The 72,089-nt window shown below is 43.2% G+C and overlaps 3 protein-coding genes and 1 pseudogene across 3 annotated transcripts; 3 read left to right on the plus strand and 1 right to left on the minus strand.

The window, feature by feature from the left end:
- The first annotated feature begins 9,635 nt into the window (after positions 1-9,635).
- On the plus strand, positions 9,636-22,251 carry LOC121579507 (stress-induced-phosphoprotein 1). Its single transcript, XM_041894129.2, has 14 exons — positions 9,636-9,866; positions 10,913-11,122; positions 11,223-11,364; positions 11,487-11,628; positions 11,852-12,017; positions 12,371-12,497; positions 13,129-13,231; positions 13,522-13,642; positions 13,777-13,873; positions 17,437-17,561; positions 17,720-17,756; positions 18,852-18,955; positions 20,688-20,863; positions 21,030-22,251. Exons 1-14 carry the CDS (start codon positions 9,858-9,860, stop codon positions 21,100-21,102), a joined length of 1,632 nt encoding a protein of 543 aa, XP_041750063.1. The 5' UTR covers positions 9,636-9,857; the 3' UTR covers positions 21,103-22,251.
- Positions 22,252-25,260: 3,009 nt separating this feature from the next.
- LOC121578915 lies at positions 25,261-28,535 on the plus strand (annotated as a pseudogene).
- An 11,903-nt stretch (positions 28,536-40,438) lies between these two features.
- LOC121579508 (histone acetyltransferase KAT5-like) lies at positions 40,439-48,937 on the plus strand. The gene is made up of 15 exons (XM_041894130.1): positions 40,439-40,485; positions 40,593-40,659; positions 41,051-41,119; positions 41,300-41,562; positions 42,266-42,334; positions 44,562-44,744; positions 44,857-44,937; positions 45,699-45,764; positions 46,043-46,291; positions 46,531-46,620; positions 46,718-46,858; positions 47,009-47,102; positions 47,283-47,442; positions 47,543-47,624; positions 47,736-48,937. Exons 1-15 carry the CDS (start codon positions 40,462-40,464, stop codon positions 47,868-47,870), a joined length of 1,773 nt encoding a protein of 590 aa, XP_041750064.1. The 5' UTR covers positions 40,439-40,461; the 3' UTR covers positions 47,871-48,937.
- Positions 48,938-56,840: 7,903 nt separating this feature from the next.
- Positions 56,841-58,785, minus strand: LOC121580230 (insulinoma-associated protein 1a-like). Its single transcript, XM_041895280.2, has one exon. The coding sequence runs from the start codon at positions 58,499-58,501 to the stop codon at positions 57,242-57,244; it is 1,260 nt and encodes a 419-aa protein (XP_041751214.2). The 5' UTR covers positions 58,502-58,785; the 3' UTR covers positions 56,841-57,241.
- Positions 58,786-72,089: the final 13,304 nt, after the last annotated feature.

The raw sequence follows: 72,089 nt of genomic DNA on the forward strand, positions 1-72,089 counted from the left end.
CTCCACAGAAAGACCTTGTTTGCCTAGTCTGTGTTTCTGTAAAAATAACACTTCTATCTGTGTTCAGACCGATGCGAACTGCACAATAACAGAGAGCGCAAACGGGGTCAGCTGGGGATCCGTCACCCAGCACACTTGTTCGGGTGAAATGGTGCTCTCATCATTATCATCATTATCATCCCTTATTGCACATTTAAATCCACATTCAGCGTGCCCTCTTCATGCCCCTTCCCTTAGTGGAGTGCCCATCACCCAACCCACACAAGAGGTGGATGCCGTTGGCATGCTGAGTGGATCCAGGTTTCAGGCACCAACTAACACAAGGGTCTGTGGTTTTACGGTTTGAAAATCAGAGCAAGGAATTATTTGACTGTTATCTGTTATTTTTTTGTCTACCCTTCCATATTTTTCCTGTGTACTTTTTGTAGGTTGCTGCTGTTGAAACATCCTCCTTTGTTGGACTCTGTGTTATACTGAGAAACAATTAACTATTTTGTATAAAGGATGTCTCTTTTCTATGTGATTAAAGGAGATGTGCAAAGCCTTGTGGAGTCCGGAGTCTGGTTTTTGTGCGTTAGTGTGTGTGTGTGTTTGAGTCTGTCTGTCTAACATTAGTGTCTTCTGTGTATCTCTGTGCCTGTTTGAGTGTACCTGTTCCTATTTGAAGTTGTCTACCTAGCACAGTTGTTCTCAACCGAAGCCAAACAGCTCTGTTGGCTGTGGTATAGATGTTTTGATTTTCACTGCTTTGGCCCCCTCATATCCTACAGGCAAATACACACACATACACACACACACACACACACACACACACAGCTGATAGACCTACAATGAGTACCATTATACTCATTGTCCTCTGTTCTTTATTTCTTCCTCTGTTCAAACACACGCAAATCCTAGAACAGACGGGCCGGCGTTAACCTGTTCTCACATTTACACTGGCCTGTTTATGAGCATCTTTAAACTGCGTCCAATGCTACTGGACGCCCTAATACTGAAGGGACATTATTACAGCAATTCTGGCTGACTATAAGAACGTGAAAAACAATAAGACAATAAGCTGCTAAGAACAGTAGGCACATTCTAATGACCTAATTTAGCTCAGAAAATAAATGTTGTTTTGCAAGGCAACTGTTTCTTTCCTTGGTTCTATGCTTAGCTGTCTGAAAGAGGAAGTAACCATTTTGTCTTTTATAATCTCAGGCAGAGATGTACACTAGCATATAGTGTATGCATTCCTGTAGATTTAGTCCATTTTAATGAATAAAATATGTACACTAGCATATACTGTATGCATTCCTGTAGAAACTTGACTGGAAAGGAAGGAAACAGAAATGTAGGCCCGGGGAAACAGTCATTTGTACAGGATGGACGTTTTGTCCCCCATTCCCCCCTCCTCCAGAGGACAGGCTAAGTGCTCCAGGCCTCTTGTCTTTTATAGGATTACCAGGGTACCATATTAAACAGAAACATGTCAGAAGGTTGGAGGGGGGGGGGGGGAGTGAGACAGGGGCGAGCACAATGTCACCAAATTTCCGATCTTTATTGGTAGTGACACAAACAGCCCGCCCCTCTACCACCCCCCCTCCCCCAACCCCCCCGTATTGATTAGCTGAGGTGAGGTCAGCAGGCATTAGTCTGAGTTTCTTTCCCTCTGTCTCTCACACTCCATTTGTCTCTGTCTCTTTCTATACCCCACCACCCTAATCCACTGCCTCTGCTTCATCCATCCATCTGTGATTCCCCTGCTCTTTCCCTCTCTTGCTCTGTGTGGAACTTCTCTGTCTGTGTGTCCTTCATTTAACATACGTAAATCAATCAGTCAATCCAATTTCATTCTGAGCAAAGCCAAACGGACTTGCCTTCGAGCCATTGCCCTGGAAAAGTTACGGAATCCGGTGTCTAATTACATTCCAAATCATATTACGATAGTGATTGTGGATTGAATTAAGAGATCTAATTCCGTTTGATTCTTAGATACAATGCAGCCAATTAGGTGTAAAGAAGTCCAATTAGGAGAAATTATGCGCAGGTACAAGTTCTCAACCACATCAAATGCTATTGTCATAATAAGCATGTAATCAGCTCTGTGTTTGTCTCTATGGTGGGTTGAGGGCCATCCGGCACAAGCAGGCAGTCTCTGCATGGGGACTGACTCATTGGGAAGGGACTGTTGTGGCCTGCTCTGACTGCACACTGATTTAGACAGCTCATTGCTACTGCCTAAGCACACACACACACACACACACACACACACACACACACACACACACACACACACACACACCTTGTTGCACCTCGTTCATGTGTCTTGGGCCCATCTGGATTCTCAACACCACACTGATTTAGTGCCAGGCCCTCTCTCCCCACTCCAGGAACCCCATTCATTACACAAGCCAGTGCCTTAATCCTCACGCTTTCCTTCACGGATAGGGCTGTCGGCTGATCGATACAGACGGAATAAATCAATCGATGCCTCCACCACACAAACTGACTCTCCGTTCCCCCCACCCCTGTCCCCTGTCCCCTACCCACAACCTCCCCTTGTTCCTCTCTCCACCTCCTCAGCTCTCAGGCTGACCTCCCCTCTACCCCTTTGTCATTCGTCTTTAGAGTCCCCCCTTCTACCCTGACAGCGCCATTGCTTTCAAGATCATCTATTCACCTTCCGTCCTCCTCTCAGTGATTAATGTGTTTGCTTCATGTCATTACAGAGCATCACATCAAATCCGATGTCATTTCACAATTGCTGTTGTGTTATTTTAACACTTACTGTGTCTCTGTCTAAGACGAGGTACACATATCACATATCTTTCCACCCATACTTACCCCTTCTTTGAGTGTTGCCCTCTTCTCTTCTGGCTCTGCCTCTCTCATTTCTCTCTCATTGCTGTCACCTCTTCTGCAGGCAATCTAGCTGTGCAGTGAGCTGTGAAAGACTCTCCCTCACTCACAAACACACGCACACCAATATGCGCACGCGCAAACACGGATATGTATATATAGACACACATTTTTATGCTGACACTCTCACACGCGTACAGTATGCTCTACAAATGCATCAACTATTGCATACAAATAGTGTGATTCAGAGGTGACTGAAAGGGTTTATGGGAAAACATTTTGAAACAAAATGTTACCTCCCTGCAAGTGCAGTTCTGTATGTTGATTCAGCAGCATTTGAGGCATCGGAGTGATGGGACATATGACGTTTTGAGGAATATGCAGTGAGTCATGGACATGTCAAGCTTTTTTAAAAGTTGTATTCATCTCATGCAGAGCCAAACCCAATACCCTGACTCTATTCTTCATCTCTGCAGTTCTGTAATTGACATTGTCATTTCTTTTTTTCTGAAAAGCTATTCAGTGGGTTTTAGAAAGAGCTTGGAATGACACAACAATACATTTAGGATGGGAGCATTTAGACTGCTGACGTATAGCAGCAGGAGACAGCCACGTTCATGGTTTAGGTCCCCCTCACCCCAACATCCCACACACACATCTCTTTTGGCCAGCATTAATTAATTCAGCAAGGCAGTGTGTATGCTAAGCTCTTGCTGCCATCTGCTGACATACAGGGCTAACTGCAACTCAGCAGCAAGGCACCGCAAAGGATCAAAGATCCTAGATCATGACCAGCCTGGTTTCGTAGACTAGACGTAACATAGTAAATGTAAATCCGAGACACTTAAATTAGCATGATATGTTAGGTTTGGTAAAGTTAGATAAGACAGAAGGTTACTTAGGTTGGTCGGGGTGGATGGGTGGATGTATAACACAAACGTCTGGCAACCCAAAGGTTGCGTGTTGGAATCTCATCATACACAATTTTAGCATTATAGCTAATAAGCAACTTTGTAACTACTTACTACTTTTTAGCTACTTTGCAATTTAGCATGTTAGCTAGCCCTTCCCCTAACCATAAACTTAACCCTTTAACCTAACCCTAACCTTAACCCTAACCTTAACCCCTAACCCTAACCCCTAGCCTAACTAACGTTAGCCCCCTAGCTAACATTAGCCACAACAAATTGGAATTCGTAACACATCATACGTTTAGCACATTCGTATGTAAGGAGCCACTCTGCCTATAGTATTGATTGGCGCGGGTGAAATTAAAGGCCTGTGCTGCCAGTAAGCAGTTTGAGATAAAAACTGCAGCTCAATCAGGCAGCTCTGGTGCTGCGATGGTCTCGTATAAGGGCGAGTAATCACAATCATCATGATGAATTAGGATATGGCCATTACAGGGTTGATTTTAGTAACGGGAAGATCACCTTAACACTTACATTAAACATTGGTGTGGGCTACTTGTTTACCTATTATGTCTATGTGACATCAAAATACAAAATCCTTACCCCTTTGAGTTCAAGTTGAATATACCGTGTGTTTCATGTGTAAATAGGATATACACCCATCAGAAATATTGAAGACAGTATGATAATATTAATAGATTTGTAATAATGTTATTCTAAGTATACATTCAGATTAATTGATGAAAGTAAACAACTTGCATGTTTTTTATTTTATAACACTAGAATATGTATAGCACTATTCTAAATTAGTTTATAGGTACTACAATATTTTCTCATGTGTTCATTGCTAGTAATTAATGTATTTATTTACATCATAGGAAAGGAATCAAATCAAATTAAATTTTATTTGTCACATGCGCCAAATACAACAGGTGTAGACCTTACCGTGAAATGCTAACTTACAAGCCCTTAACCAACAATACAGAGTGTTTTTTAAAGTAAGTAAGAAAATATTTGCTACTTCAAAAAAAAATAAAAAAAATAAAGAGGCTATATACAGTGGGGAGAACAAGTATTTGATACACTGCCGATTTTGCAGGTTTTCCTACTTACAAAGCATGTAGAGGTCTGTCATTTTTATCATAGGTACACTTCAACTGTGAGAGACGGAATCTAAAACAAAAATCCAGAAAATCACATTGTATGATTTTAAAGTAATTAATTTGCATTTTATTGCATGACATAAGTATTTGATACATCAGAAAAGCAGAACTTAATATTTGGTACAGAAACCTTTGTTTGCAATTACAGAGATCATACGTTTCCTGTAGGTCTTGATAAGGTTTGCACACACTGCAGCAGGGATTTTGGCCCACTCCTCCATACAGACCTTCTCCAGATCCTTCAGGTTTTGGGGCTGTCGCTGGGCAATACGGACTTTCAGCTCCCTCCAAAGATTTTCTATTGGGTTCAGGTCTGGAGACTGGCTAGGCCACTCCAGGACCTTGAGATGCTTCTTACGGAGCCACTCCTTAGTTGCCCTGGCTGTGTGTTTCGGGTCGTTGTCATGCTGGAAGACCCAGCCACGACCCATCTTCAATGCTCTTACTGAGGGAAGGAGGTTGTTGGCCAAGATCTCGCGATACATGGCCCCATCCATCCTCCCCTCAATACGGTGCAGTCGTCCTGTCCCCTTTGCAGAAAAGCATCCCCAAAGAATGATGTTTCCACCTCCATGCTTCACGGTTGGGATGGTGTTCTTCGGGTTGTACTCATCATTCTTCTTCCTCCAAACACGGCGAGTGGAGTTTAGACCAAAAAGCTCTATTTTTGTCTCATCAGACCACATGACCTTCTCCCATTCCTCCTCTGGATCGTCCAGATGGTCATTGGCAAACTTCAGACGGGCCTGGACATGCGTTGGCTTGATCAGGGGGACCTTGCGTGCGCTGCAGGATTTTAATCCATGACGGCGTAGTGTGTTACTAATGGTTTTCTTTGAAACTGTGGTCCCAGCTCTCTTCAGGTCATTGGCCAGGTCCTGCCGTGTAGTTCTGGGCTGATCCCTCACCTTCCTCATGATCATTGATGCCCCACGAGGTGAGATATTGCATGGAGCCCCAGACCGAGGGTGATTGACCGTCATCTTGAACTTCTTCCATTTTTTAATAATTGCGCCAACAGTTGTTGCCTTCTCACCAAGCTGCATGCCTATTGTCCTGTAGCCCATCCCAGCCTTGTGCAGGTCTACAATTGTATCCCTGATGTCCTTACACAGCTCTCTGGTCTTGGCCATTGTGGAGAGGTTGGAGTCTGTTTGATTGAGTGTGTGGACAGGTGTCTTTTATACAGGTAACAAGTTCAAACAGGTGCAGTTAATACAGGTAATGAGTGGAGAACAGGAGGGCTTCTTAAACAAAAACTAACAGGTCTGTGAGAGCCGGAATTCTTACTGGTTGGTAGGTGATCAAATACTTATGTCATGCAATAAAATGCAAATTAATTACTTAAAAATCATACAATGTGATTTTCTGGATTTTTGTTTTAGATTCCGTCTCTCACAGTTGAAGTGTACCTATGATAAAAATTACAGACCTCTACATGCTTTGTAAGTAGGAAAACCTGCAAAATCGGCAGTGTATCAAATACTTGTTCTCCCCACTGTATATAGGGGATACCAGTACCGAGTCAATGTGCGGGGGTACAGATTATTTGAGGTAATTGAGGTAATATGTACATGTAGGTAGGGGTAAAGTGACTATGCATAGATAATAATGTTTTATTTTACCTTTATTTAACTAGGCAAGTCAGTTAAGAACAAATTCTAATTTACAATGACGGCCTACACTGGCCAAACCCGGACGACGCTGGGCCAATTGTGCGCCGCCCTATGGGACTCCCAATCACGGCCGGTTGTGATACAGCCTGGAATCGAACCAGGGGGTCTGTAGTGACGCCTCAAGCACTGAGATGCAGTGCCTTAGACCACTGCGCCACTCATGAGCGTAAAAAAGGGGGTCAATGCAAATAGGGTAGCCATTTGATTAACTGTTTAGCTTGGGGGTAGAAGCTGTTAAGGTGCCTTTTGGACCTAGACGTGGCGCTCCGGTACCGCTTGCCGTGCAGTAGCAGAGAGAACAGTCTATGACTTGGGTGGCTGGAGATTTTGAACATTTTTAGGGCCGTACTCTGACACCGCCTGGTATAGAGGTCCTGGATGGCAGGAAGCTTGGCCCGAGTGATGTACTGGGCCATACGCACGTCCCTCTGTAGCGCCTTGGTGTCGGATGCCGAGAAGTTGCCATACCAACCAGTGATGCAACAAGTCAGGATGCTCTCGATGGTGCAGCTGTAAAACTTTGAGGATCTGAGGACCCATGCCAAATCTTTTCAGTCTCCTGAGGGGGAATAGGCTTTGTCGTGCCCTCTTCACGACTGTCTTGGTGTGTTTGGACCATGATAGTTCGTTGGTGATGTGGACACCAAGGAACTTGAAGCTCTCAACCTGCTCCTCTACAGCCCCGTCAATGAGAATGGGGGTGTGCTCAGCCTTGATTTGAGCCATGACCAACATTTCAAAGCACTTCATGGCTACAGACGTGAGTGCTATGGGTCGGTAGTCATTTAGGCAGGTTACCTTGGTGTTCTTCACGACTGTCTTGGTGTGTTTGGACCATGATAGTTTGTTAGTGATGTGGACACCAAGGAACTTGAAGCTCTCGACCCACTCCACTACAGCCCCGTCGATGTGAATGGGGGTGTGTCTTCGACCCTCCTTTTCCTGTAGTCCACGATCATTGAGGGAGAGGTTGTCCTGGCACCACACTGCCAGGTGTCTGACCTCTGCCCTATAGGCTATCTCATCGTTGTCTGTGATCAGGCCTACCACCGTTGTGTTATCTGCAAACTTAATGATGGTGTTGGAGTCGTGCTTGGCCACGCAATCATGGGTGAACAGGGAGTACAGGAGGGGACTAAGCATGCACCCCTGAGGGGCCCTCATGTTGAGGATCAGTGTGGCAGATGTGTTGTTGCCTACCCTTACCACCTGGGGTTGGCCCGTCAAGAAGTCCAGGATCCAGTTGCAGAGGGAGGTGTTTAGTCCTAGGGTCCTTAGCTTAGTGATGCGCTTTGAGGGCACTATGGTGTTGAACGCTGAGCTGTAGTCAACGAACAGCATTCTCACGTAGGTGTTCCTTTTGTCCAGGTGGGAAAGGGCAGTGTGGAGTGCAATAGAGATTGCATCATTGCAAATTGTAATGGGTCTAGGGTTTCTGGGATGATGGTGTTTATGTGAGCCATGACCAACCTTTCAAAGCACTTCATGGCTACGGATGTGTGTGCTACAGTATGGGGCGGTAGTCATTTAGGCAGGTTACCTTGGCGTAGTTGGGCACAGGGACTATGGTGGTCTGCTTGAAACATGTAGGTATTACAGACTTGGTCAGGGAGAGGTTGAAAATGTCAGTGAAGACACTTGCCAGTTGGTCAGCGCATGCTCTGAGTACTCATCCTGGATATCCATCTGGCCCTGTGGCCTTGTGAATATTGACCTGTTTAAAGGTCTTACTCACATCGGCTACAGATAGTGTGATCACACAGTCTTCCGGAACAGCTGTTGCTCTCATGCATGGTTCAGTGTTTCTTCAAACAGGCAAAGCGTCAATACAGGACTAAGATTGAATCCTACTACACCGGCTCTGACGCTCGTCGGATGTGGCAGGGCTTGCAAACTATTACAGATTACAAAGGGAAACCCAGCCACGAGCATAGAAGGCATTTGGCTCGTCTGGTAGGCTTGTGTCACTGGGCAGCTCGCGGCTGTGTTTCCGTCGGAGGGCATTGCAGGAGTGTCCGGATTTGTGTCCCGCTCCTTGAAAGTGGCAGCTCTAGCCTTTAGCTCAGTGCGGATGTTGCCTGTAATCCATTACTTCTGGTTGGGATATGTACGTACGGTCACTGTGGGGATGACGAAGTCGATGCACTTATTGAGGAAGCCGGTGACTGATGTGGTATACTCCTCAATGCCATCGGATGAATTCCGGAACATATTCCAGTCTGTGCTAACAAAACAGTCCTGTAGTTTAGCATCCGCATCATCTGACCACTTCCGTATTGAGCGAGTCACTGGTACTTCCTGCTTGAGTTTTTCCTTGTAAGCAGGAATCAGGATAGAATTATGGTCGTATTTGCCAAATGGATAGGGGGAGGGAGAGCTTTGTATGCGTCTCTGTGTGTGGAGTAAAGGTGGTCTAGAGTTTTTTTCCTCTGGTTGCACATGTGACATGCTCCTAGAAATTATATAAAACAGATTTAAGTTTTCCTGCATCACATGTAGTTTCCATTCTTTATTATATACTCAGGGCTTTCTAAGAGGAGATTTGGCTCTAAATCATTTTGTGCTTTTGTTCCTTTTGTAGCTCAGTTGGTAGAGCATGGCGCTCGCAACGCCAGGGTTGTGGGTTCGTTTCCCACTGGGGGCCAGTATGAAAAATGTATGCACTCACTAACTGTAAATCGCTCTGGATAAGAGCGTCTGCTAAATGACTAAAATGTAAAATGTAAATGTCATATCAGGTCAACTGACAACATATCACACTCAACTGATGATTGATATGAACAACCACAAGTGTTTAGCAATATGTCTTGATAGAATGATCTAGAAATAATTGGAAGGAGATGAACCATACAGAGCCTTCTAGAACTAGGTAATTTGACGCTTGTTTTACTCATCGTACTCAACGCGAACAAGCCTTTGATTTGCTGAGATTTCCTCGATGAACTAAACTGAACCAATCATACACCAGTACGCAATAAGCGGAAATATATGGGAAAGCACTGGGGTTGCCATGCAAGCCAAGATATCATAAAATTAGAGTATGAGCACAGTTTGGTTCTCAATCTCATCTTTTATATTGATACATTTCTAATAGCTACATACCATACAAACAAGACAAACCAATTTAGAGGAAACTGACACTGAGGATTTAGAGAAGTTCAATTTTTCTTGCAAAGAATCTGGCAAATAGATTCATATTCTGCAGGGGGCGGAGCTCTCATCCTGTCGTCTCACAGTAGTTTCTGGAACCTCATGGTTACAACATGGAGAAAGTGAGTAGCTAGCAATTGTCATCAATGTTATGGTCAAAAACTATTTTCTCTGCGATATTTACAATATTGTCTCACCGTTTGTGTAACGGTATTGGTGGTCAATAGGAGTGTTTGCCTTATTTGACAGAAAGCAGTAGCTAGATATGTTCCTATGCGGACTTCAAGTGCTATTGTTAGCTAACCGGTAATGTTACCTATTAGCTGGCTAACAAGCGAGTTAAATTGTATTTACAATCGTATCTAATTTAGACGGCAAATATTTTTGTCCAGAGCGAGTGTAATTTACAGTGAGTATTGGTAAAGTCTCTAGCCAGCCAGTTTAGCCAGCCGATTAGATAGCTATCAGTAGTTAGCTAGCTATGTATGTACTGTAGCTAGTTAATATAGCTAGCTAACATAGGCCTGTTCTGTCGATCAGGGGGGGGAAAAGTGCAGGCACGATGACTTTATGCTCTGAAATGGCTAACATTACTGCTAGCTAGGTAGCTAATTCAAGTTGACTAACGTTAACATGAATATCTATCAAGCTAGTTAGCTTTTCCAGTTTCCAGTTAGCTAGCTTGGGTACTGGTTAGCTAGCTATAGGACATGGCTGGCAAGTTAACCAGCTAGCTAGCCAACAGTTTGCCTTGGGCAGGACTACAAGTCAGTCAGAAATCAAACTTACTAGCTAGTTATCATATAGCAGTAGTTCATCTCAGTAAATCACATTTAAAATATGAGTTAACCTAGCTAGCCATGTCTACATTGGTTTAGCTGAAACATGGCTAATGTTCATCATGGTAAAGGATAGGTTTCTGCGATCGTCCTCATGGCATATAAGTGTCAGGAACAGGTGACTGGCTTGGGATGGGTTAAACCTGACAGCTGGTTCCTACAGACCTTGTCTGCTTTAGGAATCAGATTGTTGCTTATAGATCTCAAATTGGCCAAATCAAGATGAAAGATGTTTTACTAAACTGACAAGTAAAGAAGTACTATGCTGGGCAATATATTTATAATTTTGGTAAAGTGAATTTAATCAAGTCCTTTTTTTCCACTCACAGGTGTCACAGTTGAAAGATCAGGGCAACAAGGCACTGAGTGCAGGGAAAATCGACGAGGCCATACGCTGCTACACCGAAGCGTTGGCCCTCGACCCCTCAAACCATGTCCTCTTCAGCAATCGCTCGGCTGCCCATGCCAAGAATGGCAACTACAAGAGCGCTCTAGAGGACGCCTGTCAGACCATCAAGATCAAACCTGACTGGGGAAAGGTGAGATCATATCACAGTTGTCCAGAGAGGGAAGCTTTGATTTGCACTAGCTGTTGTCAAAAGTGACATGCCTCCATTAGCATTATTTTTGCTTGCACAGGGGTACTCAAGGAAAGCAGCAGCCCAGGAGTTTCTTGGAAGGTTTGAGGATGCCAAAGTGACTTACCAAGAGGGATTCAGACACGAACCCACTAATCAGCAGCTCAAAGAGGGGCTGCAGAACATAGAAGCCCGGCTAGCAGGTAAAAACATTTGAACATGTCACACTTTCTCACATGATTATAAAGAAAACACAATGGTATCTTGTTTACGCACCATGCTTTATTTGGCCTGTTGTGAATTTCACCTAATCTTGCCTCACCAGAAAAAAAGATGATGAACCCCTTTGCCATGCCCAACATGTTTGAGAAGCTGGAGAGTGACTCTCGAACCCATGCCCTGATGAAAGATCCAGAGTACAGAGCGCTTCTGGAGCAGCTCAGGGATAAACCATCTGAGCTTGGCTCGTGAGTGTTTCCATGGATACCACTTGTCTTGTTGCACTGCACCTGTACATTCAGAAATATACTGGTTTTCACAGTCCCCTTCCTAATGCAAAGGGAATTCAGCACAAAGATCATCATGCCAGACTGTCTGACTCTAGTAATATGCCCCAGAACACTAAATTAATTTGTGATTTTCTGTGATCTGAATCAAATACACTCTTTGCCTCTGTCCCTCTACCTGTAGAAAGCTCCAGGACCCTAGAGTAATGACCACCCTGTCAGTCCTGCTGGGGTTAGACTTGGCAGGCATGGATGAAGACGAAGAGCCCACTCCACCCCCTCCTCCCAAACCCAAAGAGACTCAGCCACCTCCTCCCAAGGAGGAAGACTTACCCGAGAACAAGAGACAGGTAAATAGATTGCATTATAAGTAATCCTATAGACCAGGGGTATTCAACTCCTACCCTATGTGGTCCGGAGCCTGCTGCTTTTCTGTTCTACCAGATCATTAGTTGCATACACACCTGGTGTCCCAGGTCTAAATCAGTCTGGGTGCTCCCCTGATTAGAAGGGAACAACGAAAAAACCTAGTGGCACTGGCTTTGAGGTCCAGAGTTGCGTTTGAGGGCTATAGACCTTCACAGTCTGGGACAATGGTAATTCACGCAAGCATCTCCTCTCAGCACCCAGACTGAATTGCTGTATTTATTGCCCTCTCAGCACTTTGTCTTTTACAGCTTAAATGTCCATTGTGCTTCCACAGGCTCTGAAGGAGAAGGACCTGGGGAATGAGGCATACAAGAAGAAAGACTTTGCCACTGCACTGAAACATTATGAAGAAGCCCTCAAGCACGACCCAACCAACATGACATATCTTTCTAACCAAGCAGGTATAGAATCGTCACTACACACACAACAGACAGAGACAATAGTGTGTGAGTGAATTATAGAATCTTCCCAACTCGCTCCAGCTGCCGCCTTAGACTTAAATATGGTTTTAGGAGAGGCTTTAAACTTAAAATGGGGTAAAACTACAGTTTAACTATCCACAGTGTTGCATATCTCGGAAGTCTGTATATGAAAAAAATTATGTAATGTTTTATCCATTATATTACTAATTGGCTGTGGAATTAATAGGCTTGATCAGAATCATGTGATTAACTGAGTGAACATTTATGCCCCATAATCCTGGGTACAAATGTCTATTTCCATTCGATCAAGGGCAGATAAAGCAGCATAACATTTGATCATTTTATGTGGGTCCTCAGCAAGTGATTTTGCAGAATAGTTTTGTCCGGTTTATAAGAATAATTATTGTCAAAAGGCTATACAATCTACTCAATAACTCTCCAAGTGAGAGAGCTTTTCCTACCATGGAAGTCATCTCATGTCACCATCATGAAGTCAATATAATATGATTTTGATATGCATGCTTTTATGATCTTTAAAATCTGATTGATAATGAGCTAGTTGCATTGGTTTCTAAGGTGTTTATTCTCCTTTTCTGTATGTCCATCCCAGCTGTGTTCTTTGAGAAGGCTGAGTATGAGAAGTGTAGGGAGCTGTGTGACAAGGCCATCGAGGTGGGCAGAGAGAACCGGGAGGACTACAGACACATTGCCAAGTGAGTTCCTTCTCAATTCACTGAAAATAATGATACATGTGAGTCACCCTCTAGGGTATAAACTGCTAGGTGTCTGCTGCGGACAAACAATCAAGGGATGAGGGGAGATAAGGTCTCCTGAATAAGTAGCCAATTAAGTCCTTGTATTCACTATTGCCAGGTCACATTTGGGTAACGGTGGGGCTCTGCTACAAACCGGGGAAATGAAATGTCAGAGCATGAGTCATCCAGCTTTCTAATTTTAAGTGCATACACTCAATGCTTAATGTCTCTCTCTCCCTATCTCTCAGGGCCTTGGCTAGGATTGGCAACTCGTACTTCAAGCAAGAGAAATACAAAGAAGCAGTCCAATTTTACAACAAGAGTCTGACAGAGCATCGCACTCCTGATGTCCTTAAGAAGTGCCAGCAGGTACAGAGAGTGTTGCCTATATTGAATGAGGGCTGACAGGATACATTATGCTCTTTAACCAATCAATTTCTCACCGTCCCGTCACTGTGTCACTATCCCGTCACTGTGTCACTATCCCTTCACTGTGTCTGCAGGCGGAGAAGGTACTGAAGGAGCAAGAGAAGCTGGCCTACATCAACCCAGAACAGGCCTTGGAAGAGAAGAACAAGGGAAACGAGTCCTTCCAGAAAGGTGTGTGTTTGTGAAATGGAGGATCTACAATGGTTGAAAGTATGTCAAGCCTATTTGTGCGCTTAGTGGTACGGTTTCTCTAGTTGTCTGCATACCATTTTAGATTATTAACGAGCAGTTGTGTAGAGCTGCCAACTGTCACGCATTGGCCGAGAGAGACACATTTGACCCTTCTCACGCCACACCTCTTATATCTCACGCATTGGAAAGTACTGCTTTTATTTGTCTAATTAGTCCATTGTATATGGTGCGTTAACTTTTCAACTGTGCTCCAAATCATTTTGAAATCAGAGCGTCTGCGACCGCAACTTAACATCACGAGCTGAACCTCTATTATTCTCCTGTCTTGCCACAGCACTGTGAACCGCGGCACATTGAAGCATAAGATTGGTCTAGTTATGTAAGAGATCAAGGGGATGGGATGCGCATTTTAAAGAAACGCCCCTCAAGATTAGATTGGCGCTGAATGGAGAGCGAGAATGTTCTCCGCTGAGTTTATAAAACTGTAAAAGAGCAGCACGGTAGCGCTGTTTTATGTACAATGTTGTCAACAACATTAGGTTGCTGTTTCTCCCGTCCCTATTGCAGAATGCAGCGTTTTGACAGAATGTACTAAAGCCGATTTTAAATCGACACTTGCATTAGTCCCCTCATTTCGAGAATGGCTTTTAGGCTGGGAAAATGAAAAGGCAGCAGACAGACCTACTACAGTATGTTTTAACAGGGAAGTTTGTAACTATGAAAATAATTTTGTCAAACAGATTGTGAACCCAAAAGTGTAAGTTTGATTCTAGAGGTGGGACAATAAATAGAAAAATAATTTGGTTAGGGTGTAGGGGAAGATCTATGTCATCTTGTCTTCAGGAGATTCTATTATCTATACTGAACAAAAATATGAACGAAACTTGCAACAATTTCAACGATTTTACTGAGTTACAGTTCATATAAGGAAATCAGTCAATTGAAATACATTCATTAGGCTCTAATCTATGGATTTCACATGACTGGGCAGGGGTGCAGCCATGGGTGGGCCTGGGAGGGCATTGACCCACCCACTGGGGAGCCAGGCCCAGCCAATCAGAATGAGTTTATCCCTACAAAAGGGTTTTTTTACAGACAGAAATATTCCTCAGTTTCATCAGCTGTCCGGTAGGCTCGTCTCAGACTATCCCGCAAGTGAGGAAGCCGGATGTGGTCCTGGGCTGGCATGGTTACACGTGGTCTGCTGTTGTGAGGCCGGTTGGACGTACTGCCAAATTCTCTAAAACGACATTGTTTATGGTAGAGAAATTAACATTCAATTATCTGGCAACAGCTCTGGTGGACATTCCTGCAGTCAGCATGCCAATTGCACGCTCCCTCAAAACTTGAGACATCTGTGGCTGCACATTTTAGTGGCATTTTATTGTCTCCAGCACAAGGTGCACCTGTGTAATGATCATGCTGTTTAATCAGCATCTTTATATGCCACACCTGTCAGGTAGATGGATTACATGTCTTTACATGTTTAGTAAAAAAAAAATTGTTCAGTATATTTACTTTTATTTAGTCGCGGTTCCCCGAGTGGCGCAGTGGTCTAAGGCACTGCATCGCAGTGCTAGCTGTGCCACTAGAGATCCTGGTTCGAATCCAGGCTCTGTCGTAGCCGGCCGCGACCGGGAGACCCATGGGGCGGCGCACAATTGGCCCAGCATCGTCCAGGGTACAGGGATGTAGCTCAGTTGGTAGAGCATGGCGTTTGCAACGCCAGGGTTGTGGGTTCGATTCCCACGGGGGGGGGCCAGTATGAAAAAATATATATAATAATGTATGCACTAACTGTAAGTCGCTCTGGATAAGAGGTCTGCTAAATGACTAAAATGTAATGTAAATGTAGTCTGATCAGTGGAACAATTCTCATTCTTAACAATGGGCTAAAATATAGGGTAATTAGAGTACTTGTCAGCAAGAACACTACTGTTATTCCCCACACTTATTTTATTATTCCACTTCCCAATTTTGCCACTGTAATCACATATTTGAAATCTGATATGCCTAATTGTGTCTTTGAAAATGAATGATTAAGCTGTATTATTGCAGCCCTTCATGGACAGTTTTGAATAAGTCATACAAATAAGCATTGGATATCAAATGCTCCAGGAATCAAATATAATTTGACATTTTAGTACTGTGCACATGCTAGGCAGAGATGGTAGGGGGACTCAGAAATGCATAATTCTGTCTAAGGCAAGGGCCTTTAACTAGTAGGCATCAACCACCTGAATATTGATATTAATTTGATTTTTCTTTAAGGTTGGGTGATTTTGAGAAATGTATTGTTATAACAAGAACATTTTCAAACACCCAGCACTTGGGAAACATAGATCAGGGGTGGCCAACCCTCCTGGAGAGCTAGCAGGATTTTCTTCCAGACCTATTTTAAAGAGTTCACAAAATTTACAAAATACAAAATGTTTGTGTCCTTACCTTGAAAGCAGTCTATGGACAAGGAGACTGCAATCTATAATTTGGTTACCCACTGCCATCAACCATTAATATTATTTCCTGTGCAGAGCCTTGGTGTTATGTTCCCCAGCAAGAACAGAAGGGGGAACTAACAGAGTCACTGACCACAACCAAAATGAAACAGGTGGGGTTTTAGGAGGGGTTCTGAAAGACACTCATGGGGGTGTCCACTGAAAGTTGACTAGCAACAACAACTGGGACCGAAAAGACACCCACCATGAGCGGCCACTAAATTTGCCCAAGAAGAGGCAAACAAAAGAAAAACCCACACCAAACTTAAAGACAGGAAAAAGTGAGCAACAGGGAACATCAAATAAAGGATTGTTTGTAAAAATCAAATAGGGAGAGACAACTAAAGGTGTTAATCCTCCACATCTCTCAAGACAAGGAGCACTGGGCCAGCCACTCTTGAATATCACCTGGGCCAGCCCAAGTGAAACACTTTCCCACTAACGAGATGACAAACCAGCACAGGTGGAACACATACTGACTAACGAGGTGACACCAATCGTTGCGCCCCGAGTGCTAACGTGCTAACGTCCAACCTCGATATATAAATGGAAAAACCAAAGCCTGTAACAGTGTTAATACTCCCTGGGAAATGTCGCATACAACTTTCCACCTGAGAACGGGGATCAATTCCGGCTTCCAACCTTCCCACTTCTTCTAGCGTTTGCCTGTCTCCCCATCTCATTACTGTCTAAAATATAGTGTCAAAGCACCTAAAAACAAGGTTTTAAAAAATGTACTCCCACCAAAATCTCTAACAAAGTCGTCAAATTTTGTGTTCGTTTAATGTTCAAAGTATCCTGAATACGCCTGACCTGTGGTTCATGGGCCTAATCCATGTCAAAATACGTTGAATTGCAGGAAATTTGCTCTAACACAGTAACATTTTCGGCTCTATGGGTTGTGCCAGGGGGCAATGAAATTCACATAGCAAATCTCACTCCAAGCTTTCTTCAAAAGTTGGCAGCCCTGAGTTGTGCGTGTATTCCAAAGATTCCCTGGTTGTGTCAGGATATCTGACATGCTGTGTTTTATCCTCTGTTCAACAGGAGACTATCCTTCAGCCATGAGACATTACTCTGAGGCCATCAAGAGGAACCCCAATGACGCCAAGCTCTTCAGCAACAGAGCTGCCTGCTACACCAAGCTGCTGGAGTTCCAGCTTGCCCTAAAGGTACAGCACACCTCACTACTGTGGTGCCATGCATGTACATGAGCTTCATCCTCGTCATTACTCATTTAGAAACACCAGCTTGATTATATATTATATCCACTGTAGTACTTTATCAGTCAAAAAGGACTGACTGATATTTTATTTCTCCTCTCTTCTAGGACTGCGAGGACTGTATCAAACTTGATCCTGCCTTCAGTACGTATTGAGCTTTGAAAACGCTTTACATTTGTGTTAAAGATGCGTTATAAAGGTTTTGTCAACTTTTAAGCCAGTCGTTTTGAAAGTAGTGCTCAAGACCCAAAAAGGGTCCCCCGAAAATTTTTTACGTCACATACTGTATGTGTATCACGTCGTGGCCTACATCAGAAAAGAGTAGGCGGCTACTTTGTTTGCATCCAAAGTCCGGTACCCTATAGATCATAGATTAGCCATAGGCTACATGACAATGGTCAGCTGGGGCAATCGATAGCTGCAGTGTTTTGGACTACCATTGGAATAGCAATTGTGAGTTTATCAACACCAAAAGGACATGGGCAATTATTGATTTGGGTTGTTGACATTACAGGAAGGTAGTCCACAATTTTATAATCTATAAAGGGGGAAAACAGTTGACAGTTGATGTATGGAGCGAATAAAAATGTGTGTGGTGTGAACGGGATATCTAAATGGATGGAAGTAATTTAAATCTTTAGTACCCATATTCAACAAGACACGTCAGTGATACCATTTAGGAAGTAAGATTGTCACCACAATGTTTCTGATTGGGTTGAAAATTATCTTCTAATGTATTTGCGGCTGAAATGCCAACTCATCTGTAGCCTACATATTTGCTACTTTGTTTCCGGATAAATGCATTGAAAGAGAAATGACTAACTATCAAGGTCTATTATATCTAACAGTTAATGTGTGATGCATTCTAACTTTGGATGCATTCATATATTTGGTATATTGATTTATTCTCGCTTTCAAATCAAATTTGATTTGCCACATGCGCCGAATACAACAGGTGTAGACATTACAGTGAAATGCGTACCTTACAGGCCCGTGCTTACCTTACAAGCCCATTTCATTAGAAAAAAGCATGCAAGCAACTCCGTTTTGCAGAGTGCGCACCAGTAAATTAAGGAACGCGTTTAGCTAACGTGCACGAAATCCGTTAAGATTTGAATCTAATGATTTCGGGGATTCATATGCTAGGAGATGACTACAGATGTTTGAACTGTAACAAACGTGGGCCCTTTAAAAGGATAAAAGCATAGATCTCACCTCATTTAACTTCTCTCTCCACAGTAAAGGGATACACACGCAAGGCAGCAGCTTTGGAGGCCATGAAAGATTTCACTAAAGCGATGGTTGCCTACGAGAAGGCTTTGGAGCTTGACTCTACCTCCAAGGTACAGTATGACAGATTTATATTGGCGCACTAGCAGGATCTCCTTTACCAACCAACGGTAAAAGAAACTAAGGGCTCTGTTTTAACAAACGCAATGGTAAATCTAAGCGCTGGCGTTAGCGCTATAGGTCCGGGGGTCCGAAATATTTGACTTATTTTCACAGCCGATATTATGAGCACAATAGCTGGCGGTAGTGCGAAAGAGCTGGGTTTTGATGAATAAACAAGTTGTAGGTGTGACGAGGACTTGGCCACTCACTGGCCAATTAATACTGCATGCGTTTGTCTCAAGTTCTGTAGGTTATTGACGGTCTTTGTGTTGTCAATTTCAATTCCGCTGGGGGCACGGGATATTCTCGTCCTAGTCCATTGTGGACTGATATGACAGTTTATTAAATAGTGTAGGCTACAGTAACGAGTGATTTTATTTTTATAACATCCATTGTTTGCTCAATATGTTTGGAGTGTTGACAGTCAACATTGTTGTAATTGACTTCAATGAGTGTAGGCCTTTACGCATCGCACTTCTCCCCCCCAAAAATACTAGGCTCCCTTAAATTATATTATATGTAAGGCACGTTCTCAATAAGCAAGATATAGCCTAGGCCTACCGTTGGTATGGTGCTATAGGAATGCACCATTTTCTTATAGCCTATGTTTGGAGGAGCGCATCTTTGGTAACCGGACAAGAGGCGCTCTTTGGAATTGGGGTCGGATACCAGCTGAAGGGAGTATGCACTGCAACTAGGCCTATGGGAATTCTGAATAATGCAAAAGCAGGTCGGTAAAAGCCTCACGAGTAGACAATTTAGAAACCTTTTATGGAAAAACGCTATTGTTACAGGAAAGTCACTTAAATGTTTCTTCATACCAGTGTCACCGGATTGTCTCATCTCTCGTTCCATGATGGACATGTAACCTACATGGAGGGGTTTTACACACATCAAAATAATAACAGGAGCTGGATAAAATGATGTAAAGCCTACATGGATAAAAAGGGGACGTTCGCTCACTGGTTTACTGCTGTTGCCAAACTTGATCTTTTAATAAAGCTTTGGTGACTTAAGATTTATTTCAAAGTGGTCTCACAAGCCAAACCCTTTATCGATAGTCTTGACTACTTGGATAATTCATTGGGCATGACAAAAAAACAGCCTTCATTGAGAGGAGGGCAGGCTATGCTTGTTTTTAATCATATGAAACAAAATGGGGGAAAACATGAGTTTATGTTTCTAAGTACAAGGTTTACGGGCACAAAAAGCACATCTCTCTTTTTCAATGTGCATATGGGTACTGTGCGACGCGGCTGGATAGGCTGTGCTTCCGTTGTAAAAATCCATGCGTTACCGCCAAGACCAGCTTTCGGTTGGTCTTAAATATCCCCACCAGTGCATACTGAAATTGGTACTTTGGCGCATGATTTTAAGGAAACACCTTAGATATTGCCAACCCTCCCACCTCAGCGCAAACGAGCTCATATTAAACAGGTAAATTACCAGTTCTGGCGATAGGGTTTGAAATTAGAGGAGTGCTGGCTTTAACAGGTCGAAATTGCAAACTAACGTGCGTTTGACAATTGAGCCGACTTAACGCCGAAAATAGAGCCCTAAAAGGATCTATTAAATATGAATCCATGGCTCTTAGTTCTTCTACCTTTTTTTTTTGTTTTTTGTCATTGACAAGACTGAGGCTAACAGTTGAACTGTCTATCTGGCTCTCCATTCCGGGTGCAGGAGGCCACAGAGGGCATCCAGCGCTGCCTGATGAGCCAGCACGTGAGGAACGACGACAGTCCAGAGGACGTGAAGAGGAGGGCCATGGCTGACCCGGAGGTGCAGCAGATCATGAGTGACCCAGCCATGCGCATGATCCTGGAGCAGATGCAGAAGGACCCACAGGCACTCAGCGAGTAAGCGGGCCAGCTCTGTGCATCTACACATGCACATTTACACACACACTATGTACATAGTATACAACACATGCACCATAATCACACACTAATTGGCTAAATTAGTTTTGAAATGAAGTTGAAGTTGATAGGTTTTCCCTCCTTATTTCTCCCTGGACCCTCTCAGTCACCTTAAGAATCCAGGCATTGCTCAGAAGATCCAGAAACTGATAGATGTGGGACTTATAGCCATCCGGTGATGAGTAAGGAGAGAACAGGCCCAGACCCCATGAAGAACAGCAAGAACACAGTGGATGAAGATGCCATTCCCTCCAGCTATAACAACACCCCCTTCCACCCTCAAAATTATACTGTACGCCATCTTGCCGAAACTTCATTTTTACTTTGTCCATCTTACGGCCTTAATGAAATTGTACTTAGTCTCTTCCTCATCAGAGAACTCTCTGAAACAAATAATTTGATTAGGAAAAGGTATCAAGCTTTTGGTTGGCACAATGACACTGCAGCTAATAACAAAAGTACTTCAGCAAATAACGAATCAAGTAATGCTCTATTTTGTGGTCTCTGTTGGGTGTTTGAACAATGATGTCAAGGTGCAATATGACTGCTTCATTTTTCACTTCCTTTGCGTATTTAAAAACGGCTGGTTCCTGCTTGGATCAGATAGCCAGTCAATATCTATGTAGGGTGCCTGACTAAGATGATTCCCACCCTCCCGGACAGGATATCTTTCATAACTTCAGGTCAATGTAGTTGTGCTACTGGTGTACAGAAGACGGGCTTACAATCTCACATTACTGTGCTTTCCAGATCTTTAGAATTAAATGTTGTTCGGTCTTGTAAGTACTGATCTTGGGATCAGGTGTTCAAACTGGATTAAAGGTGATTGAACATTTAATATATTCTCCCTTCATTAAACCCCTTTGACTGACAATACAGAGCTGGGAAAAGTATCCTCTGTAGTTGGTGTTTTGTATAAAAGCTATTCTGCTTCACATGGGGCACAAAATGGCTGCCAGCCAACAACTGCAGGACACTGTTTCCTGCGATGTCATACCCATGGATGTTTTGTCTGGTTTCAAAGAGTAATGGGGGGAGGGTTGTGTTAATATAATATGTACTGTTCCCTTCAAGCATCCTTTTTTCATTTCAGCATCTCACCATAGCCATTGGGCTGCTGGAGTTCATGACACTGGGTGCCACTAAATTGAAGTAGAATAGAAATGTGGGAGATTTGAGCATATTTTAGTCCTGTGATTACACAACCAGCCCATTCTCAGAAGTGGCACTCTCACACATGTTGGTCACACACAAAGCCCAAGAAGTGTGATGTACAAGTTAAATTAATCCTGTTCTGCAAAATATATCTGAATGTATTTCAAAATTCATCTGTCTGTGGTTATGCGTCCTTCTGCTTCTATTTTCTTCCTCCACACTGGGAAAACCCTTCAACAAGCATGTTCCACTTTTGCTAATGTATGAAAAGTATTTTTTCAATGCCTAATGCTCTGAAAACAAACCTTGCATCTCATTATTAACCTGTAATTGACCACTAGAGGGTCTTACACACCAAGCCCTCAGGAGTGTCTGTGCCAGAGCTTTTGTATAAATTTTGCCAGTAGTTTTGAAAGTAGTGCTCGAGCCAAAGCGTGTCCCTGAAAATTGTGTACTACGTCATCCATTTAGTATGATATGATACGTCCTGCCAAAAATGTTACAAATTCCAATTCTTACAATATTTTACAAAAGTATAAACGCTTAAGATCCCGGACTGCATCTTTAACTCTCTCTTCATTATTATAATTGTTTTATGGTAGAATAAATTTTTTAGAAGGCAACTAATCAAGTTGTTCTTATAACTATACCAGTATGTTTACACATGGAAAATGATTATTGCATGTTTGTCAAAACAATAGTTGCTCAGCAACCGTATGTGATGATAACTCCCCCTTTTAAAACAACAACAACACAGCCCTGATAGTATGTGAAAGCAGAACAGTCATCGATCTCTTGACATTTACACAGGAGAAGACCGCAGCCACTAAGACCGAGGGAGATAGACAGGAGGAAGTGACCGAGATATTTCACAAGCTGCAAAGACCACCAAACAGTGGCAGAGACTGAGGGCACCTGGTGTTTGACTCTGAATACATTTTGTTTGGGACTACAACTAGGTAAGGGAGTAGAGACACTGGTAGAGATACTATATGACAATGGAGACAGACCGGGTGATGTTGAGGCACAGAAGAGGAATAGAATTGTCCACACTGAATAGTAGCTTACTGATGTAACATTTTATTATGCCTATGATAATCTAAAAGTCCAATTGGCCTTATCCTAAAAGGAGGGGCAGATATAAAAGCTTGGATAGGGGTATTGGGTTATTGAACATATGACTGAGAAAGGGGTCATTCATTTATAGGAAGTCATAAGATTTTGCTCTATCTTATAATTATGTGTTGGTGGAGTACATTATTACAAGAGATTTTAATGTGGGTAATGGCTAAGACGACGGTTGCCTAAGATTTGACCTGTGGTTTGATTCAGTGCATTACCATGTTCCACAGTTTTGTCTGTTATAAATAACCATACTCTATCAGAGTTCAGCATTTTACTTTCCAAGAAAAATGAGTTTTTGCTTGAGTTGAAAATGTGTTGATGTGTATTACTGTCTTAAATGTGGCATAATGCAAATGGTTGTATTACCACTTAATAATACAGCGTCTTCAAACAAGTGAGTTGATTGTTAATTCTATGATGAAGCATCAGTTATAAAAATTGACACCTATAATAAAAGATTAGTGCTATATTTTCCTCTAAGTATGGCTGCTTGGGATCTGTCAGTGACAGTGGAGTAGCTTGGCCTAGAGGCCCCACCCTTCAAAGTTACCGTGACCTCAGACCTGCATATTGGTGGTGTCATTGTCAAAATTGTGGAGATTGTAGACACGTAAGTTCCCTACCAATGTACACTTCAACTTCCATCTTGGGAGTATATTTTAAGATACTCATATGCAATAAAAAAATATACTGTATCTATTTTGTAATTTCTCAGGGTTGTTTATCTTTTAATCGTGGGGTGTAGTAAGTTATTATACATACAGTACCAGTCAAAAGTTCTACATTGTAGAATAATAGTGTAGACATCAAAACTATGAAATAACACATGGAATCATGTAGTAGCCAAAAGTGTTAAACAAATCAGCTTTAAACACTCCTGGCATTCTCAACCAGCTTCACCTGGAATGCTTTTCCAACAGTCTTGAAGGAGTTCCCACATATGCTGATCACTTGTTGGCTGCTTTTCCTTCACTCTGCGGTCCGACTCATCCCAAACTATCTCAATTTGGTTGAGGTCGGGGGATTGTGGAGGCCAGGTCATCTGATGCAGCACTCCATCACTCTCCTTCTTGGTAAAATAGCCCTTACTCAGCCTGGAGGTGTGTCGGGTCATTGTCCTGTTGAAAAACAAATGATAGTCCCACTAAGCCCAAACCAGATGGGATGGTGTATCGCTGCAGAATGCTGTGGTAGCCTGACTGGTTAAGTGTGCCTTGAATTCTAATTAAATCCCAGCCAGTGTCACCAGCAAAGCACCCCCACACCATAACACTCCTCTGTGCTTTACGGTGGGAAATACACATGCGGAGATCATCCGTTCACCCACACCGCTTCTCACAAAGACAAATAAAATCTCAAATTTTCGCTGGTCTAATGTCCATTGCTCGTGTTTCTTGGCCCAAGCAAGTCTCTTTTTCCTCTGCAGCAGAGGTAACTCTGGGTCTTCCATTCCTGTGACGGTCCTCATGAGAGCCAGTTTCATCACAGCGCTTGATGGTTTTTGCGACTGCACTTGAAGAAACTTTCAAAGTTCTTGAAATGTTCCGTATTGACTGTCCTTCATGTCTTAAAGTAATGATGGACTGTCGTTTCTCTTTGCTTATTTGAGCTGTTCTTGGTCTTTTACCAAATAGGGCTATCTTCTGTATACCCCCCCTACCTTGTCACAACACAACTGATTGGCTCAAACGCATTAAGAAGGAAAGAAATTCCACAAATAAACTTTTAAGAAGGCACACCTGTAAATTGAAATGCATTCCAGGTGACTACCTCATGAAGCTGGTTGAGAGAATGCCAAGCGTGTGCAAAGCTGTCATCAAGGTAAAGGGTGGATATTTGAAGAATCTCAAATAGAAAATATATTTTGATTTGTTTAACGCTTTTTTGGTTACTACATGATTCCATATGTGTTATTTCATAGTTTTGATGTCTTCACTATTATTCTACAATGTAGAAAATAGTAAAAATAAAGAAAAACCCTTGAATGAGTAGGTGTTCTAAAACGTTTGACTGGTAGTGTACCAAATATTTAACATATCAGAACTACATGTGTAAAAATGACAGGTCCAGCTAACACCCTGTCCAATGGCATGCCTGTGCACTTTGCTGACTCACCTCAGACTGAGGCTGTGTATAAGATCTTGTCTGTCAGTCTACCTACACCTGCTCCTGAGACTATCACCAAGATGCCCCGTCCCACCAGCCTTGTGGACAAGGCCCAAGTTCACAGCAGGTGAGAGTCTGTGTGTGCACAACACACATAGATATATTTAGGTATGCGTATGTTACTCTGTATGATAGTGAGTGTATTGTTAGCGAAAAATAACAGAGTGTAATTAAATTAATTACATGTTTTTTATTGTTGACTTTAGATGGCTGGATTCATCTCGTTCCCTGCTCCAACAGGGAGTGCAGGAGCATGACAGACTGCTGCTACGCTTCAAATACTACTGCTTCCATTACCTGCAGCCCAAGGTAGGCCTGCACCACGCTTTCTGAAGAGCCATCAATTATTTCCTTCTTGTACCTCATGGTGGCCATGAATTGGGCTATGTGTAATCGGTCACTTTGTCTACCTTGTCTCCATCTCCAGTATGATGCAGTCCGTCTGACCCAGATGTATAAGCAGGCTCGCTGGGCCATCTTGCTGGAGGATGTTGACTGCACAGAGGAAGAGATTATGCTCTTTGCTGCCCTTCACGTAAACAACAAGAACAAAACTGATTGAAATGTCCCCAAAGGTTTTTCTCTGTCTATGACACATTGCTTCCCTTCTCTTTCACACTGTTATAAGTTTGTGCATTTGCTTTGTGTGGGTTACTACACTGGTAAGGTGTCAGAGCCCCAGCTGATGACATCAATTCCTGCCATGGATGACCTTGACTCTGCCCTTCAGTGTTTGGAGGTGAAGATTGATGCAGAGGAGAGCAGCACATGCTGGTTAGTCCCTCTGAATCTCCACCACACTGTAGTGGTCTGTAGCGGTGGTTATGGCTGATTTGTAAGGACAGCAGGAAAACAGACATGGAAAAAGTTAAATTGCAACCGCACATGACACAAAATAGACACATGGTTTTATCTCTACACAGGAAACAATGAGGATAGCACCATAGCTGCATGACTACTTGAAAATCTTCAGGTAAGATGGGTTGACAACATACATCACTGCTGGCTGGCTGAACACCCTCTGACTCACATCCATCTTTCTGCCGGTGACAACCTTTTCCTGCCTTTGATTTTAGATTGAATATCGATCACACAAGATATATGAGACTTTCTGATAGTCTGGATGAGTTTTTATAGACACGCATACTCTCACACACAAACACACACACACACACACACACAAGCAAACACACTCTAACCGCAGCCACGGTTATATTTACATGCTCACTCATACAGACATACAACTGCGTACCCTTTCCAATGTTGCTGAAAAACCTTAGCATTCTAGTTTGTTTCATCTCACTCTCTCCTAGACCAAAGAGACTGACACTAAAGGGCTATAAGCAGTTCTGGTTCGCGTTCAACAACACATCCATCTCCTACTACAAGAGTAAAGAGGAGAGCCTCAAAGGTCAAATGTACTGACATTCACTGTGGTGAAAATGCACACCCACATGCACATAGTGTACACTCAGCCCACATTTTCACACACAACCACAACCACACAAGTTGAAACCCATGCAAAGATGTGTAGTACATAGAGCATGAGAAAGGACATTCTAGATATAATGAGGTTTCTTCACTGGTGACTTTAATAAGCCAAATGAGTCCAAACTGGTCCCATAAGGAACTACTGTGCTCCTCAGGCTGTGAGGTGGCCCCAGACGTTAGTGTGGCTGGTCAGAAGTTCTGCATCAGGCTGCTGATCCCTGGGGCTGAGGGCATGAACGAGGTCTACCTACGCTGTGAGAATGTAAGGAACACAACTCTCAGCTCACTCTGTTGGAAGCACTCTTCCCATAAATAAAAAGCGAATAGAATTTTACCATTGATTTATGTACATTTACATTTTAGTCATTTAGCAGACGCTCTTATCCAGAGCGACTTACAGTTAGTGAGTGCATACATTTATTTTTTTATACTGGCCCCCCGTGGGAATCGAACCCACAACCCTGGCGTTGCAAACGCCATGCTCTACCAACTGAGCTACACGGAGCATGTACATGTACAGTGGGGAGAACAAGTATTTGATACACTGCCGATTTTGCAGGTTTTCCTACTTACAAAGCATGTAGAGGTCTGTAATTTTTTTTATCATAGGTACACTTCAACTGTGAGAGACGGAATCTAAAACAAAAATCCAGGAAATCACATTGTATGATTTTTAAGTAATTAATTTGCATTTTATTGCATGACATAAGTATTGAAGTGTACCTATGATACAAATTACAGACCTCTACATGCTTTGTAAGTAGGAAAACCTGCAAAATCGGCAGTGTATCAAATACTTGTTCTCCCCACTGTATATAACCTGTCCCAAGGAATAGACCCAACTGCTACAAGAACAGTTTCCTCTTCAGTGTCATCCTGACCCTACAAATCAATGTACTATATCCCACTATGCCATGCTATGCTATGGTTTCTTTCCATATGTCCATTCCTCCCCCTTCCACTAGGAGCTGCAGTACAGCAGGTGGATGGCAGCTTGCCGTTTAGTCTCCAAGGGGAAGAAACTAGCAGGCAGCTCCTTCTCTAATGAGGTGCAGAATATCCAGTCCTTCCTGGCCATGCAGCAAACCACCCCCAGGGTCAATACTGCTCAGACTGATGAGAGCATCAACACACACAGCCTTGTATCCCCACGCTACCACAAAAAGTACAAGGCCAAACAGGTAAGAGTCATGTGATCTGGGCGGACCTCGAATGTATGGTAAGAGAAGCAAACAATAACATTCAGACTCCAGTGATTCTAACCATTCCACTGCTTTGTCAGCTGACTCCTCGCATCAGAATGTGGCCCAGCTCCCTGTAACAGATGCTCTCCTCAGGTTTCTTCAGATCTGGCAGGCTCTACCTGGCTTTGGGGTGTCTTATTTTGTGGTGAGGTGAGTACATGTCTTTTTGTCAAATAGTTTCCAGACATCTGCCTTGTCAACATAGCACTAAATGTGATCTCACTTGAAATTACCCAAATTCGACACATTTCCTGTATAAACACAGGTTTAAGGGATGTCGTAAAGATGAGGTCCTTGGCGTCACCAACAACCGTCTCATCCGCATTGACCTCAGCACAGGAGATGTGGTGAAGACGTGGAGATACAACACCATGAGGCAGTGGAATGTCAACTGGGATATTCAACAGGTACGCGTCTCACTGTCTGCATAATTATGTTTCTTCATATGTTACTTGGTCTGTCTACTGTATTATATCAAATATGTAATAATAATCATATTTAATTTGTAAAGTGCATTTCCCAGGCTCAATGCAACAATACATCAAAAAGTAGAAAAACTATCACAATACATAAAAACCATAACCTACCAATTCAAAATATAGACTTTAAACAGATTAAGCGATCAAATTTTAAAAGCTAGCTTGAATAGGTAGGTCTTTAGTTGTTGTTTTAAACAAGGAAATTGTAGCTGCCTCCTTGACATGTGCAGGTAGAGCATTCCAGAGCTGAGGGGCACAGGTTTGTAACTGGTGTGACCAGGGCCTGGTTTCCCAATAGCGATGGAACTTATGAGTATTTTACGGTGCATCTTTCCTACAACGGCCAAAGATGTAACATGTGTTTCCCAAAACACCATGCAGAGAGAACGGTCGGTCGTTAAGTGCGTCATTGAGGCATGTGTCGATACTGATAGGATCGAAAGAAAGGCAGTGCTGCTCTCAGATCAGCTTTCTCCATTCAAATCTTACCTTAATATTATTCCACAATACTGACAATGGGTCAACTCCTAGAGAGATATTATCACCTATGGCTGCAAATATGGAGGTGGCTTATTCTAATGCTTGCTTACCTTATAATAATGCACTTAATCAATATTTGGCACATCATTACGCACATTAGGCTACATATCATGAAATATATTGAGGCAAAAATTACAGGAAGTAGCCAAATAGTAAAATAAAACCAAATTGAATGAACATGAAATACTGTACATAGGCCTATGTAGCCTATACTGTAGCTAGGCTATTTATATTTTAATGCAGTGATCTCGGTTTTCATTTGAAGCATCATTTTACGCTTAGCTTGTTTGTAACAATTGCAAAGACATTGGCAACTTTGTATTTGTAGTCAACTTCGTTGTGAAGTTATGGGTGGTCACCGAGAAACAGATAAACATATTTATTTTATGCAGTGATCTTCTGTGTATAAAGTGACGCGGTAGGGAAAGAACGCATCTAACAACACACTTAGCTGTTCTAATAATAATAATAATAATATATGGGACTTATAGCGCTTTTCATGGACCCAAAATTGCTTTACAATTGTAGAAATAAAAAAAACCTGGAAAAACTGGAGTCAAAACAAAACATCAGAATATGAGTAAAGAGAGAGGTGGGCTCAAAGAAGGGAAAGAGTGTGATGTATCAGTGTATGGGGAGGAGGGTTGGGATTTGGATACAAACCTGGTTTAGGATAAGGGCCGGGATTGGGGTTAGGATACGAACCCGGTTTAGGGTAAGGGTTTGGGTTAGGTGCTGCTCAGTATGGTGAAGAAAGGAGTGTCTTTGTAGTGTATTTCTTAGCTTGTATATGTGTGTGTTTGTGTGTGTGTGTGTGGGGGGGTAGTGATGGACTCACAGATGGCTGGAGGGAGGGAGTTCCAGAGCCTAGGAGCAACCCTGGAGAAGGCCCTGTCGCTGAAGTTCTGGAGCTTCGACCTGGGGATGACAAGGTGGCCTGTTGTGGTGGAAACGAGTGCGCGTGTGGGTTGGTAGGATGTCCTTGATTTTTGTATTGGGGAAATTAAAGAACTGTTGCATTGCTCAATGGAGGGGGTAAAGGATCTGGGAGTTTAACTAATTTCTTTACAACAAAAAATTGCAATCAGGGGTTCCCCTCACCATTTGCAATGAGATTGGTATAGTATGACTTGCGTACAGTGTTCAGTGCTTCTGTGTATGCAGTCTGATGATATGCCAGGGCCTGGCCCAACTAATTATGACTTAAATGTTTATCTGAAGACCATTTAAAGGGATACTTCAGGATTTTGGCAATGAAGCCCTTTATCTACTTTTCCGGAGTCACTCGTGGATACAATTTTTATGCTCCTGCATATACAGTGGGGGAAAAAAGTATTTAGTCAGCCACCAATTGTGCAAGCTCTCCCACTTAAAAAGATGAGAGAGGCCTGTAATTTTCATCATAGGTACACGTTAACTATGACAGACAAAATGAGGAAAAAAAATCCAGAAAATCACATTGTAGGATTTTTTATGAATTTATTTGCAAATTATGGTGGAAAATAAGTATTTGGTCAATAACAAAAGTTTCTCAATACTTTGTTATATACCCTTTGTTGGCAATGACACAGGTCAAACGTTTTCTGTAAGTCTTCACAAGGTTTTCACACACTGTTGCTGGTATTTTGGCCCATTCCTCCATGCAGATCTCCTCTAGAGCAGTGATGTTTTGGGGCTGTCGCTGGGCAACACGGACTTTCAACTCCCTCCAAAGATTTTCTATGGGGTTGAGATCTGGAGACTGGCTAGGCCACTCCAGGACCTTGAAATGCTTCTTACGAAGCCACTCCTTCGTTGCCCGGGCGGTGTGTTTGGGATCATTCTCATGCTGAAAGACCCAGCCACGTTTCATCTTCAATGCCCTTGCTGATGGAAGGAGGTTTTCACTCAAAATCTCACGATACATGGCCCCATTCATTCTTTCCTTTACACGGATCAGTCGTCCTGGTCCCTTTGCAGAAAAACAGCCCCAAAGCATGATGTTTCCACCCCCATGCTTCATAGTAGGTATGGTGTTCTTTGGATGCAACTCAGCATTCTTTGTCCTCCAAACACGACGAGTTTAGTTTTTACCAAAAAGTTATATTTTGGTTTCATCTGACCATATGACATTCTCCCAATCCTCTTCTGGATCATCCAAATGCACTCTAGCAAACTTCAGACGGGCCTGGACATGTACTGGCTTAAGCAGGGGGACACGTCTTGCACTGCAGGATTTGAATCCCTGGCGGCGTAGTGTGTTACTGATGGTAGGCTTTGTTACTTTGGTCCCAGCTCTCTGCAGGCCATTCACTAGGTCCCCCCGTGTGGTTCTGGGATTTTTGCTCACCGTTCTTGTGATCATTTTGACCCCACGGGGTGAGATCTTGCGTGGAGCCCCAGATCGAGGGAGATTATCAATGTTCTTGTATGTCTTCCATTTCCTAATAATTGCTCCCACAGTTGATTTCTTCAAACCAAGCTGCTTACCTATTGCAGATTCAGTCTTCCCAGCCTGGTGCAGGTCTACAATTTTTTTTCTGGTGTCCTTTGACAGCTCTTTGGTCTTGGCCATAGTGGAGTTTGGAGTGTGACTGTTTGAGGTTGTGGACAGGTGTCTTTTATACTGATAACAAGTTCAAACAGGTGCCATTAATACAGGTAACGAGTGGAGGACAGAGGAGCCAAATACTTATTATCCACCATAATTTGCAAATAAATTCATTAAAAATCCTACAATGTGATTTTCTGGATTTTTTCCCCTCAATTTGTCTGTCATAGTTGACGTGTACCTATGATGAAAATTACAGGCCTCTTTCATCTTTTTAAGTGGGAGAACTTGCACAATTGGTGGCTGACTAAATACTTTTTTCCCCCACTGTAAGTCAACATATAATGAAACATGACAATTCTCCTCGCGGCGGACTCTCCATCTTTCTTGAATTAGTGTGTCGTTGCGTGCGCCAGTGATGTCAGACAGTGGCATGCAAGTGCTTTGAAATGTGTATGTCCCATATATGTGTTAAGATAATTTATTTACTAACTATTTCAGTGTCTCTGTGCGTCTCCCAAAAGGTTGTAAGTCTTTTGGATCAAGAAAAGGTCTGCATAGTCAGGCCTTTATTCATTGAGAATTTCAGAGTCCATCTTTTATACTCACACGTCATACAAAAATCCCACCCCTTTTAGGCGGGCTATATTTTTCCACTAAACATGGGTTTAGCTCATGTTTTCCTCTGCTTCTCCTAACCATCAGGTCACACACATATGTTCTTATCATAGTTTACTCCCTGCATTCCTCAGTTATCACCGTTCTCACAATATTCTGACTGCCTCATTGTACTTCTAACTAAGCTACACATATTATCAGATTATAGTCTTATGATTCTAACACTTTTCACACAGTTTCAGGGTGTAATAATTAGTCATTATTAATTTACCAAATTCTTCTATCAATATGTGAGACCTTAGAAGGTTAAATTAAAATGTCTCTGGTATGTTTTTTTATAGAATACACACAAAACGTATGTTATGTCTAAATGTTACCCACTCATACACTGTAATTCAGATATTACAAGAATCTTCTATGAATATTGTAAGTATATTTGCTGCCATATGTATTACTTACAAGTTCCAGGTAGAACATATAAGAATATTGTTAAATTCTTCTATATCTTTATCATATCTATATCACCCGTGCGTCAATCTAAGTAACATAATAAAAAAATCCCCATTAAAATCCTTTAGTTTAAGCTAGAGATATCAGTTTTGTGTGAACTGTGTCTCAATCCACCGCATCCGCCTATGTCGGTTTTCCGCATCTGCGGTGGAAGGTGGCCGAGCTACAGCGGTGTTTGTCAGACAATGAGACATGTAGCGTCCGAACGGTTTGGAAAACTATAACAAACTATTATGAAAGGAAAGGGGAGACTCTCACGAACACAATGGCGTTCTCCGTTTAGCTCTACGACACCCACAAGTGTCACTGGACTTGTCTGTAGGTAACCCATACAAACGAATAGAGATAGTTTTGTGGGCAAAAAAAATATACATATACACTACCGTTCAAAAGTTTGGGGTCACTTAGAAATGTCCTTGTTTTCGAAAGAAAAGCAATTTTTTTGTCCATTAAAATAACATCAAATTCATCAGAAATACAGTTTAGACATTGTTAATGTTGTAAATGGCTATTGTAGCTGGAAACGGCTGATTTTTTTATGGAATATCTACATAGGTGTACAGAGGCCCATTATCAGCAACCATCAGTCCTGTGTTCCAATGGCACGTTGTGTTTGCTAATCCAAGTTTATCATTTTATAAGGCTAATTGATCATTAGAAAACCCTTTTGCAATTATGTTAGCACAGCTGAAAACTGTTGTGCTGATTAAAGAAGCAATAAAAGTGTGTCACGAGTTGCTAAGCCAGAACCCAGAAGCAGACCAGGACAAGGTAAGTTGAAACGAAGGTGAGTGTTTATTTACAAATTCAAGAGTGATGCTGAATAATCCAGGGAACAGAGCGGGCGGCGTTGATTAGTTGTTGGGGGTGCAGTGGTTGATCCCATCCTGGGTCGGCAGCCGCCGACCACCAGGCAGAGGTTGGATGAAGGTTCCGGACGGGTGACTGCAGATGGAACAAAACGGGGGTAAGTAAGCAACAAACCAACAAGGTGCAAAAACAACAAAACTAACGCTAGGCTCTAAGACTGATACTCTGGTAAACCTACTGTTCATGGCTAACGATCCGGCAGGGAATGGATGTTAGGCCAGAGCCTAAGAAGGGTGATGATCAGGACCAGGTGTGCAGATTGCTGATGGGATGCAGGTGCGGAAATCAAGAGAGCTCCCCGGAGCGTTCCAGAACCCTCGGGAAACTGGAGATCACGAACATAACAACTAGTCCACAGACAGGACCCGACTCAGACTGCCGGGATCGTTACAGTACCCCCCTCCGGCCAACGCCACCGGGCGGACTCCCGGAGCGCCAGGATGGAGGCGGTAGAAGTCACTGATGAGGTCAGCATCTAGGACCTGTCGCCGCGGAATCCAACTCCTCTCTTCAGGACCATACCCCTCCCAGTCCACGAGATACTGGAAACCCCGGCCCCGCCGTCTGGAATCCATGATGCGACGCACCGTGTAGGCAGGACCACCTCCGATCATCCGAGGAGGAGGAGGAGGAGGCGGAGGAGGCAACAGAGGACTGAGGAAAACAGGCTTGAGGCAGGAGACATGAAAGGTGGGATGGACTCTGAGCGTCCTCGGGAGTTTGAGTCGAACTGCCACCGGATTGATCACCTTCTCCACCACAAACGGACCAATGAACTTCGGTAACAACTTCCTAGACTCAGTCCGTAAAGGAAGATCCCGTGTGGCCAACCAGACCCTATCTCCGATGGTGTAGGTGGGAGCGGGGATCCGGCGACGATTCGCCTGGAGCTGATACCGGTCCGAAACTCTAAGGAGTGCTTTTCTGGCCCGATGCCAGGTCCGGTGGCAACGAGCAAATATGGACCTGAACAGAAGGCACTGAGAGCTCCTTCTCCTGAGAAGGGAACAAGGGAGGTTGGTAGCCATACAGGCACTGGAAGGGAGACATCCCAGTGGCAGATGTAGGGAGAGTATTGTGGGCATACTCAACCCAAGGCAACTGAGAGACCCAGGAGGTGGGGTTGGAAGAGGCCAGGCAGCGTAGCGTGGATTCCATCTTCTGGTTGGCTCTCTCCGCCTGACCATTAGATTGGGGGTGAAAACCAGATGTGAGACTGACTGTAGCTCCAATGGCCAAACAGAAGGACTTCCAGACAGCAGAGGTAAACTGAGGGCCACGGTCGGAAACGATATCACTGGGCAACCCGTGGACCCTGAAAACCTCCCCTAACCAGGATCTCGGACGTCTCCGAGGCAGAGGGAAGCTTGGCAATTGGCACAAAGTGGGCGAACTTGCTGAATCTGTCCACGATAGTCAGAACGACCGTGTTCCCCTCAGAAGCGGGCAACCCAGTGACAAAGTCCAGGGCCAGATGCGACCATGGTCGCCGGGGAATAGGAAGGGGGTGAAGTAGTCCAGAGCTGGGCCGATTGGTACTCTTATTCTGCGCACACACTGGACAGGCAGCAACATAACCCCGAGTATCCTCGGCCATGGCAGGCCACCAAAACGTCTGCGAAGAAACGCCATTGTCCGAGCCACGCCAGGGTGACAAGCCATCTTGCTGGCGTGGGACCATTTGAGGACAGCAGGACGAACCGACTCAGGCACAAACAACCGACCGGGTGGACCGTTACCGGGACCGGGCTGAGTCCGAAGGGCCGCCAGCACCTCCTCCTCAATCTTCCACATAACTGCTCCCACGACGCAGTTCCGGGGGAGAATTGTCTCGGTCTTGGACCCACTCTCCTCCGTCTTGGAGAACATCCGGGACAAGGCGTCCGCCTTGCCGTTCTTAGATCCAGGTCGGAACGTCAGGGAAAACTTGAATCGTCCGAAAACAACGCCCACCTGGCCTGACGGGAGTTGAGACGTTTAGCCGATTGCACGTAAGCAAGATTCTTGTGGTCAGTCCAGACAATAAACGGTTGCTCCGCCCCCTCCAACCAGTGGCGCCACTCCTCCAAGGCAAGTTTCACCGCGAGAAGCTCCCGGTTACCCACATCGTAATTCCTCTCCGCAGGCGAAAGGCGACGAGTAGTAGGCGCAGGGATGGAGTTTACTGTCCGTGGAGCATCGCTGCGACAGGATGGCGCCAACTCCCACATCAGACGCTGTCCACTTCAACGACTTAACTGACGGGCCGTGTCCGGTTGAGAGAGAATCGGTGCGTTGGTGAATCGCCTCTTCAAATCCAGAAACGCTCGATCCGCCTCCGGATTCCACTTGAAGGTCCTGATACTGGAAGTCAAGGCAGTTAACGGAGCGGCCACACGGCTGTAATCCCGGATGAATCTGCGGTAGAAATTCGCAAACCCCAAAAATCTCTGGAGCTGCAATCTCGTACCGGGCTGGGCCCATTCCAGAACCGCTCTAACCTTCTCCTGGTCCATCCTAATCTCTCCCCTGGAGATGATGTACCCGAGAAAGGATGTCGTGTGGGCGTGAAACTCGCACTTCTCGGCCTTCACGAACAGGCGATTCTCCAACAATCGCTGCAGAACCTGCCGGACATGCTGGACGTGGTCGGAAGGTTCCTTCGAGAAGATCAGAATGTCATCCAGGTAAACAAACACAAAGAGACCGATCATATCTCTCAGGACGTCGTTCACCATACTCTGGAATACCGCTGGAGCATTGGTCAGTCCAAACGGCATCACCTGATACTCGAAGTGACCCATCGGTGTATTGAAACCCGTCAACCACTCGTCCCCCTCTCTGATCCGGACCATGTGATACGCATTGCGTAGGTCTAGCTTGGTGAACACCGTAGCACCCTGTAAGGAGTCGAAGGCAGAACTCATCAAGGGCAGGGGATACTTGTTCTTGACCGTGATGTCATTCAACCCCCGATAATCAATACACGGTCGAAGAGAGCCATCCTTCTTACCCACAAAGAAGAATCCTGCCCCCCAGGGGTGATGACGAGGGACGAACGAGACCAGCAGCTAGGGACTCCTTGATGTAGGTCTCCAAAGCCTCACGTTCAGGTCGGGAGATACTGTATAACCTTCCCTTGGGGTAGACAGCTCCAGGGAACAGGTTGATGGCACAATCATATGGTCGGTGGGGAGGGGAGTGACAGAGCCTTCTGCTTACTGAAAACTTCCCCCAAATCGTGATATGTCTCGGGAACCAGGGACAAATCTGGGGGTTTAGCCTCAATCACCTGACTGGGAACCGAATGGGGGCAGGCAGTCTTGAGACAGTTAGCATGACAATCAAGGCTCCAACTCGTTACCTTGCCCGTCACCCAATCGAACGTGGGATTGTGTTCCTTCAGCCAGGGGTATCCAAGGACCAGAGGAACATGGGAAGACGGCAGAATGAAGAATGAAATCATCTCAGAATGATTCCCCGACAACCGCATCTTAACCGGTTCAGTCCTCATCGTGATACGTGCCAGACTACTGCCGTCCAGAGTGGTAGCTTCAATGGCTTCCGGCAATTGCTCCTTGGAAAGCCCCAGCTGTTCCACCAACTCGGCATCTAGAAAGCTTCCATCGGCACCTGAATCGATAAAAGCGTTAATCGCTAAGCTCTGATTCCTGTTCATAAGGGTAGCCGGGAAACGGGGTCTGACAGAGGTATTGAGAGGTCGAAACTGGCTCGCTAAAAGTCCTCCCAACTTTAGCGAGCCGCGCAGTTTGACGACCCGACTGGAACCTGAGAAGCTGATCGGTTGGACGGAACCCATTGCTTCTCCCTCCTTCGCTCTCGGACTCGATTATCCACCCGAATAGACAAGGCTACCAAGCTGTCCAGGTCACTAGGCTCCGGATAGGAGATCAACTCATCCTTGAGCTGCTCCGACAGACCCTGGTAAAAGGCCGCTTGCAGAGCCTCCTCATTCCACCCACTCTCCACAGCCAACGTCTTGAACTCGATCACGAAGTCGGCCACGCTGCAGTTCCTTGGCGAAGCGAAAACAGGCGCCTAGCTGCGTCCCTCCCTCGGACGGAATGGTCGAAGAGCTTCCTCATCTCGGCCGTGAACCCCTGGTATGAAGCCATGCAGGGATCCTGTCGTTCCCAAACGGCTGAAGCCCACTCCAGCGCTCGACCACGCAGCAACTCAATCACAAAGGCTATCCTAGCCTTGTCTGTGGCATAAGAGTAGGGCTGTAGATCGAACACTAATCCACACTGCATAAGGAAGGAACGGCATCTTCCCAGCTCCCCCTCATATTTATCCGCGCGTCGGAACCTTGGGCTCACGGAAGGACACAGCTTCAGAAGCGGCAGGCGAGATGGGTGAAACCGGTAGTGGATCTTCCACCGGACACTTGCGTTGGTTCTGGACCTCCGTCAGACCGGTAGAAAGGTTCCGAACTGACAACGCGATCTCCTGTAGTACCGTGCTATGATGGCCCAACATCTTCTCCTGCTGGGTAATGGCATGGCGAACAGAGTCCAGGTCCGCTGGGTTCATTACTGGCCGGATCGTTCTGTCACGAGTTGCTAAGCCAGAACCCAGAAGCAGACCAGGACAAGGTAAGTTGAAACGAAGGTGAGTGTTTATTTACAAATTCAAGAGTGATGCTGAATAATCCAGGGAACAGAGCGGGCGGCGTTGATTAGTTGTTGGGGGTGCAGTGGTTGATCCCATCCTGGAGTCGGCAGCCGCCGACCACCAGGCAGAGGTTGGATGAAGGTTCCGGACGGGTGACTGCAGATGGAACAAAACGGGGTAAGTAAGCAACAAACCAACAAGGTGCAAAAACAACAAAACTAACGCTAGGCTCTAAGACTGATACTCTGGTAAACCTACTGTTCATGGCTAACGATCCGGCAGGGAATGGATGTTAGGCCAGAGCCTAAGAAGGGTGATGATCAGGACCAGGTGTGCAGATTGCTGATGGGATGCAGGTGCGGAAATCAAGAGAGCTCCCCGGAGCGTTCCAGAACCCTCGGGAAACTGGAGATCACGAACATAACAACTAGTCCACAGACAGGACCCGACTCAGACTGCCGGGATCGTTACAAGTGGCCTTCTTGAGACTAGTTGAGTATCTGGAGCATCAGCAATTGTGGGTTTGATTACAGGCCCAAAATGGCCAGAAACAAAGAACTTTCTTCTGAAACTCGTCAGTCTATTCTTGTTCTGAGAAATAAAGGCTATTCCATGCGAAAAATTGCCAAGAAACTGAAGATCTCGTACAACGCTGTGTACTACTCCCTTCACAGAACAGTACAAATGTCGTAGAAATATTTGACTCAAAAGTAGTCAACTCAAAAATATATCTCGAGACTGGAGCTTGTGAATCCAGAAATTAGACTTTATTATTGCGTAACAAAGCCGAGCCACTCCATGGAACGGCTGTCTCTCTTTGGCTCAGAGATCTCTTTTATACACACACAAATGCACAGTCATGTTTACATAGCATACAAAGCTACTCCCCTTAAGATAAATGATTAACATCTTTTAGTGCCACTCTACCCTTATCTTTCAATGTCCAGATGTCACATGTGGCTTACTCCAAAAGGCCATGGGCGCTTTTCCATATGGCCTCTTCCTCTTATCTCATTATATTGGTGGCGTGGCTCAGACACTTTTAAAAATAAAATACATACATTCATTAAAGCATGTTTACACACTGTATTGGCTATATTCCTTATTTAGACATGCATCTGGATTTATAAAATGTCAATCATGTTTACTATATTTTATCTTTGACATTTCCCAACATTTTGCCTTAATGATACATCATTTATTACCATACAAACTGGCTCTAACCAGAATAGAAAGAGGAGTTGGAGGCCCCGGTGCACAACTGAGCAAGAGTACAATTTAATGAAGCTGCCAGTTGAGGACCTGTGAGGTGCCTGTTTCTCAAACTAGACACTCTAATGTATTTGTCCTCTTAACCGGGAATGCCATGCAGAAGAAATTTCAGCCCGCGCAGAGTATCACAAGAACTTCACTCAACTTTCTAGAGTTTTCCTTGTTAGTTAACACTATCAACGTTTCCCTTTACGGTGGGAATTGTGATCGAATCAACGCAATATTAGCCACATTCAATGCAACATACCGAAACAAAACAAACTATGCAAGAGACTTTGTTGTTGGCAGAACACATTGGAATAGGATTCTATTGCATTGACAGGCACAACTCAGGCCTGTACTCTACACAGACTGGTGCGCCATAACCAATCAGAGCTGCAGTAGGCTTATATGCAAATAGACCATTGCCATAAATGGATTTGTGCCATTCACTTTGAACTGGACTGTTTTACAGCATGAGAGGTCACGATTATTATGCCTTGTTTTGAGATCAAAGCAAGATTTGCATGTAGCCACATGCACATTTGTTCATATTCTTTGCTAGTAAGTGAGTTATTAGCCCAGTTATAGCTCATTTGTAGTCAGTAATGTGGGTGATTTGCTTCCTACAAGAGCACAAAACGTGTACATTTCTAGCCATCTTTGAATGTATTTATCTTTTGTTGTCTTTAAATAGGCAGTATTGAATTTTAAGAATACCTGGAATAAAAAAAAAAAGCGGTTGTCCCAAATTAGAAAGGGGGCAAATACTTTTTCATAGCACTGTACATGTAGCCACTACTTTTAGTAGTCTTCTAATTAAAGTGAAGTAAACGACCAGCATCAATGCTGCACAAAAAATTCACTCCCTCGAACACACCCAGAAACATTGAGCAGACCATTTCCCCATAACTACTTGCGCGCTTCTACATTGTACATTCGCAGATGACCAAAATGGCGGATTCGTCGGTGGGTACTCGATAGTCCCAACTTATTATACAACTACAACGTTTATATTCAGATGTGTGCCCTCAACGTTCGTGAATATATATTTTCAATATCTTATCTTTCGACAGGTCGATGTAGTCGAGGGCTGTAGGCTCCCTGTTCTCCGAAAAAATCAGGAAAACGAAGATGAGTGGCGTGAGTATCGTCCTCTTGGCTACCACTAGGGTAGCTAGCGCTAACGTTAATAGCGGCATAATAACACAACTGTCATGACTGAATGTTTGAAAACACAAGCGGCTAGCTACGGTAGTGACACATAGGTAACAAAGGCACTGGTTGTGTTTAATGGAGATTTCAATTGTTTACTATTTGTCTATCAGCTACGAAAGCACTAACGTTAGCTAGATACATATTTTGATTATGTAGTTATGCTGAAGTTAGCTACATTTAACTTAACGTCGTCGTGTTTCGTCGAAAACAACTTTGCTAGCTAACTTTGTAGCCAATGTATAAATTCAGACAGCGAAAAGACCCATAGATTGGTAGGTTTCTAGATCTGTCATGTCGTGTGATGTTTTCTTTGCAGCCTTGGCCGAAATTCTTAGTGTGAAAGAGATCCCTGGGAGAAAACTCTACTATGTCCACTATATTGACTGTGAGTAGCCGATACTTCATCATGTAATTCAGAGTAAATGTGAGTGTAATACTCCAATATTGCCATTAGTGATATGGACAGAAGAAGCAGATATGTGTAAATGTCAAATTGGCAAAAAATTTGACTAGATGTCAACTCAGGTGTGTGTATATGTGTTTGTGCCTCTGCTTGTGTTTAAAGTCAACAAGCGTCTGGATGAGTGGGTTACGCCGGACAGGCTTGACATGAAGAAGCTCCAGTTCCCTAAGAAGGAAGCTAAAACGCCCACTAAGAACGGGCTTCCGGGGTCGCGGCCCAGCTCCCCGGAGAGAGAAGTGGTAAGAGCGGCCGGAGCTGGCACCCAACATACTCCCAGCAGGCCCCCCCAGCCGCAAGCCCAGCAGAAGTCTATACCCACCAAAACTTCTCTACCAGACTTTCAAGTGTTGCAACAACAAGCTCAGGTTTGGTAGTGGTGTCTTAAGCCCAATCCTGGGAATTGTACCCTGTTGCTTGCTATCTACATTATAACCCAATGTTTCTTTTCCTGCTGTCGTGCTTAATGCTGAGATTTTGGAAATCTATTTTTGTTAAACAACTACTCTACTGTACAACCCAATTGTTATTACCAACATTTGGTCTGCAGTCTTTTGGAGCTATGATATTTTAGAGAAATTAGATCAATGAACATGATGAAATGATAGACCTTGCAATTTGTGCTTCATGAATCATTTCAAAGATCTGTGAAATGCTTAATTCAAGATTTCTGTGAAATAATGTTTCTCTGGTCTTGCCTCTGATGAGACAGAATTGTCAAAATAAGGGGGTTGTATTTCTTCTGTTACATGATATACAAATGTATTTACACATGTTTTAGCCTAAGTTTATTATAAAACACCAACAGGTTTGTATTGTCTTGACCTTTATTAGGTCATTCTATTTTTAAAATGCACTTATTAAATCATGCTCAGGTGTCTCTGTGCAAACTGTATGTTTTTGTTTTGATCTACTCAAGTATATGCTGTCATGACTGGTTATTGATTATGCTTTTATTACAACGTTCAATGAATAATATAAGTTCAAGTGAAAAATACAGCTCAGTACTTGTGGTGGTTTGAGTGTGACTATCAGTTAATCCCCCTTTTCTTCCTTTCTGTTCAAATTCAGAGGAAGAGTCTAGATCTCAACCTTCAAACTGCCACTGCTCCTTCCAGAGGCAAAACCCTCCCCACACCGGTACAGCATCAATTTACCCATTCTACACAGCCATGATTAAGAACTGTTTCGTCCACAAAGTCAGAATGGGTTCATAGCTCAATTTGATTAGTAACAACAACCACATTTTATGTAAGAACTTCTACAGATTTATAATTCAATTCAAATCAAATCAAATTTTATTTGCCACATGCGCCGAATACAACAGGTGTAGACATTACAGTGAAATGCTTACTTACAAGCCCTTAACCAACAATGCAGTTTTTTAAAAGAAAAAAGTAAAATGAAAAAAGTGTTAAGTAAAAAAAAAAAAAAGCAAATAACTAAAGAGCAGCAGTAAAATAAAATAACAGTAGGGAGGCTATATACAGGGGGGTACCGGTACAGAGTCAATGTGTGGGGGCACCGGCTAGTCGAGGTAATTTAGGTAATATGTACATGTGGGTAGAGTTCAAGTGACTATGCATAAATAATAAACAGAGCAGCAGCAGCGTAAAAAATAGGGGGATGGGGTGGGGGGGGCAGTGCAAATAGTCTGGGTAGCCATGATTAGCTGTTCAGGAGTCTTATGGCTTGGGGGTAGAAGCTATTGAGAAGCCTTTTGGACCTAGACTTGGCGCTCCAGTACCGCTTGCCGTGTGGTAGCAGAGAGAACAGTCTATGACTAGGGTGGCTGGAGTCTTTGACAATTTTGAGGGCCTTCCTCTGACACCGCCTGGTATAGAGGTCCTGGATCGCAGGAAGCTTGGCCCCAGTGATGTACTGGGCCGTACGCACTACCCTCTGTAGTGCCTTGCGGTCGGAGGCCAAGCAGTTGCCATACCAGGCGGTGATGCAACCAGTCAGGATGCTCTCGATGGTGCAGCTGTAGAATTTTTTGAGGATCTGAGGACCCATGCCAAATCTTTTCAGTCTCCTGAGGAGGAATAGGCTTTGTCGTGCCCTCTTCACGACTGTCTTGGTGTGTTTGGACCATGATAGTTCGTTGGTGATGTGGACACCAAGGAACTTGAAGCTCTCAACCTGTTCCACTACAGCCCCGTCGATGAGAATGGGGGCGTGCTCAGTCCTCTTTTTTTTCCTGTAGTCCACAATCATCTCCTTTGTCTTGGTCACGTTGAGGGAGAGGTTGTCATCCTGGCACCACACGGCCAGGTCTCTGACCTCCTCCCTATAGGCTGTCTCATCGTTGTCGGTGATCAGGCCTACCACTGTTGTGTCGTCGGCAAACTTAATGATGGTGTTGGAGTCGTGCCTGGCCATGTAGTCATGGGTGAACAGGGAGTACAGGAGGGGACTGAGCACGCACCCCTGAGGGGCACCCGTATTGAGGATCAGTGTGGCAGATGTGTTGTTACCTACCCTTACCACCTGGGGGGCGGCCCGTCAGGAAGTCCAGGATCCAGTTGCAGAGGGAGGTGTTAAGTCCCAGGATCCTTAGCTTAGTGATGAGCTTTGAGGGAACTATGGTGTTGAGCTGTAGTCAATGAATAGCATTCTCACGTAGGTGTTCCTCTTGTCCAGGTGGGAAAAGGCAGTGTGGAGTGCAATAGAGATTGCATCATCTGTGGATCTGTTGGGGCGGTATGCAAATTGGAGTGTGTCTAGGGTTTCTGGGATAATGGTGTTGATGTGAGCCATGACCAGCCTTTCAAAGTGCTTCATGGCTACAGACGTGAGTGCTACGGGTCGGTAGTAATTTAGGCAGGTAATCTTAGTGTCCTTGGGCACAGGGACTATGGTGGTCTGCTTGAAACATGTTGGTATTACAGACTCAGTCAGAACATGTTGAAAATGTTAGTGAAGACACTTGCCAGTTGGTCAGCGCATGCTCGGAGTACACGTCCTGGTAATTCGTCTGGCCCTGCGGCCTTGTGAATATTGACCTGCTTAAAAGTCTTACTCACATCGGCTACGGAGAGCGTGATCACATAGTCATCTGGAACAGCTGATGCTCTCATGCATGCTTCAGTGTTGCTTGCCTCGAAGCGAGCATAGAAGGGATTTAGCTTGTCTGTTAGCCTTGTCACTGGGCATGATTTATAAGTAAGTGATATTGATAATTGGGGGGTTGTCCTGGACCTAGAATATGACTGTTTGGTAATGTAAAAGATAACTAGAACACCTCTGTTATGCCCGTGGTATGGTTGGGATTTGAAATCCCATCAACATAATCTTAAAAGATTAATTATTTTCAGTTGCTCCAAAGCTTTTTCTCATGTCTGCCCATGTCTCATCTCTCATACAGAAGAGGAAAGCAGAGTCTGTGTCCCTGGCAACACAAGTGTCCCCAGCAACCCCCGTGCCATCCTTGCCAGGTTCGGCTGAAGCCTCCCAGGCGTCTGTTTACCCTGCTGTAAGGGACACCAACACCTTCATCCTCAAATCAAACGCCCGCGATGACCATGAGCAGCTTACCTCTCTCACCACGGTAAACCAGCACTTGATAATTTTGCGTTTCAGTAATGATCAATCTCTAGTCTCCCACTATTACTCTGTAGGTGTTTGATTTGTTGTCTCCTCCCCTTTTCACATTATCCCAGAATGGTACTGCCCGTCGCCCCATGCCCAATCAGCCAGGCAGGAAGAGGAAGCAGCCGCCCAACTGCGGGGGAACCGATGAGGTATGGAACACTTTAGGGATTATGGGAATTGCTTCTTTAATCAAGTCATTAGTTGCCCTCATTTCAGCTGTAGACCACCATATTTTCTCCCATCATTCACATTTGTAGAGTAGCACACTTTAGCAACATACTGGCATCAACAAGTCATTCTTATGTTTTCAGAAATTGTGTCAGCATCCTTTTGGTTTGAATACATCAAAGAAGACATATATTTTAATACAGGAACTTGTTATGGATGTCATTATAGTACCCACTTAGAGATAGGGCCCTTACTATGCTAGACTAGTATGAGCCGGGATACTAGATTAGCGTTGACTAGCAGGATCTTACTTTCCTAGTCCTATAGGTTTACCTTTCATGGTTATATGGTTTCAGTTAGACAGTAATCTGAATCCGATGCCTGTTTTAGCAAGCCAAGTCAATTTAATATTGATATCGGCACAAGCACATTTTCAACAATATTACTTGCAGCATTGTAGCTAGTGATAGTGTGAGAAGGCGAAACTGCATTTTACATAATTATGTGTGCATTCTGGAATTATCGACTATTGTGAATTATTGCCTTCCCCTTTCTGTTTTAATGTTAAGATATCCCTCCCAAATGAACAAGGAAAGAAAGAACAGGTCAATATAATATATGCAGAAATCTCCCTGGTGACCTTTAACCCCTGAATTGATAAAATTACAGTGTAAATAATAATTTTCCTTCCCTCTTAAATCAGTGTCCAAAAGCCCTCATCCGCTTGTGTTTTTTCTGCTAGATAATAAAGGTTTTCCAGTATAACAACAGCCCTCGATGTGCCAATGTCTATCTGCCGCCAGGAGAGGTCCGTCTCATTTCTTTCTCATTGCCCCTGTGTCTCTTTGTTTATGGAATTATTTTAAAGGTTATGGCCTTCAATCAGACCTTTGTTATTTCATATGAGAGCTATGTAAGGAATGCTCAGTCTAGCTTTGTTTTGCTGTAAAAACTCCCTATGTTTAATCAGTTATTTCATCTTTATTTATTGGCTTTTATTTTGACAAGATTCTAAGCGATGTATCAGATTATGGAATAATATCGTTCTCTTCCATTCTGCTGCTCCTTTCTACCATTTTGTATCAGGACTCGCAGGACAGCTCTGATGGCATCCCCTCCGCCCCTCGCATGACTGGCAGTCTGGTGTCAGACCGTAGCCATGATGACATTGTCACGCGTATGAAGAACATTGACTGCATTGAACTGGGCCGCCACAGGCTGAAGCCCTGGTACTTCTCCCCCTACCCACAGGAATTGACCACATTGCCTATTCTCTACCTCTGCGAGTTCTGCCTCAAGTACCTCAAGAGCCTCAAGTGTCTGCAGAGGCATCTGGTGAGATACTAGATTGGAATATCTGAATGAAATGTATGTACCAACAATACAAGAGACCGAGGAGAGGGTTGCTGTGCAGTCATAGTATTGTGTTTGAGCTGCAGAACACCAGGGGTCAACCAACCAGCTTGACAGAGCTAAGGGATATGGCACAGCTGCATGTCCACCAGGAGCTTGGATACAGATCCACCTTGTGTATGCATGTCATTACACATTATTATTCCTGCTCTCTCATCCAGACCAAGTGTAATCTTCGGCATCCACCTGGCAATGAGATCTACCGCAAGGGCACCATCTCCTTTTTTGAAATAGACGGCAGAAAAAACAAAGTGAGTAATGTCCATGATCCTCCCAGCTGCCTGGTCACACCTCGTCAATGTAATGAGTTTCTCGCTTCATAACTCTTGTTTCTTCCATGTTTGCCAGACATACTCTCAGAACCTGTGTTTACTTGCCAAGTGTTTCCTGGACCACAAAACCCTGTACTATGACACAGACCCCTTCCTCTTCTACGTCATGACAGAGTACGACTCCAAGGGCTTCCACATAGTGGGCTACTTCTCCAAGGTACATTAAATGCTTCTTATCACCTGGTGCTTGCAGTTAAACCTGTTGCTCCTGAATATCAGCAATAATGCTATGTACTACTTGACATTACAACCAACTCCTTAGACATTTTGAAAATGCAGCCGATGTACCCTTTTTATCTGTGCGCAGGAGAAAGAGTCGACGGAAGATTACAACGTGGCCTGTATCCTCACCTTACCTCCCTACCAGCGGAGAGGCTACGGCAAATTGCTCATTGAGTTCAGTAAGTGAACCAGTACGAAGTAACTGACTTTAAAACATGGATTTGAATATTTGATCTAGGTGTTCATCTGTACAACCATTGTACTTCTACCTGTGTATGTGTCAAAATAATCTGTGGGAGTGTGTTGAAATGTGGCCATTCAGTATGCCATAACTGAAGGTATTGTCTTTTGGTCATCAGGTTATGAGCTCTCTAAGGTAGAGGGGAAGACGGGCACACCAGAGAAGCCTCTGTCTGACCTGGGGCTGCTTTCATACCGCTCCTACTGGTCCCAGACCATCCTGGAGATCCTCATGGACCTTAAGCCTGACAACGGGGAGAGGCCGCAGATCACCATCAAGTACACCTCTGTCCTGTTATTCTCTCAGCTTGTTCTCTTTAATAGTGCAAGTTGCTGTTATTTCTGTAACCTAATATCATGTCGTCTTGTGTATTTCCAGTGACATCAGCGAGATCACCAGCGTCAAGAAAGAGGATGTCATATCAACACTTCAGTACCTTAACCTAATTAACTACTATAAGGTGAGAGATACCAGAGTGCAGGGGACAGCACTTCAGCACTGTACATTTTTGCAATTAAGGGGTAATCTTGATCAGCATATTTGAACCTCTTCTCTCCCTGTGGCTTCTCAGGGCCAGTATATCCTGACTCTTTCGGAGGACATAGTGGAGGGGCATGAGAGAGCAATGCAGAAGCGTCACCTGCGCATCGACTCCAAATGCCTTCACTTCACCCCCAAGGACTGGAGCAAGAGGGGCAAATGGTAGAACCCTATCTGGTTCTCCTGGCCTCTCTCACGCTTTCTCTTACCGCAGACTTTCCTGAAGCACTCCGGGTGAAGAGCACCACACAGGTCTCCTCAGAGAGGGAGCTTCAATACAAATACCATTTTTTCTGTCATAATCGAAGATTTAAAAATGAACACGAACTGTGTTGATATTCAGCGTCATTTTTCTGAATCATGTCCAACCTCCTATTGCCCTCACCAGATTCTGTCTGTCATTGGCACCAGTAGTTCCATTAGCTTAGTCTCAATAGTAGGAATGGTCATATCTACTAATGTTGGATAGATGACTCCTACCCTCTGTTTCTTCACCTTCCTGGCATTTGTCTTACTCAGCTTTCAAAACTCTTAGACTAGTCAGTAATTAGTATGTGCTTATGTTAGTGAAAATAACTCTGTTATTGTTTTGGATGTAATCCTGGATTATGACTACACATATCCACAGTCTCATTGATCCTACCCACTATGAGAATTACAGATCTTACCCCTAACTGCTTGTGACCAGTAGGAATTGTATATACTGTAATATACTGTTTTATAAAGGATTTTTTTTAATGGTTTTGTATTTCTGTATGTTAAATGAGATGTGCGGGGATGCTCAGTACAGAAAATAAGACATGCTGAACTCTTGCAAGAAAGTATATTTGGATACCTCTACAGTTGACTGTCCTTAAAAAAAAAAACTAACACATATTTGACACAATATGCGTGTCATTTAATGAGACTATTTACTGTACATTTGTGTGTGTATTGTAAGGGATTTGTCACAAGTGATTCATACTTTATGTTATTGTGTTAATGTTTACACAGTTATTCTATTTCCCTTCCTATTTAAGTACAAATTCTACATGTATTTGTCTTCTCTTGTATTATATGAATACAGTGAATGGGTTTGAAAGTGGTTTAGATTTAAGGAAAGGGTGGGAATGGGTGATTCAAAATGTTTGGCTACATATTGAAAAAGGCTATAAATCTAACAAACAGATGAGCTTGATATAAGAGCCTTAAAGAGAGATTGCTTTACACATCTAATAAACCAGGACACTTTTACTGGGTTTCATTGCTTTAATATGAGTTATCAAAGGATAATATCTGACAGTTGTCATCACTGATGGAGAAATAAGGTTGTTTTCTTTACCAAGTTTCACCCTTGTTATTTCTCTATTCGTGGTCATTCCCCTGAATGTCCTCAGTTGCCTGAAAAGGTCAAAACAATGTAAACTCAGCAAAAAAAGAAACGTCCCTTTTTCAGGACCCTGTCTTTCAAAGATAATTTGTAAAAATCCAAATAACTTCACAGATCTTCATTGTAAAGGGTTTAAACACTGTTTCCCATGCTTGTTCAATTAACCATAAACAATTAATGAACATGCACCTGTGGAACGGTCGTTAAGACACTAACAGCTTACAGACGGTAGGCAATTAAGGTCACAGTTATGAAAACTTAGGACACTAAAGAGGCCTTTCTACTGACTCTGAAATACACCAAAATAAAGATGCCTAGGGTCCCTGCTCATCTGCGTGAATGTGCCTTAGGCATGCTGCAATGAGGCATGAGGACTGCAGATGTGGCCAGGGCAATAAATTGCAATGTCCGTACTGTGAGACGCCTAAGACAGCGCTACAGGGAGACAGGACGGACAGCTGATCGTCCTCACAGTGGCACGTGTAACAACACCTGCACAGGATCGGTACATCCGAACATCACACCTGCGGGACAGGTACAGGATGGCAACAACAACTGCCCGAGTTACACCAGGAATGCACAATCCCTCCATCAGTGCTCAGACTGTCCGCAATAGGCTGAGAGAGGCTGGACTGAGGGCTTGTAGGCCTGTTGTAAGGCAGGTCCTCACCAGACATCATGGCAACAACGTCGCCTATCGGCACAAACCCACCGTCGCTGGACCAGACAGGACTGGCAAAAAGTGCTCTTCACTGACGAGTCACGGTTTTGTCTCAACAGGGGTGATGGTCGGATTTGCGGTTATCGTCGAAGGAATGAGCGTTACACCGAGGTCTGTACTCTGGAGCGGGATCGATTTTGGAGGTGGAGGGTCCGTCATGGTCTGGGGCGGTGTGTCACAGCATCATCGGACTGAGCTTGTTGTCATTGCAGGCAATCTCAACACTGTGCATTACAGGGAAGACATCCTCCTCCCTCATGTGGTACCATTCCTGCAGGCTCATCCTGACATGACCCTCCAGCATGACAATGCCACCAGCCATATTGCTCATTCTGTGTGTAATTTCCTGCAAGATAGGAATGTCAGTGTTCTGCCATGGCCAGCGAAGAGCCCAGATCTCAATCCCATTGAGCACGTCTGGGACCTGTTGGATCGGAGGGTGAGGGCTAGGGCCATTCCCCCCAGAAATATCCGGGAACTTGCAGGTGCCTTGGTGGAAGAGTGGGGTAACATCTCACAGCAAGAACTGGCAAATCAGGTGCAGTCCATGAGGAGGAGCTGCACTGCAGTATTTAATGCAGCTGGTGGCCACACCAGATACTGACTGTTACTTTTGATTTTGACCCCCCCTTTGTTCAGGGACACATTTTTCAATTTATGTTAGTCACATGTCTGTGGAACTTGTTCAGTTTATGTCTCAGTTGTTGAATCTTGTAATGTTCATACAAATATTTACACATGTTAAGTTTGCTGAAAATAAACGCAGTTGACAGTGAGAGGAAGTTTCTTTTTTTGCTGAGTTTAGTTTAGGAGCTGAATCAGAAGACCAATTCCTGGGCTGTTTAGACATTTGCAGACATACATTTACATGGTAGTAAAATGTATTTAGTGTGCTCTACTCCAGAAGTTTGCCTTTGTGTATTGATTGCATTTAGCCTCACCCACATGTGCTATGTGGTAGCCTTTTGAAAATGTAGGACCAACCTAACTTCATTGACTGAATCTCGTCCTCATATATGTCTAACTAAAGTAGAAAATACAGAAAGAATGCAATGTTCAGCTAAATCTACTCCAGTATCTGTCTTGCCTTATTGTTTGTCATGGTCTGAATACCTTTTGGATCTTTTGACATCATCAGTTTTTTGATTGTCAGTTGGAAGTTGTCGACAAGGACAGCAATGAATAGACACTGCAGGGAAAATCTCAATGGACAATAAACATACCGTAGTGTCTTTGTTGCAACATTTTTAAGCTTACTCACTTGAGGAAAGTGAAGTATTCCACCACAATGTACAGGACAAGGAAGATTATAAATAATTTGGATAAAAGCGTCTGCTAAATGGCATATTATTATTATTTATTATTGAGTGCATTGATGACGTCGTCCCCACAGTGACCGTACGTACATACCCCAACCAGAAGCCATGGATTACAGGCAACATCCGCACTGAGCTAAAGGGTAGAGCTGCCGCTTTGTAGCTAATGACATTGGAGGACTAATAAACAAGCTAGGTATCACACACGGTCCCTCCAACCACAGAAGGCTATGGTACCTTTCTGACACGTGCTGCAGGGGTGACTGCCCCTTCAGTGTAGTCTGCCAGACTTGACTCCTCCTCAGGCCCTCGGAGCTCCGGAGGACCCCGCTTGTCCAGGGGTTCTCCCTTCAGAAGGGCCTCCAGACTGCTGCCATCAGATGATGACAGGGAATCCTTCTTCAACCCCAGGTCCAGCTCTACAGACAGGGAGAACCACAAACAACCTTTACAAATGAGTAAAGAACAAACAGAAAAATCGTGCAGAGGGGCACACAAAAATGTCAACACAGCTTTAGTATTATTAAGCTGAGCAGTATCCCATGATAAGGACGTACCTGATTTCAGAGGAGGGAAGACGAGCCGGGGATCTTCTGAGGTGTGGGCTTGTCGTTTCTTCCTCCACCTGCGGGATGTGTAGGTGTACAACTGTCCTGGGGCCACGTCTGAGAGAGGACAGATCGGGTGCTCACTAACATACACCTAAGACCCCACAGTGACCGTACGTACATACCCCAACCAGAAGCCATGGATTACAGGCAACATCCGCACTGAGCTAAAGGGTAGAGCTGCCACTTTCAAGGAGCGGGACTCTAACCCGGACGCTTATAAGAAATCCCGCTATGCCCTCCGATGAACTATCAAACAGGCAAAGAGTCAATACCGGACTAAGATTGAATCGTACTACACCAGCTCTGACACTCGTCGGATGTGGCAGGGCTTGAAAACTATTACAGACTACAAAAGGAAGCACAGCCGCGAGCTGCCCAGTGACACAAGCCTACCAGACGAGCTAAATCACTTCTACGGATTACCAGGACGTGTACTCCGAGCATGTGCTGACCAACTGGCAAGTGTCTTCACTGACATTTTCAACATGTCCCTGACTGAGTCTGTAATACCAACATGTTTCAAGCAGACCACCATAGTCCCTGTGCCCAAGGACACAAAGATTACCTGCCTAAATGACTACGTCTGTAGCCATGAAGTGCTTTGAAAGGCTGGTCATGACTCACATCAACACCATTATCCCAGAAACCCTAGACCCACTCCAATTTGCATACCGCCCCAACAGATCCACAGATGATGCAATCTCTATTGCACTCCACACTGCCCTTTCCCACCTGGACAAGAGGAACACCTACGTGAGAATGGTGTTCATTGACTACAGCTCAGCGTTCAACACCATAGTGCCCTCAAAGCTCATCACTAAGCTAAGGATCCTGGAACTAAACACCTCCCTCTGCAACTGGATCCTGGACTTCCTGACGGGCCGCCCCCCAGGTGGTAAGGGTAGGTAACAACACATCTGCCACGCTGATCCTCAACACGGGGGCCCCTCAGGAGTGCGTGCTCTGTCCCCTCCTGTTCTCCCTGTTCACCCATGACTGCATGGCCAGGCACGACCCCAACACCATCATTACGTTTGCTGACGACACAACAGTGGTAGGCCTGATCACAGACAACGATGAGACAGCCTATAGGGAGGAGGTCCGAGACCTGGCCGTGTGGTGTCAGGATAACAACCTCTCCCTCAACATGATCAAGACAAAGGAGATGATTGTGGACTACAGGAAAAAAAAGAGGACTGAGCACGCCCCCATTCTCATCGACGGGGCTGTAGTGGAACAGGTTGAGAGCTTCAAGTTCCTTGGTGTCCACATCACCAACGAACTATCATGGTCCAAACACACCAAGACAGTCGTGAAGAGGGCACGACAAAGCCTATTCTCCCTCAGGAGACTGAAAAGTTTTGGCTTGGGTCCTCAGATCCTCAAAAAGTTATACAGCTGCACCATCGAGAGCATCCTGACTGGTTGCATCACCGCCTGGTATGGCAACTGCTCGGCCTCCGACCGCAAGGCACTACAGAGGGTAGTGCGTGCGGCCCAGTACATCACTGGGGCCAAGCTTCCTGCCATCCAGGACCTCTAACCAGGCGGTGTCAGAGGAAGGCCCTCAAAATTGTCAAAGACTCCAGCCACCCTAGTCATAGACTGTTCTCTCTGCTACCGCACGGCAAGCGGTACCGGAGCGCCAAGTCTAGGTCCAAAAGGCTTCTCAACAGCTTCTACCCCCAAGCCATAAGACTCCTGAACAGCTAATCATTGCTACCCGGACTATTTACACTGCCCCGCCACCCCCACCCCCCTCTTTTACGCTGCTGCTACTCTGTCTATAATTTATGCATAGTCACTTTAACTCTACCCACATGTACATATTACCTCAATTACCTCGACTAGCCGGTGCCCCCGCACATTGACTCTGCACCGGTACCCCCCTGTATATAGCCTCCCTACTGTTATTTTATTTTACTGCTGCTCTTTAGTTATTTTTTTTAATTTGTTTTACTTAACACTTTTTATTTTTTTTTACTTTAAAAAATGCATTGTTGGTTAAGGGCTTGTAAGTAAGCATTTCACTGTAATGTCTACACCTATTGTTTTCGGCGCATGTGGCAAATAAAATTTGATTTGATTTGACTTGAGGCTGTAATCGCTGCCAAAGGTGCTTCAACAAAGTACTGAGTAAAGGGTCTGAATACTTATGTAAATGTGATATTTCATTTTTTCAATTTTTAATACATTTCTAAAAACCTGTTTTTTTTTGTCATTATGGGGTATTGTGTGTAGATTTAATCCATTTTAGAATAAGGCTGTAACATAACAAAATGTGGAAGAAGTCAAGGGGTCTGAATTCTTTCCCGAATGCACTGTAAACGCAACATGCAACAATTTCAAATATTTTGCTGAATTACAGTTCATATAAGGAAATCAGTCAATTGAAATAAATTCATTAGGCCCTAATCTATGGATTTCACATGGCTGGGCAGGGGCGAAACCAATCAGTATGAGTTTTTCTTCCACAAAAGGGCTTTATTACTGCCATATTCTCTAAAATGACATTGGAGGGGACTTATGGTAGAGAAATTAACATTCAGTTCTCTGGCAACAGCTCTGGTGGACATTCCTGCAGTCAGCATGCCAATTGCATGCTCCCTCAAAACTTGAGAGATCTGTGGCATTGTGTTGTGTGGCAAAACTGCACATTTTAGAGTGGACCTGTGTAATGATCATGCTGTTTAACCAGCTTCTTGATAGGCCACACCTGTCAGGTGGATGGATTATCTTGACAAAGGATAAAATGCTCACTAACAGGGATGTAAACAAATTTGTGCACAACATTTTAGAGAAATAAGCTTTTTGTGAGTATGGAACGTATCTGGGATCTTTAATTTCAGCTCATGAAACATGAGACCAGCAATTTACATTTTGCATTTATATTTTTGTTCAGTATAGATAGGGATGTATTCATATAGGTTATGTACTTGGGGTATCAGTGTTCATCCATTGAAGTGCTATGACGAGAAATCAAACAGGGGTGGTCGGTAAGAATAATAAGTTAAAGCTGGAATACACTCAGCATCCCACCGGATGGTATGCAAGACCCGGAACGCTCAGATGGTCCAGGCCCCTTTGAAGATCTAGAGGATGCAGAAGACTGTGGGATGCCTGGCCTCCACTGGAGCTCTCTACTCAGACTCGATGAGTGACAGCAGGAAGTCAACGAGGCTCATGATAATGATGAAAAAGTCAGAGGGAGAGAGAGAAAGATGGGCAGAGAGGAGAAAATACAGAGAGGACAGTGGGACACTCTTGTTGTTGTAAAACATTGGAGAGGGTTTTTTGCGACTGCCCCACAATCCAATGCAAACACCTACCTACCCAGGTCATTCCAGGGATTTTTGAAGTAGAGTCGACCCCAGACAAGCAGTTTCAAGCTTTCAGCACACATTCCATTAAATAGATCGCCAGGAAAGCAGCAACTGGCTTGTTGAGCCTGCATAACAGATCATTAATGATGATTGTCGTAGACATAAAAACACACAGCAGTATGAGAGGTTTGATGACAGTGTGGACTGTAAATATTGGATTCTGAAGTCATTCTTCCATGCAAAAGTAAAATGTTGTAGGTGAGTATGTAGGCTAATTGAGTGTTCAGAGGGGTATGGGGAGTCTTGCCCTTTCCAGTCAATGCCTGTTTGTTAGTGATGGTTGACGTTCCATCTTGCACTCCAGGCTAAACACACACACACACACACCACAGAGAAGAGTACCAGAGTATCATGAAAACATGATCAAACCTGTAATCTCTTATTGTAACAATGTATAATGCTACTGATACCATGACCACCAAAAGGCTCATAGTGGAGAACCTTGAGCACTTTCTGATGGCAGCACAATTATGTATTGTATTGCTAGACTTAGAGGAACTCCATTTTTCCCAGGGGAACATTACTTCATGCTATTACTACTTTATCTTCACAACAATTACCAGTGTCATTACAAATACTTCTAATTAAGGCATCTGTCAAATATTCATAAATACAAACAAGTAGCTAAGCATTTACCCGATTGTCTCTGGAAAAATAAAACCTTCGGCATGGAGGTATGGTACAGAAAGCCACTGGAAAACAAACGTCATAAGGACTTATTTATTCTCAACGCTTCTTTGACCATTCATTCTATTCCATTCATTCCATTCTACTCTACTATGCTCAAGGAGTAGTCTTTGCCTTTGGCAAATGACAGGAGTGGAATGTTAGCTAAGACTGGTACCCAGGCTACTCAAGGAGCGGGAGCGTTCCCTTTTCTGGGGCAAGCGGCAGCAATAATTTTTTGTACCACAAGGGTGCGGGATGATACCTGCGTAGCTTACAACAATTGTTTTCAGTTGATATGAGAGGATCTCTTGCGGCCAAAATGAATGAAGGACTCTTCCATTACTTTTTATTAAAAAGCCATTTCAATTTCAACAATTTCCTTCTTTTTTTTTAATAGCGGTGAAAACGTACGGCCTACTGCTGTGTCAGATTTCCAACACATTTTGAAATGGTAATATAGCTACATTTTCAAATGGATAATAGGCTAATCACTACGTTTTATGAAAACAACATGTGTGTATTTTCGCAAAACGCAAATATAGGCAAAATTGTTATTCCTGATTTTTTTTTACCCTAAGAAGAACAGCCTTCTGTCTGTACAACGCTGCAACTTGGTCTCAGAGCATTTCGTATTTTTCTGTATGTGAATCTGATCAGTATACAGTATCATACTCATTTCAGTGTCCAGGATTTACGTTTACTATGTTGCGTCTAGTCTATGAGACCAGGCTGAACTAAAGACCAGTAACCGTTATCATATTGCACCTTGCCCCACTTCCCCTGAACTTGAACCAAATGACCACTGTCAAGGTCGATGCATAAAGTTGCAAATGGATTGTCGGTCGGGCCTATTCTGTATCAAATGGGGCAATGGAATTGACCATGTTTCTCAATAGTCTATCTATCACATCATCAACTCTAAATAAAGAGCATATTTTTGGAATTGGTGTTGGAGTATTTATACATAGCTTGTATGGAAAGTAGATGTTGCAGAAAATGGATGTAGCCTAACAAAAAGTCAGAAAACACCATGAGCTATTTTCTATAATAAATACACAATTGCAGAGTAGATGTATACTCTCTTTATTATTTCAGGAAGAAGTTGGCATGATAATATTGGGTTTCAAGTACAAATATGACATTAGTTTGGTAATTTGAGGCAATGCGTAATTACTTTTTTTGTCATTACGCACATCAACCCAGTCAAAAGCAACACGACTAATACAAATGTGGGCAGATAAAAAAATAAACAAATACATTATTAAATAAACAAATAAATAAATATCAAATAAATAATTGATTAGATAGATAAATATGCATTTGTAAAAACAAAACAAAAAACATTTACACAAATACTATTCAGGAGGAACATTTGTGATTTCAGTCCTTTGTGAGGTGAAACAAATGTTTACAATAACTCTGTCCAAACGGAATTAAGTCATAATGCCGAAGCAAACGCCTCAGGTCATTAAATAGTTTGGGACAAAACTATCACCTGTCTGCGCTCCGTTGGGTGATACTTGTTGATGTGTCTGGTGAGGCCAGGGGAGGAGAAGAAATTATCCCCACAAAATCGACAAGGAAACACCTCTCCTGTCACCTTTGTGATGCGCTCGGCCCCTGCGTATTTGGCGCAGGGCTGGGGTGATTCCCGGCCGGACTCGAGCGGGCAGCTGTGTTGTTGGTCTGTGACTATGGCCAAAGGAGAGGACGGAGTCTGATTCTGGGTATGACTAGCTGCTTTCCTATTGTGCAAGGCCAGGTGTTTCCTCAGGTACGCTTGTTTTCTGAATTTCTTTGAACACTGTGGGCAGCTGAACATAATTTCTTCATCAGAGCCCGAGTCTGAGGGTGGCGGGGAGGGTGGGAGCGCATCTCTGGCTGTTGGTGTATCAGGTCGGCTCTCCTCTCTCTGTGACGAGACTCTCTCCACTTGGAAACCCTTTGGCTTGTGCCAACGTCGGTGGGAGGCCAGGTTAGCGGGACAACTAAAAACTTTGTCACACTCGTCGCAGCGATATTCGACTCGGACGATGCGAGAGCACTTGTGCAAGGCCAAAGTGAGAGGGTCCGCGTACCGCTCCTTGCAAAGCTGACAGATGAACTCTCCAAGCGGACTGCTGGTGTTGGAACGCTGCTTCACCTCATCCTCTGCCTCCTCCGTAATGCGCAACCCGAGGACGGGAGATGTGGTTACCTCATCTCGGACGATGGACTTCTTCTCTTGATTTGGGGAGCTTGAGGACTTGCGCTTTTTGGAATTAGTATAGGGAGATTTGGAGTTGGAGAAGGCAGGTCGCTTCACTGCTGCATATCTAGCATTCCCGCACATGATGTCCAGTCTGGTGGTCATCTCTGGAAGAGACGGCGACACTGGGGAGCCATCAATGGCGAAGCTTCCCAAATTTGCCTCGGGAAAGGTATCTTCTGGAGCAGGAGAAAGAGAGCTGAGCATTTGATGAGCGGCGTCCTCTGATGGGTACTGATATCCCTCGCTGTCAGGTCGGGTCGGGCTCAGCGAGGGCGCGCAGTGAGACTCTGGCATTCCACCGCAAATAACCCGGCTCGGAACTCTGATAAAGTTGTGGCACACGGAGGGCAGTGCATGAGCTGGGGCATTCTCGACTAGCGGAGAACAGTTGGCGACCAGCGCCAAGTCCTCCTCGCGCATCCTGTATGAAACAGGACCAGCCTTTTTAGAACGTTTTATAAGGAAACCCTTTGGCATGGTGACTGTTAAGAAGCACACACGACGCGTTATCTTCAACCTCAATACGTTTTCACTGTTAAAGTCGAGGCCAAGGATTGTAAAGAGGCGTGTGTAATCGTAATGCGTCCTGTTCTCTCTGCGGTACTTGTCCACACTGGCCCTCTGTCGTTTGTCTCGGTCTTTATAAAGGACCCAAGCGGTTATTGTGCGTCAGTTAGGACGCAGATGGCAGCAGTCCAGCCGTCAATAGAAAGGCCCGGCAACATGATCCACCGGGAGTCTCTGAGGAGCACAGCGGCAGATGTCAGCCTCCCCTATTGCCGAGGCCCCCAGTCTTCCCCCGCCCCACTCCCACCCCGACCACTTGCCCCGTCCTTGACGGTTCCTAGCCATTATGCAGATTACACAGAGCCATACCACACTTATCCTGCCTTTATCTTCCCATGTCCTCTGAGACTCTATTCAACACACACGTGCCACAGCCGTCCGTCCATTCATCAAAACGCACGAATCAAAAGGAGGGGAAAAGTGCCTGCGGGGGAGGGGGCGGGGGAGTCAGGTTTGTGTCAATTTGGGGGCAAAGAAGCAGAGCAGAAGAGGCACAACACCAGTGAATCTGAGCAGATCAGTGCTCAATGCTCTGTTCAAATGCACCTTAGCCTACACGTAGGCGTTCAGGGGCATTCAACTATTTGAACAATTTAATTTAATTAAAATGTGTGATTCAACATTAAGAGAAGAAAAAGCACACAAAAAATAACTCCATATGATTTGTTCAATCCCTGGTGTTAAGGGGATCCTAATTATTTTAATAGGCATCATCAACTCTGCTTCCTAGTTGTGGCAAACTGCCCAGAACCAATACCCCCACTGTCAAACGTCTCGACTCAACAATAGAAACAGTCTGTCGTGTCATTGTCAGCGAAATTAACCATTTTCATCACATGTCCACAATCTGGCGCAAAAGCACATCACATATACAGACCCACCCAACCCCCACCCTTCCAAAATAAATATTATTAGTGATACATTTGGAATAGCAGCAGGGCTATCTGTATCAGGGCTATCTTGTAAAGGCCAACAAAACGGTTGAAATCAATCAACGGTAACGGTAACAGACAAAACATCTTCCTGTAAACTATGGACAGAGATAATGTTGGCTCTTAAACAATGCACATAAATCTAAGAAGTCAGTTGCATTGATTAATGTTTTGTAGAGTCTTTTGGGCTTAACATCAACATTTTGTGTATGCATATTGTCGCAAAAGTTCTTGAAATAAAAGGCAATAGAATATGTTATTGCAACATCCCCAATTCCTATTTTGATCGAGATATTAGGCCTATCAACACAGACAAAATAATAACGTTTTGCCTGTTTTCTTATAGGCCTACTTTTCTTTAGCCTATAACATGTCAACATTTATTTAAAATAGACATCAGATAATATTGTTATGAAGAATAAGCATGTCCCATGCAGAAACAGACATTGTCTTGTCATCCGCAGCAATCTAGTTTGGAATATGCTCGCACACCCACAAATGCACGCACGCATGCACGCACGAACACACACACATCCCCCAGCCGTTGTGCGGTGTCGCCCAACCGGTCTGTTGTCTCTGGGGAGCGTTGATTGTTATTGGAATTTTTTTCGTCCTTTGGGGATAGGAGACAAAAAAAAGTTAGAGCGCGAGAAGGATTGCGGTATGGAGGGGCGAGGGGCGTGTATTTGTATATGTGTTGGGGGTGGAAGGGGGGACATTCCCAATTCTTTTATGTTCTGCCTTTGTTGGAATTGGAAGTTTGAAGCGTGTGCCTTTGGAGGCACAAGCCACGCGCCCGCCCTGACCTCTGTGACACCCTATTTGCATAAAGCTGGAGAATTGAATTCGGTCCTATTCTTTGACGTGACCTGCCTGACTTACCCCATTACTGGCGGCTCAGACGCACAATTCAGCAGCGGCATAATTAAACGGAATCACAAATGTGGCGCTTTTAAACTAACGGAATACCTATCTCCACTGAGGCTTATGAAGAATAACACTTCTTAAAAAGGCGCCATGGCCACGCACAATATAGCCTTTAGACTCGTCAACCTGTTCAAACTAATCCCGTTAACCTAAATTAAATCATTCTGATACAACTAGACAATGTTACACAATGTTGCTTTGAACATGTAGCCTAATCAAAAAGAGCAATGCGCTGCATGGCCCCTCAGGATGTGTTTATGAGCCATATAGACATATGAATTCAGCCCTAGTAGGTTATAGTTATTATAATAATATAGAAACTTGTTTGAACATTTAGGCTAATAAGAGCACAATCACAACCAGGCAATTAAACGTGGCTTGCACAGTCTTAGAAATGAGTCACGAAGAGATGAGAGCAGCACCTTTTGAGAAACAGAAATTATGAATGACTAACCACCTCTGAAATGTTAATCATGGTTAGAACTTGCTCTATATTAGGCTACCGACTAGGCCTATTATAATTATATAATTATAGCAGGTTGACGTTTATTGTCATGAATCTTGCCCTGGGGGCAGATCTGAGCGACTTCCGCTTGATGGGCCAGCTGCAAGTCAAAATGGGCTATTCCGTCAAAAAAAAAAAAAAATTTAGTCTTAATTTAAGGTTAGGGTTAGGCATTAGGGTTAGCAGTGTGGTTAAGGTTAGGGTTAGGTTTAAAATCAGATGTTATGTCTTTGTGGCTGTGCCAGCTAGTGACCACAATGCAGAGCTTCCTCCAGTAGGCTACAAGAGTCATCCCAATAAATGCCAAACTGCATCATGCTCACGCACATCATTGATGATTCGACATAATAATCTTAGCAATTGCATGGAAACGTATTTCGAAATATAGCCTACCCATCGCCTGGCCTACAGTAGCCTACAAGAGAGGCACGTCACGGTATTGGACTACCCTCCCTTCGTTCAGTGCGCAGCCTGGGCAGAAGGAATTCGGAATCTGTAATCTTGTTGCTACGGGGGAAGGATGCAGGAACGCCAGCGATTGGCCCGTGGGCCATGTGCAGTTCGTGCTGTCTTATTTACATACAGCTGTACAGTATTTGCTGAGGACATGAATACACAGCCTCCCAATAACAATAGAATAAACAAACATGCAGTTACAGCACCATGATTCTCCAATCCCGTTTCAACCATTCACAGTCAGATTAAATCGGGTAAAGGCGAGGTGTATAGATTAGTATTGGTAAAGTAGGACACTTTCTGAAAATTCGTTTTCCGGAACACCTTACAGAATCATCCCATTGTCTTAACCCCCAACATGATACCATTCTAAATAGCTTAAGAACTCTACTACACTATACAAAATAAAACATAAATACATATTAAACACAGGGTGGATGACTCTTTTTCAAACACAAATTGTGCTGAGACCACAAGTCAATGCTGGCAAATTGGGACACCTTGATTAACAAAGTGGGACACTTAATTATTTATTGTAAAGAAGGATACATTAGAGAGTATATAAATCATTTCAATATTTAAATGATAAACTTCAATTATTCATACAAATTAAATGTATTTAAACATTATTTATGTATTTTTGTGGAACATTAAGAATGATCATTTATTATTATCATTATTATTATTATTATTATCATTATCATAATCTTACTTGATTATAATTATATGATGTAGCCTGTATATAATTGTATAGCCTATAAATAAAATAAACTTCATCTAGGCCTATCAGCTCAACATTCTCAACACCACACTCTAATGGACATTTTGTTGAATGAAACCAGAAAGACCTTACCCCTCAACAATTCCAATGACTGTTTTATTATCTCCAGAGTCAAATACAGCAAAACAAACGTTTTTAGTCATCATATAACTTTATGGTTATGAATATAGCTTGCCAGGATGTTTAATGTTGGTGAGGTAATATCTTTCTAAGTAAAATGCAGCTATGCTAGCTTTTTCTAGCAAGCTAGCTGATAGCAGATTTGAGGAAAATGAAATGGAACATTTGATCCTATTTAGAAAATTGATTTCTGTTAAGAAAACATGTATTTCATAATCCCCCGAAATATTTTTTTCTGCCTTAAAATGGCCTAGAGGAATGTCCCAGTTTGACAGTAACAGGGTGTCCCAGTTTGACAGTAGGAGTTTGGCATACTTGGGCACTGTCAAAATGTCAATATTCTAAAAAGGGGAGAGTAGTAAGAAAACCATTTACAGTCATTTTGATTGACAAAATATGTTGTAATGAGACACTGAATATCCTTTCTTAGTTTTTTATAACCTTAACATTACTTACCTCAGAACCCTATGTCATTTTACTTACCATTATGCCTCTAGAGACACGTGTCATTACACGGGATGCCACGCCCACAACGATGACGCCATACCCATTGAACCCTTTTTTTATCATCACATACTTCCTCACTAACACACAGGCATTATGTTATTGTACACATTTAAAGATATCCATTACAAAGCTTAAGTCCCACTTTGCCAGGTGTCCCACTTAACCAATACTCACCCTACTCTTAAGTTGCAAATTGCGATAAATTAGGAGGAGGTGACAGCGATAACACGCAGGCCTTCTCGACCCTGTCGTGAAATTCTTCATTTGAATTACTTTAAAATAGAAGCCCTTATGTATTTGACATGTTTTTGTGTGCATTTATTACAAAATAGATGTAGGCCTATTCGACTTTCATGTCATTTTCATGTATTAAAAACATATAGCTAGCTAATAGGCCTACACCTCACCTCACCCAACTTTCAGGTAGGCCTAGGGCTATATAATATATGCCTTATATTTTAAACCAAGCAAATAGGGGACATGATTGCTTCCCATAATCTGAGATCACCTCAAAACGATGTAAAACAAACAAACAACAACAACAAAAACAAATCTTACACATTATATTTTTAGTTTAATAGAGAATCAAATGAAGGTTTATTGACACCTGCACAGGATACAAGTGTAAAACAGTACAGTGAAATGCTTACTGGCAAGCTCTTTCCCAGCAATGTATTTAATATCAAGGTAAGAGGAAACACGTGAAATAAGAAAAACATGATTTGTATGTAAACTGTATACTCTACATGCAGGGTCAGTACCAGTACCATAGTTTCAATGTGCAGGGATACTGGAGTAGTGAGGTAGATAGGCTATGTACATGTAAGCAGGGGTAAAACAAAAAAAAGTGACTGTTAGCAGCAGGATAAAGTATAATAATAATAATAATAATAATAATAATAATAATAATAATAATAATAATAATATATAGTAGCAGCAGCATTTATGGTGAGTGAGTGTTTGCATGATGATGATGATATGTGTGTGTGTGGGCGTGTTTAACTATTCTTGTGGGGACCAGAAGTCCCCACAAGTATAGTAAACAAACAAACATTTGACCAAATGGGGACATTTTGTTAGTCCCCACAAGGTCAAATGCTATTTCTAGGGGGTTTAGGGTTAAGGTTAGAATTAGTGTTAGGTTTAGAATTACATTAAGGGTTAGGGTTAGAAGCTAGGGTTAGTTTTAGTGTTAGGAGCTAGGGTTAGGTTTAGGGTTAGGGTTAGGGTTAGGGTTAGGTTTTTGGGTTAGGGTTAGGGTAAGAGTACAGGTTAGGGTTAGGTTTAGGGTTTGGGGTTAGGGAAAATAAGATTTTGAATGGGACTTAATTGTGTGTCCCCACAAGGTTATCTGTACAATACTATGTGTATGTGTATGTGTGTGTGTGTGTGTGTGTGTGGTGTGTGTGTGTGTGTGTGTGTGTGTGAGTGTAAGTGTGAGTGTGAGTGTGAGTGTGAGTGTGAGTGTGAGTGTGAGTGTGTGTGTGTGTGTGTGTGTGAGTGAGTGTGAGTGTATGTGTGTGTGTGTGTGTGTGTGTGTGTGAGAGTGTGTGTGTGTGCGAGAGTGTCAGTGTAGGTATGTGTGAATGGGTGGGTGGAGACCTGTGAGAATGGAGTCAGTGCGGATAGAGTCAGTGCAGATAGTCCGTGGATGATGGTTGGCAGCCATTGGTTAGCTGTTTAACAGTCTTATTTCTTAGGGATAGAAGCTGTCTTGGAGCCTGTTGGTCCAAGACCTGATGCTCCGGTACCGCCTGCAGAGAGAACAGTCCATGGCTGAGATGCCTGGAGTCTTTGTCAATTTTTCGTGCCTTTCTAAGACACCTTCTTTCCACAGAACCTTCTGAGAATAGACCTAATGATGGCTAATAGGCCTAGAGAATTCAGAAAGGTCTCAAAATGGAACTTCACAAATGGACTTTCCCATTCTTTTAAACCAATATATGCATAGCCACGGGAAGTAAGGGTGCTGAGGGTGGAACAGCACCCCCTGAAAAATCAGAATTAATTTTTTTTAAAATAATAATTTATTCACAAAAGTACTGGGCCTTTACTAGTCCTGTATAAGCGGACCGATATAGCCAGCCAAGCTTATATTTTGGGTTCTAATGGGGTAAGACAGTTGAACTAAGCTCATGAGGCATCTATATTATTCTAGAATCAATGGCTATATATAATTAATTTAAAAGTCCAACAATGGATGTACCAACCACAGACTAGCTTTAACGGTGCTACTATTAGGCTTCTACTGTCAGTGTTTTTCATAGCCTATATTTTATGGGAAATACTTCACTAGAATTTTGGTAGTGTAGGCTCTTACCTTCCATGGTCACATTTAAAATTACAGGGCTCTATTTTAACAAAACGTATGCAATGGTCAATCTTAGCGCTGGCTGTATAGCTATAGGTTGGGGGTGTGTCAGAAATATTTTTGCTATTTTCACAACTGGAATTATGGGTGCAGTAGCTGGCGGTGGCGCGAAAGGGCTGGGTATTGATGAGTAAACAAGTTGTAGGTGTGTTGAGGCTTGACCCCTCACTGGCCAATCAGAACGTGCTCCATGCATAGCTAAATATGTGGTTGCTTCATGTTGTGTATTTATGGTATTTTATGTATTGCGTTGTCATCAACTCCAAATAAAATGTTAGTCCATTATACACTAGTTTGTTAAATAGCCTACAGAAACAAAATGATGTACATGTATGTAGGCGTATCCTATCTTTGCTAAATATCTTGAACATGTTTACAGTCGACATTGCATGGCTTCTTTATAGAAATATATTGTTAAACAAAGCATTCACACTGATATAGGAGCTAGGCCTACTTTAAATCGCATTATGTCTGCCATGTCTGAGCCAAATGTTGTCAATAAGCAAGATTCAATTCACTTAAAAAGAGAGTGAATAATTTGAATAAAATTCTAATTAAAACGAAAGAAAAACTTGTTTTAAATAGGCTATGTCTAAATACAGTTACAGGCACCATACTTGCTCCCCGTGAGCATATTATATTAATGTAGACTATGGATGCTTTTACGCACATCCAAAATAACTACGGGAGCTCACTTTTTTGCTGCTCCCAAACTCTTTTAATCAAGCTTTGGTGATTAATATTTATTCCAAAGCAGTCTCACGAGCCAAACTCTTTATTGATAGGCTGCTAAACTGCCGTCATTAATCCTTAAGAGTCTATTGACGCATCTGTGCTTCAATATAAGTAACATAATACAAAAAATCCCCATCAAAATCCGTCAGTTTGAGCTAGAGATATCAGGTGTTTTGCATGGGCAGCGCCTCAATCCACGGCATCCGCCTATTTCGGCCTTCCGCATCTGCAGTGGAAGGTGGCCGAGCTACAGCGGTGTTTGTCAGACCATAAGACATCCCAAAAATAGGTATTTCCACGAAAACGTCTGTAGCGTCACTGGAGTACTTCGAAGGTAACCCCTACAATAATCGAATTATGGAGGTAGTTTCATGCCAACAAAAATAAGGGGTTAAATATGTAAAAAAATAAATATATATATTAGGATATAGGACAGACACTTCAAAACCTTATTCCTTATGATTTATCTTTTGACTGTCTTTTTTGCCATTTATGAATGTGTTGTTATTCGATGCGTTTCTATGGGCTATAGTAGTAAAGACCAAATTCAATATTTTATCAAATAATTTGTTAACAATCTTTTTTTATACCTAAAGGGTTCCTAAAATTCTAAATCAAATAGGTAAGACTTCTAGAGGTTCATTAAGGAGAGGGGAGGCTATGCTTGGTGTTTAATCAAATTAAATGAAAAACAAGCAATCTGTTTTTTAAAACAACAACAATACTTCTAAATACAGAAGCATGATATCAAAAATCGCATCTCTAGTTCCATGGCACTGTGTGAAAAACCTCCAAAATATTTCAAGGCCCTCATAGTAGACCGTTTAAAACCCCTTCATTCATAGGCTACTTGGCTAATGCATGGCCAGGAGAAAAAGAAGCGCCTATGCGAAGCTGCTAAACCAGTCTTGATTAAGGGGAGGGTAGGCTATGCTTGGTTTTTAATCAAATCAAATGAAATGGGGGGAAACCAACAGTTTTTTAAATGTTTCTAAATACGACATTCACCGGCACAAAAGGCACAACTCTCATTCCATGGGCACTGTGCACAACAGCTGGATAGGCTGCTCTTCCGCTCTCAAAATCCATGCCATTACCAACTGCGTTACTGTTAAGACCTGCGGTGGTTCTTAAAACTTCCCTTTAGCGCTGCATGAAATGATCACTTTTGTGCTTATTTTTAAGGACACACCTCAAATATTGCCACCCTTCCCACATCAGCGGAAGCTAGCTGATATTAGACAGGTAAATTGCTGATCCTGTTGTAAGGGATGGAAAATGGCAGTGCGCCAGTTTCTACATGACGAAATTGCAAACTCACATGCATTTGACACTTTCGCCTCCTTAGTGCCAGCCGAAAATAGAGCCCACAGTGTTACTGTGTAATATAATTACTGTGTAATTATTCTTATAAGTACAGTGTAACAAGTATTGGTTTTACTCACCGAGATGTGGACATGAAGCTAGGCTTAGGGTTAATGGTTAGGGTTGAACCTGGATTTGGACATGAAGCTAGGGTAAGGGTTGGGGTTAGGGTTGTGTTTGAGGGTTAGGGTTGAGCTGGGGTGTAGACATGATGCTAGGGTTAGGGTTAAAGTTGTAGTTGAGGCTAAGGTTAGGGTAGAACCGGGATGTAGACATGAAGCTAGGGTTAGGGTTGTGGTTGAGGCTAGTGTTAGGGTTAAACCGGGATGTGGACATGAAGCTAGGGTTAGGGTTGTGGTTGAGGTTAGGGTGGAACCAGGATGTGGACATGAAGCTAGGGTAAAGGTTGTGGTTAGAGTTGTGGTTGAGGGTTAGGGTTGAGCCGGGGTCTAGACATGATGCTAGGGTTAGGGTTAAAGTTGTAGTTGAGGCTAAGGTTAGGGTAGAACCGGGATGTAGACATGAAGCTAGGGTTAGGGTTGTGGTTGAGGCTAGTGTTAGGGTTAAACCGGGATGTGGACATGAAGCTAGGGTTAGGGTTGTGGTTGAGGTTAGGGTGGAACCAGGATGTGGACATGAAGCTAGGGTAAAGGTTGTGGTTAGAGTTGTGGTTGAGGGTTAGGGTTGAGCCGGGGTCTAGACATGATACTGGGGTTAGGGTTAAAGTTGTGGTTAAGGGTGGAACCGGGATGTGGACATGAAGCTAGGGTTAGGGTTGTGGGTTAAACCGGGATGTGGACATGAAGCTAGGGTTAGGGTTGTGGGTTAAACCGGGATGTGGACATTAAACTAGAGTTAGGATTAGGATTAGGTTTAGAGTTATTACTAGGGTTTAGGGTTAGGGTTGAACCGGGATGTGGACATGAAGCTAGGGTTAGAGTTAGGGTTGTGGATGAGGCTAGGGTTGAACCGGGATGTGGACATGAAGCTAGGGTTAGGGTTAGGATTAGGGTTGAGCTGACATGTATACATGCATCTAGGGTAAGGGTTATCTTTCTTTTACAGTTGTTACTATGTTGTTGCCATCTTGTTATGTTATTACCATGTTATTAAATAACAATTTAAACTTATTCCACTACCATATAAATACTTTTAGACAGCTGAAGCAAGCATACACATTTTCTTTAAGAAATAAATATTTCTAATCATGCACTCGTCTCCCACAAACCTACACATTCTTCCAGTGACTCATCATGCTCTGCATGAACGTTTTTATTTTGCTCGACAAGGGAGTTAATGTACAGGTTTTATTTGGATTTTTAAAAAGTCCTGGTTGTGTTTCTTAAAACCACATTCTATAGACCTAAGCTTTCTGGTCCTGGTCTTAGCACTCTGGGGGTTTGGGTTTTATTAATCACACAGTTGGTAAATATGATTTGGTAAGAAGAACATCTATCTCCATATTCATTATAAATAGCCTGATTTATTTATGTACCTCTTATTATGAGAAGGAAATGAAGCATGGTGAAACAAAAATTATGAGAAGGTATAGTAAGATGTTGCAGCCTGGTCTCATAGACTAGACGTAACATAGTAAATGTAAATCCAGAACACTCAAATTGGTATGATATGTTGCTTGTTCGAATCCCATCAAAGTCAACTTTAGCATTTTCGCTAATTAGCAACTTTGCAACTACTTACTACCTTTTAGCTACTTTTCAATTACATAGCATGTTAGCTAACTCTTCCTCTAAACCTAAACTTAACTATTTTAGATAACCCTTCCCATTCCCCTAACCTTAATCCTTTTAGCTAACCCTAAACGTAACCCTTTAACCTAACTCCTAACCTTAATCCTAGCCCCTAGCCTAACTAACATTAGCATTACCCACCTAGCCACCTAGATAATGTTAGCAACAACAAATTGGAATTCATAACATAATGTATGTTTTGCAAACTCGTAACATAATGTACGAATTGCAATTCCTAACATATTGGCCGATTGCAATTTGTAACATATTGTATGAATTGCAATACGTAACATATCATACGAATTGTAATTCGTAACATATCATACGAAATGGATGATGGACATCCACAAATTAATACATACCATACGAAACATAACATGTCATACTAAATGGGGTATCTCGGATTTACATACAGAATAATACAAAATGCTCTGAGATCAGGTTGGATATAAGATATATCAAACACATCTTCCATTTTCTCTTTTTGTCTCTTCTGAAAATAACAGATGTAGGGCGCTATAAAATCTGTAATATGTTCGTTTCCCCCTGTTTTTTCAGGTTTTCTTTTTCAAAATCACACTTTTTAAAAAAATTAGAAAAACAGCTAAATTGGATGTTGTAAGTCCACAACAATGCTTAAGCCACATCAGGAGACCACTTTTGAGGTCTGGGACATTTTTTTATTTTGGGGTGTAGTTACCCTTTAATTCCAGTGGCACATAGCAGGGTTTTTGTAGCTAACATGCTTGATGGTAGAGTTTGCAAAACAAATACCCACTGGATTTATGCAAATAATCATGACATCATTCTGCCAGGTAAGCATAGGCTACTTTGTAGTTAACATTTAATTGAGGTTTTTGTGAAAGCCTTTCCATCTAACATAATACTTTCATTAGCATCATCGCTAATGGCGACACAAAGTGGTAGACGCGCGCAGTGCACAAACACAGACAAGGGGAATTCTCGTTGTCTCTTCAGAAAGTTGCATGAAATACGATTGATTCACTGATGCATTCTGTTAATGTTTTATAATAAACTTGTACAAACGAATTAATTTCCAATACATTTAGTTGATTCCATACTAAGTTCAATACATTTGGAATACTGTTGAATTCCGTTTTGATGTCTGGATTCTGTGATTCTGTCCGCTTTCTCCGAATCGCGGATTTTATTTAGCTCTACAGATGCAAAGTCTGGGCCCTGGTCACAACGGCACAAGGTTGTCTACGATGCAGTTTACCACTAGATGTCGCTGTAGTACTGACTATTGCTGTGAGCTAGTACTGACAATTTACCGGTACTCATGATGTGAAATATGACAGGACGTGGAAACCTTGTGTCAACATGTATTCACATGAAATGGGTAACAACAACCCATGCCATTTAGTTCAGTTCCAGACCTCACTGTTTGGGCCTATAAGATAATTTGTATTCAGCATAGGGTGGAATGTAATTCTGTTAGTCCTCTATCAATGCTAAAGCACCCCCTCTACCCTTTCCTGTTCACAAAACACACTGGCCAGGCAGCTAGACTTGGTAAAGATGATAGATGCAGTAGGTTCTATCTAGCACCATGGTCTTAGGTTGGATAATGTGACAGCAGTTAGAATTTCATTCAATAATTTTTTATAATAGAGATATAATGTGAAGCATTCAGCTTCTCAGGCAGTTCATGATTCTCTAACAAAAAAAGGAAGGAGAAGTAGTGCTTAGAATAAATGAGCTGGGGCTAGGCTGGTCTTTGACAATGAAAACCACTCATCATACCAAGGAATAATAGGAACTAGAAAAACATCTTTATCTGATCCACAGTCAACAAACAATTTTCTGTTTAACTGATTGGTCTGGTATGGTAACACTTATTTGAAATAGATATTTAATCTACATTATGTAAAATATAGGAGTTACTGGGGAAAAATCTGGATTTAAATTTGGACTCATGAAGTTTGCATTGCCATGTGTAAATTATATTATTATTATAGTCCCCTGTAGCTCAGTTGGTAGAGCATGGCGCTTGCAACGCCAGGGTTGTGGGTTTGTTTCCCACGGGGGGCCAGTATGAAAATGTATGCACTCAATAACTGTAAGTCGCTCTGGATAAGAGCGTCTGCTAAATGACTAAACTGTAATGTAAATGTAAATTGTAGTTTGAACATATTTTAAAAGCAAAATAATAATGAATGATGAAAAATACTAACATCAGGTGTCATTTGATGTATCACCAATGTCATTCTAGTCTTAGGCTATACCCCATGACCTAAACTGCCATCACATAAATGCTCTTGTCTTGTGTATCCAAAACTATTATCATTGTTCCCTTGTTTTAATCTGTTAAGGACTCACTACCCCCAACAAGTCCTCCTAGCCCCACCCCCACGCCCAGCTCTGCTGTGGGCTTGACCAGAGCTGGTGACCTATCAGGGCCATATGGTCAGGCGAGGGGGAGACTTCATACAGTAATTAGTGGATGGAGTCGGGCCCCAGTTCCAGTGCCACATCAGCTAAAGGGTTGGTTAAAGTTTAACTGGTAAGGCTATTATTCAATGTCTTTACACTCAAGCGCCTGAGTGTAAAGAAGCACGTAACTGAGTATAGAAACCATGTACCAATGCTTACAATATACAAATAGTTGTTGTGTTATTACGCACATATGGGATATGCCTATAATGTTATGAATCATGCAGCATACACTTCCATGGTGTTGTACTGTGCTTTCAACATAAGGATACATTTGAGCGTGATGAGTGGTGGAGAACCTGGGATTAGGTACCCAGTCTTGTTCTAGAGTGAGGTCCAAAATACTGTAGTCTGTGACTCTCTGTACCCCCTAGTGAGAAAATCCATCTGAAAACCAAATGAAAAAAGAGATAAATATTACTGTGCTGGCTGGCACAATGAAGACAAATTGAAAGCATCATAATCCTTTGTGATAATGCCTTAATTTGCCACAGTAAGAGGCTCACAAAGAGCAACATAATTCTGCTCTCTCTCATAAACATCTCCGGTGTTCTGTCTGTGACTGACGCCTGTGCTTTTGTATGGTGTCAT

The sequence above is a fragment of the Coregonus clupeaformis genome, chromosome 13 (genome assembly GCF_020615455.1).
Source record: "Coregonus clupeaformis isolate EN_2021a chromosome 13, ASM2061545v1, whole genome shotgun sequence".
Taxonomy (NCBI): domain Eukaryota; kingdom Metazoa; phylum Chordata; class Actinopteri; order Salmoniformes; family Salmonidae; genus Coregonus; species Coregonus clupeaformis.

Coding starts and splice junctions, on each gene's coding strand:
- LOC121579507 (XM_041894129.2), top strand. Junction 13,643..13,776: donor TCCTTAAGAAGTGCCAGCAG/GTACAGAGAGTG, acceptor CTGTGTCTGCAG/GCGGAGAAGGTACTGAAGGA. Junction 17,757..18,851: donor CAAACTTGATCCTGCCTTCA/GTACGTATTGAG, acceptor CTCTCTCCACAG/TAAAGGGATACACACGCAAG.
- LOC121579508 (XM_041894130.1), top strand. CDS start 40,462: ATGACCAAAATGGCGGATTCGTCG. Junction 46,292..46,530: donor AGTGTCTGCAGAGGCATCTG/GTGAGATACTAG, acceptor TCTCTCATCCAG/ACCAAGTGTAATCTTCGGCA. Junction 47,625..47,735: donor ACCTAATTAACTACTATAAG/GTGAGAGATACC, acceptor GTGGCTTCTCAG/GGCCAGTATATCCTGACTCT.
- LOC121580230 (XM_041895280.2), bottom strand. CDS start 58,501: ATGCCAAAGGGTTTCCTTATAAAACGTTCTAAAAAGGCTGGTCCTGTT.